The sequence below is a fragment of the Benincasa hispida genome, chromosome 6, assembly GCF_027475165.1.
Source record: "Benincasa hispida cultivar pf3 chromosome 6, pf3_genome.v1.1, whole genome shotgun sequence".
Lineage (NCBI taxonomy): Eukaryota > Viridiplantae > Streptophyta > Magnoliopsida > Cucurbitales > Cucurbitaceae > Benincasa > Benincasa hispida.
This window is the reverse complement of record NC_143483.1, coordinates 1,696,140-1,752,929: the sequence shown is the minus strand read 5'-3', so window position 1 is coordinate 1,752,929 and position 56,790 is coordinate 1,696,140. Positions and strand designations below refer to the sequence as shown.

General features: G+C 34.2%; 3 protein-coding genes and 1 pseudogene across 5 annotated transcripts; 1 reads left to right on the top strand and 3 right to left on the bottom strand.

The window, feature by feature from the left end:
• Positions 1–2,575: 2,575 nt before the first annotated feature.
• On the bottom strand, positions 2,576–3,398 carry LOC150035335 (uncharacterized; annotated as a pseudogene).
• Positions 3,399–30,474: 27,076 nt separating this feature from the next.
• Positions 30,475–45,176, top strand: LOC120079736 (ATP-dependent Clp protease). Of its 3 annotated transcripts, none has more exons than XM_039034087.2 (16): positions 30,523–31,484; positions 31,683–31,840; positions 32,216–32,277; positions 32,405–32,505; positions 32,621–32,700; positions 34,434–34,484; positions 35,223–35,297; positions 35,389–35,466; positions 41,141–41,197; positions 42,401–42,471; positions 42,566–42,665; positions 42,857–42,961; positions 43,501–43,563; positions 43,672–43,794; positions 43,889–44,047; positions 44,813–45,176. In XM_039034087.2, exons 1-16 carry the CDS (start codon positions 30,920–30,922, stop codon positions 44,867–44,869), a joined length of 1,905 nt encoding a protein of 634 aa, XP_038890015.1. In that variant the 5' UTR covers positions 30,523–30,919; the 3' UTR covers positions 44,870–45,176. The 3 variants fall into 3 exon arrangements, with proteins under 3 accessions (XP_038890013.1, XP_038890015.1, XP_038890014.1); XM_039034086.2 differs by having other exon boundaries at positions 30,560–31,484; positions 31,551–31,840; XM_039034085.2 differs by having other exon boundaries at positions 30,475–31,840.
• A 1,971-nt stretch (positions 45,177–47,147) lies between these two features.
• On the bottom strand, positions 47,148–50,544 carry LOC120079700 (RmlC-like cupins superfamily protein). The gene is made up of 2 exons (XM_039034016.2): positions 50,041–50,544; positions 47,148–47,628 (listed from the first exon to the last, which is right to left on the bottom strand). The coding sequence occupies exons 1-2, from the start codon at positions 50,250–50,252 to the stop codon at positions 47,424–47,426; spliced, it is 417 nt and encodes a 138-aa protein (XP_038889944.1). The 5' UTR covers positions 50,253–50,544; the 3' UTR covers positions 47,148–47,423.
• Positions 50,545–51,743: 1,199 nt separating this feature from the next.
• Positions 51,744–54,146, bottom strand: LHCB5 (light harvesting complex of photosystem II 5). Its single transcript, XM_039034015.2, has 6 exons — positions 53,872–54,146; positions 53,555–53,639; positions 53,402–53,452; positions 53,194–53,314; positions 52,402–52,536; positions 51,744–52,181 (listed from the first exon to the last, which is right to left on the bottom strand). Exons 1-6 carry the CDS (start codon positions 54,092–54,094, stop codon positions 51,921–51,923), a joined length of 876 nt encoding a protein of 291 aa, XP_038889943.1. The 5' UTR covers positions 54,095–54,146; the 3' UTR covers positions 51,744–51,920.
• Positions 54,147–56,790: the final 2,644 nt, after the last annotated feature.

Sequence of the window (56,790 nt, the reverse complement as noted above, 5' to 3'; positions counted from 1 at the left end):
AATGTCAAAAGTACAAAATTTAGTCCCTTAAACTTTTTCTCTATACAAAGTATAGAATTTTCCAACATATTTTTATAGAATAAAAACACAAAATCAAGTACATATGAAAGAAAGTAACATCAATTTCTAGTATTGTCACTGTGTTTTCTATCACTGATATTGATCTATCATTGACATTGATGTATCACTGACCATCCATTAAATAATACCAAGAGTTTAATTCATAGAACTTTAAATAGAAAGCAGAAAGGGACATAATTTGCACTGACTCAACTAACGATCCAACAATTTCCTATATTTATATGACAAAAAGAACTCCGTAGGAAGTTTTTATGAGTAATTTTAAGCAATTTCACTTTGATTTCTATTACAAATATTGGTCTGCTATTGACATTGATATATAACTTATGACCCATTACATAATTACAAGAGTTTGGTCCTTACAACTTTAAAATAGAAGCACAAATGGATATAATTTACACTGATTCAACTAATGATCTAACAATTTCCTATATTAATATGACAAAATGAACTACATATAAAGTCTATCATGGATCGTTTCTATCACCGATATGTTTCTATCACTGATACTACTAATGTATTCACGAAAACTAGGGTATCATATCCCACATCCCACAATATTAAAATACTGAAATATCCACAAAAACTAAGGTCTAATAGCCACAACATTAAACTAAGTCACAACTACATAATTACATCTGAGAGATTTTTAGGTCAAAATTAGGGTTAATGTCCTTGATTCTAGGAGAATTTCTTGTTTGTTTTGGAAAAGCTTTCTTTTGATCTTTTGCATTCTTTTGGTCCTCTGCATTCTTTTGGTCATTTGCATCCTTTTGTTCTCTTGCAATCTTCTCGTCATTTACATTCTCCAACATCTTCTTTGACGGTTTAGGTTGTCTTTTTTATCTAACATTTTCAGCATTCATCGTTGTATTTACCTTTTGTTGAATAACCTAAAATGTCAATACTTAATTATAATTTTATAAATATATATTGAGTCTAAAAATCATAAAACAATATAAAGAATGTGACAATTGTTAAACCTTCACTTTTTTTGCTTTGTCATGCACCATTTTTTTTACCTTTTTTCATGTCCATTGACTTCTTCCTCCTTGTCTTCAATCTTTTGTGAATATATTATATAAGTGTACTAATGCACAAATTTGTAGATGTCAAAATACTTTTTTTATGTTACTGTTGGACTCCAATAAAAAGATGACAACATTATATCCGTGATAGAAACCTATCACTGATAGATTTTAATGAGCAGCACATTTGAAGTCTATAAAAAAACAGAATAGTAATGACCTACTATTTAACTATATGAGTACCTTTTTTCCTTTAGCAATAGTGGTTTCTTCTATTTCATTCTCTTTCTCACGACTTTGTTCGTGCTTCTGTAGATATTAGTATATCGTTGGATTCCAGTAAACTATATGTACTTTATATAGTCTATCATTAGGAAAAAAAAAACAAAAAAGTAAAAGAACTAAAAGGGTTTAATAATTTTACCTCTTTCTCTTTGACATAAGTAGTTGTTTATACAACTACTTTATCATATTAGCATCAACATCAACATCAACATCTAGCATTTCTAGACTCACAGATGAAGGATGATTCTTGTCAAAACATTCTTGAGATTGTCTTTCACTTTGACATTTGTATGCGACCTTCTACTTTATAATTTCCATTAGAGAATGTAACAAAGTGAGAATATCCTTTTGTCCTTTTTAAGATCTTCAAAATCTTCTTTGTGTTGTCTTTTAAGACTTTCAATATTAAGAAGATATTCTTTCTCCGATCTTTTTATCTTTTTCTGCAACATTTTCTCCTTCCTCCAATCTTTTTTTCTCCATTTCCATATATTTTTTGAAGTATTTTGATGTCATTTCTTCTTTTAATGCAACAATAGGAACTAAATGGAGCTGAAAACATAATATTTAATTAGTATTGTATACAGAATACCTTCTTTCTATGAGATTTGAAAATACTCAAATAATCATAGTTAGGAGTTATCATTAACATAGTTTAATGAGATCATATCAGTGATATGGACTTATCACTGATAGATCAATATCACTGATATAGTCTATCTATATAGGGCTGTTTGGGGCATTGAAATAATATAGGATGTGGAGAGTTTTGATGTTTGGAGAGTTCTGATGTTTGAGGAGTTCTGATTGAGTATGAACGAGAGTATGATCGAGTATGTTCAAGCACTGAGATGATATACGATACATGGAAGGAAAATGATGGTGAGATACAAAACACGTTCCAAAAATGGGCCCATAAATAATTAAAATCAGTGAGATAGGATAATGGACCTCCAAACACTGAGATGATATAGGATGTGGGGATATACCATCTCATGTTGGGCCCCCAAACAACCCCTTTGTAATATTGGTCTATCATTGATAAACTATGTTGCTGATAGACTCATTCCCTACATTTATTTGTGTGTTTCAATAGATAAATACGTCTATCACTAATATTTGTTTATCACTGATAGACCAATATCATTGATAGACTTATATCACAATTACTAATGGAAAAATTAGAAACTTACATTTCGTTCGGATAAGATATTGTCATTAAGATCTTGCCAATCTGGTTGCTTTGTTGTTTCCCAATTCAAGATTATTCGGAAGCCATTTCCTACTCTTTTTGCGAACCCCTCATAAAGTTTAGGAATTATTTCATATGCCCAATAAGCTAAAACTACGGGGAAGCCTTGCAGATAGACAACTAGTTTTTCTTTGCCCTTAACAAATTTCTTAAAAAACTCGACAGTAAGACTATAAGATAGTCTTTCCTATGGATAATTCCTAAACTTATCCTCATCATTCAGCATCTTAACATGCTTCCAATCCACAAAATTATGACTTTTTTTGGAATCAACAAGTTTTCTAGTAAATAAAGATTGGCAAGTTTTGCTATTTTTCTTTCATCAGTGCAGTGACTAGAAAATAGTTAAATGTACTATTCACATTTTCCCTAGTGATGCTAGTATCATTTCTAAAAAATGCCTCTCTAATTTCTGAATCATTTTCTTTAGTTTCATCTAAAACATCTTCAACAGGGTATTCATCACAATTTAATCCAGTAATCAAACAAAAATCCCTCAACTCAAACTCTACAATGTTACCTTCAATGTTGAAAAGAAGAACATTGTTATTAGTAGAAACGCATTGTCTTCTAATCATATGTGGTAGAAGTTGTAAAGGTACTTTGGACATGTTTAAACCTAGAAGATGCCGAAATGGTCCTTCCTAAAATAAAGATAGACACGTAGAATCTAAACTCTTAATATGGTCTATCACTTTCATCTTGACATAAACTATGACTTTCAAAGTGGAATTCCAACTTTCTTTAGGATTTTTTTTTATTTAATTTTTTTGCCTATTTAAACAAAAAAAAACATATGTTATAAATATTCTAAAGAACAACTTAGAAATAGATATATAGTAAATAAATAGTTTATACCATCTCTTGTTTCATCTTTTTTTTTTTTTTTTTACTTAATGGTTCTTCAAGTTCTAAGGTTCTTTGTGTCCCTTTTTTGTTGTTCACTTTCCATAATTGTTTTTCAATTATCCATATGTTAGAATAGTAATAACCACTTCAATCCACAAACTATAAACTTCAAGTCTTTCAGTGTTAAACTTATCACTGATATGTTTCTATCACTAATAGACCTTAATCACCAACATATTTGAAATCTAAAAGCAGGCTAGCAATAGTCTATCAACTAAACAACAAATAAAAAAAATGAAACTATAATTTTTCTTCATTTTCATGGAAAATAAATATAACATGCTCCAAGTTTATCAGTGATAGCAACGTACCAATAGCAAACTCTAATCAACAACAAAATAATAATAATAATAATAACAAACATCAGTGAAATTGTACGTTTACTTACATTGCATGAATATACATTCAATGTCTATTATGTATATCGGTGATAGGACTTATCACTGATCAACTCAAATCAACAACACCAAAGAAAAAACAATAAACCAAGCATGTACATACTCATGAAAAACAAAAAACATGTTCAACGGTCTTCAAATTTATTGGTGACAAAAATCTATCACTGATAGACCCCAAACAAAAACACATTTGAAGTTTAAAGCACACAAACAATAATCAATAAACTAAAAAACAAAAAAGAAAAAAAAAAGTCATGCAACTAGATTTTTCTTGCTTTGGAATGTGATTCCGCAATCAATTTCAGTGAATAATCGTCGACGATGGTAGGGTTATTTTTCGATTTGCAGATTTTTAGGTTTTGAAGAAGATCATTGGGTTAGGGTTTTGAAGTAGATCGAACAAAAAAATAGTAAAGGAAGGAATCATGATCGTCAATCAAAGAGCTCTTGGAGGGATTCTAAGTGTCGTTCGTTTTGTATTGTCTGGAAGAAGATAGAAGAAGATGTTTTTAGGGCCGCCACGAAGATGAAGATGTTGTTTTTAGGGTTGCTACGAAGATGGGTCGTGGATGAGATCGTGGATAGGATGGGCTGGCAGGAAAGATATCTGGGTTGTGGGACTATTATATTCCCATGGCCTTTTTAGTCTTTTTGTATGGGTTGTACTCAAATTTGTCCATATTTGTAATTTGTTTTGGTTAATGCTATATTTACAATTAGTTTGGCCCAATAGTTTATGTTTATAAACGGCCCTAATATAAAGTATAATACATTGTTAATTATAAATATGATTTATAATTAATACTATGTATAAGAGAAATAAATATGTGATTAAGATTCAAATTAATATAATGTATGTTCATACATTATAGTTAACTATAAATATAATTTATAATTAATAAGAAAGTCAAATATTTGAATGAGATTTATATTAATATAATGTATATTGATACATTATAATATATAATTAATTAGAAGTATGATTTATAACTAATACTATATAATATATGAGAGCAACATATTTGAATAAGATTCAAATATTAATTATATGAATGTGATTCATATAAATATTATAGGTTAAAATTAATAAGAATGAGATTTATATTAAAACTGTAGGTTATGTAAGAGAATGTCATTTGAATATGATTCAAATGAAATTAAATATATAATATTTAATTATTAATTAATTAAGACTATTAATTTTAACTATATAAACTATATATATTAAATGGGATTTAGGGCTTTTTTCAAATATAATAAAAAAGCATAAAATATTTACATGAATAAAAAAATATGAACCCAACCCAAAACGAATTAAATAATATAATAAAATCAATTTAAATTGATGAAAAGCCCAACCCATCACGTGAAGAACCACTCCACCCGCGTGTTGCCCACTAGATAATCGCTCACCTCTTCAACAAATTAATTGTGCGTCACGGTAACATATAGAAAAAAATCGCCCTATACTTCTCTCTTTTAAACTTTAATTTTCAACTCTATTACTCTTCATCTTCTTCTTCACCAAAATCTCTATTCTCTTCTGTTGGAAACGACAGGACCCTCAGAACGACGAACAGTAAACCATCAGGGCACGCCAGTCAAGCAAAGGACAAAACCTGCAAAATAGAAACTCGTTATAGGCTGAGTCCTGGATCTCGCTCTCTTTAAGACGTTTCGCAGCCCTGCCCAAGTATGCAAGCAGGTCTGAAAAGTGCCACGTCATCCCCAGGATAAAACAACCAAATGAAACCTAATCAGAAATGCATAGTTACCGACCGGAACATACACCTTTTCGAAACTCACTGCTTGGAGCGTTGAGATGGAGGAGGAGAGGAAAAATGAAGTGGGAAATGAAGAAATGAATTATGTGCCCCGAACTGTTGAAGGCCTCACCTTTTATAGGCCTTCGGCGTCGAACTGTAGGGAGCAAAAAAGGCTCTAAGGCTCAGAATGTGTGTGGATGGGCGGACAAACGCAGACGGATTGGGCAGATGGACTGTTTCCTCCTTTTTTTGGTTAACAATAATAATAATAATAAAAGAAATAAAATAATATTTATATTAAATTAATCACCACACACACGCGTGCCTTGCCTCGCCCGACGAACGGACGGCGACGCATGTGTAGGACGTCCACCGAACCCGCATTGGTCTATCTTCTAACTCCCTTTAAAATATGGGTACCCCTTGGGACCCAAACCCAAAACATAAGGTTGGAGTATGTAAAAGAGACTTCTAGCACCAAATTTTCCAATGTGGAATTCTCCAACCAAAAAAGATGGTTCCGTCTAGTTTTGAAAGTTAAATTTTCACCCAACAATCCCCCTCTTGAAAATTTAAACAAAGGAAAAGAGAGGAAAGATTTTTATCGAGCAGTTTCAGTCTATATAACACTGTGCGTAAGCAAAGGTGTCTTACGACTTAAACCTTTACATAGTGTAGATGATTCAGAATATACTAGAGTAACCCGTGATTTTAAACTCTATCTCTAATAGCATCTCACACAGAGTGTTATTAGGGTGTAGTACGAAAGCCCGTGCTTTAAGGCCTAGTATATAAATCCCGATTTAGTGAATGCTCTAGAGAGTTTGCCTAAACACTCCATAGGAAGCAGCCCTCACTTCCACATTCACACAGGTGAGTCTATCAAAAGTACTCCTGTAGCTAGGTACCCCACTTGTCATCAAGTATAGATCTCATTAAGAACTGAGTTCAACCTTTCTTATGCTTCAGGATATCATGCTCAGACTTTAAGTCATGGGAATGGAACTCTGTGTTTGATTTAGCATGATTCAATATATATCACTCGTGATCAGTTATTACTCATTGAACCTGTTTCTTGGGATCTTCGATCTATAGGTTGGGATTTCCTCACTATGATTCATCTTTCGATAAGCATGAGTCCCATACTTTCTGAGGTTTTGAAAACATTTTCTCTGGCCGGTCCTTTCGTCAAAGGATCTACCAAATTTTCATCAGTCCGTATGTGATCCACTCTAACTGCACCAGTAGTGAGAAACTCTCTAATGGTACTGTGCTTATGATGTCTTTGACATCTCTTTTCATTGTAGTAACGGTTCTAAACTTTTGTGATTGCTGCAGTACTATCGCAATGGATCAACATGGTTGGTACCGACCTTTTCCGTAAGGGAATCTCTGATAGCAGACTTCTAAGCTAGCCTGCTTCTTTACTAGCTGTCGCTAATGCTATCATTTCTAACTCCATCGTAGATTGGGCTAAAATAGTCTGTTTCTTGGACTTCCAAGAGACAGCTCCACCATCTATATTAAAGCTATAGCCACTTGTAGCCTTTGAATCATCCGAAAGAGAGTTCCAATCAGCATCGTTGAACTTTTGATAATGTAATCCTAGGTTTTGGGTTTTCTTTAAGTATCTCATGACCCTTTCCATAGCATTCCAATGCTCTTTACTAGGTCTGCATGTAAACTTGCAAAGTAATCCTACAGCATAAGCTATGTCTGGCCTAGTGCAGTCGACAGCGTATCTAAGACTGCTTATGATGCTCGTATACTCAGATTGATTAACACTGTCCCCAGTGTTCTTGAACAACTTGACACTAGGGTCATAAGGAGTATAGGTTGGTTTACACTCAAAGTAATTATATTTCTTTAGAATATTTTCTATATAGTGAGATTGATCCAAAGAAATTCTCTTTTCAGACCTATTTACTTTTATGCCTAAGATTACACTAGCTTCTCCTAAGCCTTTCATTTCGAAGTTTGCACTCAATATTGATTTTACATAATTTATGACGTGCAAATTCGACCCAAAGATCAATTAATCATCTACATATAGACACAAGATAGTGCAGAGGTTATTATCAAACTTATAGTAGATGCATTTGTCACTTTCATTGACCTTGAAACCTTTAGATAGGATAAGGTTGTCAAATTTTTCATGCCATTGCTTAGGAGCTTATTTTAGTCCATAAAGAGATTTGTCTAATTTACACACCTTATTTTCTTAACCATGGACAACAAAACCCTCGGGTTGTTCCATATAAATCTCTTCTTCAAGTTCACCATTTAAGAAAGTGGTTTTTACATCCATCTGATGTACTACGAGTTATAAAGGGCAGCGAGAGAGAACATGACACAGATAGAGGTAATTCTAATGACAGGGGAGAAGGTGTCAAATAAGTTTACGCTTTCTATTTGTCTAAAGCCCTTTTCTACTAACCTGGCTTTAAATTTATCGACAATCCCATCAGGTCTAAGTTTCCTCCTCAAGATCCATTTGCACCCTATTGCCTTACATCCTGGGGGTAGATCTACTAGGTGTCAAGTTTTGTTTGACTCAAGTGAGTCCATCTCATCATTTATGGCTTCTTGCCATAGGTTGGCATCTACTGAGGACAGGGCAGTTCTCAGATCTTTAGGGTCTTCTTCTACATTGTAGGTCAGAAAGTCATTTCCGAAATCTTTGGCGGTTCTAGCTCTTTTGCTTCTTCTAGGTTATGGGTCAGTTTCCTCTCTAGGGTTAGGATTTCTAACTAAGGCTATACCACTTGATCCAGAGCCCCCATTATTCCTTGATTTAAAAACAAACCTATCTTCAAAGAAGTCGGCATCATTTGACTCAATGATCACTTGGTTCACTAAATCATAGAACCTATAGGCTTTGCTATTTAAGGCATAACCTAGAAAGACACACTCGTAAGCTCTACTGGCCAACTTTCTCCTTTTTGGGTCTGGAATCCATACAAAGGCTAGAAAACCCCAAGTTCTAAAGTAGGACAAGTTTGGTTTCTTATTCTTGAGAGTTTCATAAGGTAAAGTTTTATTTTTAGATTTTGGGATTCTATTTAGGACATAACATATGGTAAGGATGATTTCACCCTATCAATAAAACGCTGCTCTTGAACTAAGTAAAATAGCAACTACTAGCTCAGCTAAAGTTCTATTTTTCCTTTCGGCTTTTCCGTTAATTTCAGGAGAATAAGGTGCGGTCTTTTCGTGTATTATTCCATGTAAGTTGAAGAATTCATTAAAATTGTCCGAGTCGTACTCGGTTCCTCTATCACTACGAAGTCTTTTAACCTTTCTATGAAACTGGTTCTCTATTTCAGAAACAAAAAGTTTGAAGGCATCAAAAGCATCACTTTTTTTTTTCATCAAGTATACAAAAGTAAAATCAGAGCAGTCGTCAATAAAAGTAATGAAATATCTTTTACTGTTCCTAGTCAAGATGCCATCAAACTCACAAACATCAGAATGAATCAAATCTAGAGGCTCAGAATTCCTAAGTATAGATTTATGCGGAGTTTTAGTAATTTTAGACTGACTACTATACTTGTATTTATCAAAATCATTCATGGATAACTTAGGTATCATTTCTAGCATAATCATGTTACTAATTAAATTCTTATTCATATGACAGAGTCTAGCATGCCAAATATTTATATAAAACAACATATACACAGAAGATTTCATTTTATTAGAGACTAAATTTAATTTGAACATTCCCTCAGTTGCATACCCTTTCCCTACAAATACATTATTTTTGGTAAGGGTATATAGTTCTGCCCCTATAGTTTGAGTAAACCTAGCTTTATTGAGAAGATAGCTCGAAACCAAATTCTTTCTTATCTCTGGAGTGTGTAGAACGTCCTTCACATGAGGTTCTTCCCAGAGGTAAACTTCAGTTCTACCTCGTTGGTTCCAACAACTTTCGTGGAATGGTGATCTCCCAATAGAATATTCTTATCCTTAGTTTTAGTATAAGTTTTAAATAGACTAAGGTCGTGACAAACGTGGTGCAAAGCGCCAGTATCTATCCACCACCCTTCACAACCACCGATCACATTTACTTCTGTGATCATGGCGACTAACGGCTCTTCTGTCAAGTTTGCCTGACCAGCAGGACGACACGTATTCCTACAGTTCCTAGCCATATGCCCAAGTTTATTACAATTAAAGCAGAGGAACTGTACCGTTTCTCCTGAAGAGGGCTTCTGTTTTTTCTGTTGGTTCTAGTTGTTGGAGCCACGGTTCTGACCTTTCCTCTTTGTCCTCTTAGATTTTTTGTCAGGTTTCACTACGGCAGAGGCGAGTTTCCCAAGTACTGCGTTCATCTCCTCCCTCTGGTCTTGCTTTCAAGCTTCCTCCTCGATCCTTAGTCGGGTTATAAGACTCTCCAAAGAAAACTTCTTAGTTGTATGCCTTAAAGTGTTCTTAAAGTCCTTCCACAAAGGGGGCAGTTTATCAATAATAACAGCAACTTGAAATTGTTTGTTTTGAGGCATACCTTCAGTAATTATCTCGTGGGCTATCTTCTGGAGTTCATGGGATTGGGCCTCCATAGATTTGCCATCCGTCATCTGGAACTTGAGATAATGACTAACCGCATATTTCTTCGACCCAGCCTCCTTGGTGTCATACTTCTTTTACAGGGCATCCCAAACCTCCTTCGCTGTCTTCATTGTACTGTAGTAGTCATATAGATCATCAGTCAAACTATTTAAAATGAAATTCTTACATAGAAAGTCTTTCTCCTCCCAGACAGCAACTTCTTTTATCTGTTGTTTAGTTGGTTCATCTAAAAGAACGATCGGCTTAGCGCTGGTGCAAACTTTGGAAACTTTCTTGACGATGAAGAAGAACAACATCGTTTGCTTCCATCGCTTGAAGTTCGCTCCTTCGAACCGAAATGGATGGCTGAGGTCAGATATCATAACGTCATTGTTGCTACTGAGGGCCATTGATGATGTGGCACAACGTCTTGAAATTGTTGTAAATGGCAAGACCCTCAGAACGACGAACAGTAAACCATCAAGGCACGGTGGTCAAGTAAAGGGCAAACCTGTAAAACAGAAACTCGTTATAGGCTGAGTCGTGGAGCTCGCTCTCTTTAAGATGTTTCACGGCTCTGCCCAAGTGTGCAAGCAAGTCTGAAAAGTGCCACGTCATCCTCAAGATAAAACAGCCAAATGAAACTCGATCAGAAATGCACCGTTACCGACCGAAACATACACCCTTTCGAAACTCATTGCTCAGAACGCTGAGATGGAGGAGGAGAGGAAAAATGCAGTGGGAAATGAAGAAATGAATTTTGTGTCCCAAATTGCTGAAGGCCTCGCCTTTTATAGGCCTATCGGGCGGAGGGACTGTTTCCTCTTTTTTCGATTGAAAAAATAATAATAAAAGAAATAAAATAATATTTTTATTAAAATTAATCACCACACACGCCCGACCAGATGGACGGCAGCTCATGTGTGGGACGTCCACCGAACCCACATTAGTCTATCTCTTCACTCCCTAAAAACATGGGTATCCCTTAGGACTCAAACCTAAAACACAAGGTTGGAGTACATAAAGGAGACTTCCAACACCAGATTTTCCAATGTGGGATTCTCTAACCATAAAAGTTGGTTCCCTCTAGTTTTGAAAGTTAAATTTTCACCCAACATCTTCTTCTCCATTTTCATTCTTCTTCTTTCATTTTCTCCAATCTTTCTTCTTCTTCCATTTCTTTTGATCGAACGGACAACTGTGCACAACTTCCTCAGTTTTTTCTTTCTTGTTTCTTAGTTTGTGATAGACTTCTATCACTTCGTAGGTCCCATTCTATCACACAACTTTCTCGACCTTTCTTTTCTTGTTTCTTACTCTGAGATAGAGTTGTATCAGTTCAAAGATGTCAATTTATCATTGACTTCATCACTCACCAACATCTCTACAAGGTTACTGTAACTAAACCTTTTCCTTCTTTCTATCAAAACTCTCTGTAAGTTAATAGAAGTCTATCACACTCAATTAAATCATCTAAAAGTTATTTTTAAATTTTCTTTTCTTACTCATTCTTCGTTTCTTCCATTTTTATTGTCCTGTCTATCTCAATGATAGACCACTACCATTGTTTATCAATGATATACCGTGCTAGTATTCTATTACGCTCTATCATTAGATAGAACCAAATTTTTTGTTTTGTGTTTAGATTCAAAATCTTGCTCCTATATATACTTTTGTTGCTTTCAGATGAGTTTTCCATTTCGTTTAAAAATGTTACCCTACTTTGCCGATTCATAACTTTTGTTTAGTTGGAATATGGTACTTTATTAGCTAGATTCTGTCGTTATCTATTAGTGATAGAAAATGATGGAATTCTACCAGTGTTTATCACTGATAAACTGTGATAGACAACCATCACATTATTTATTAGTTATAGAAAATAAGAGAATTCAATCATTGTCTATCACCAATAAACAACTATCATTGACGTTTTCGATTTTGTTTATATCATGTTGATAGTTTTCTAGGACGCTAATACATGGTTGCCAAGGTAGAGAGTGATAGTTGATAGAGCTTTTTGTGTTTAGTTACATTATGTTACTCTATTAGAATCTATCATTAGAATATATTATTGTCTACCAGTGATAGAAAATGATATAATTCTATCACTTCCTATCGTGAGAGACAATGATATTATAGTATTCAGATGGAGTTTCTATCGTGATAGACAATGATAGTATAGTATATTATTAGGGATAAACAATGATAGTAGTCTATCACGATAGATAAGGATAGAATTCTATTTCTGTCTATCATTGATAGTATAATGTTATGTCATATTATCTTCTAACTTTAAAACATTTTCTTACTTGCAACAAGTTGAGGAAGTTGAGGAAGATGCTAATGAATAGAATCAAAGAAGACAAAAGAAAATAAAACAAATGAGTGGGAAGAAGGTAAATATCAAACTAAGATATTAATTCTTTTACATTCAACAAATTTTATATTATTAACATTCTTCCAATTTCATTTCAGGTTGTTCAACAAAAAGGAAAGGCTAAAAGGTTTAGACCGAAGGTAGTTGTTGATACCCATATTAAGGATGTAATGCCAAAGCGACAAAGCAAACCATCACAAAAAGCATTGGACAATAAAGTCGCACCAAAAAAGGACAACGAGAAGAAGAAAGTATCTCCAAAAAAGGCAACAATAGAGACATTGTTGATAGATAGTCGGTCAAGTTTTGATTTAAAGATTTCTCAACTTAAATCTCAATCTCAATCTGAATACTGACTTGACTATAGAATAATTTTTCTTTTGATTTAGGACTACTTGTGATATCACTAGTTGTAAATTGAATACAAAATGTTCGTTTTTTTAAACAATGACTATTGTAAATTTTTTTTTTTAAATTTTAGAAAAAATTCTTGAAAGTTATAAAATTGTTGGATCCTAAAGCATTTGATCTATCCGTTTGAATTTGAAGTGAATATGAATGAAAAAAAACATAGTGTCCTTGCTGATAGACACATATAGACTTTTATTAGTGTTTATCATATGTACAGTTTGCTCACTGATGGAGTTTTTTGGCACATGAGAATTTTTATGTTTATTGATAAATTTTTTTGGAGTTTTGTTCAATTTGTTAATCCATGATCATGTTCCTAGGTGTAGGTGCAATTGGAGTTTTTAGGTGATAGATTTAAAAGAAAAATTATATTAGTGATAGACACAGATAGAAGTCTATCACTATGGAGTTTTTAGGTTCAATTGGAGTTTTATCGATGGAGTTTTTTTGGCACATATGTAGTATAGGAACATGAAATCTATCAAGTCTGGGGTTTTTTGGCACAAGTGTAGAATTTTTGTATATGTTGTGATAGAATGTGATAGGCTTCTATCAGTTTCTCTCACACGTTTGTGTGACATACTAATAGAATTTTTTTATTTTTCTTCTTTTTTTGTTTTGCATATGTCGTGATAGACATTGGTAGACTTCTATTAGTGTCCATTAGTCATAGATAGAAGTTGTACATTTTTATTGGCGATCTCAGAGAAGAAAGCTCAAATTTCAGTAGAAGAAAAGGAGAAGGTTTGAATAGGCTCACATCTTAGCAATAACTTGAAGAAGAATGTTTTTGTTTATATAACACTGATAGACTTCTATCAGTATCTATCGTTGATAAACATAACTAGATTTCTATTACTGTCTATTACTGATAGACACAGATAGAATTCTATGAGCGTCTATCAGCGATAAACACAACTAGACTTTATATAAGTGTGAAAAATGATATCCATTTCTAAAATGGTGGTAAGGCCTAAAGCAATGCAGTGAGGAAAGTAAAGTTGTAGATTGTTGTTTGTGATAGAATGTGGCTACTTTAAGATGGAAGTGGGAGTTTGAAAGGTTGTTTGAAGGTTATTTGGTTAAATAAGTTGTGTGACTTGTTTTGTATATGACGTAATAGACATTGATAGACTTCTATTAGTGTCTATTAGTATGGACACATAAAATTTATTTCAAATAGTCTTTTAACTTTGTTGTTGATACAAAGTGGATAATATACTAGCATATAAGTGATGGATATATTCTATAGTTGTTGCTTAGGCAGCTCTCCCACCATCCCCATTCTTCTTGCATGCAAGTAGATCAACATAAACCAATGCTACAACTGATAAAGGTTTATCATTGTTGATCATGATAGACACTGATAAATGTCTATCGGTGTCTATCACTGATAGAATACTATCACTTTCAATTAGTGTTAGATATTGATAGACTTCTATCATTGCTATCACTGATAAATTATATTAATAATTCATAAGAATGTTTATGTTCATTGATGGAGTTTTATATAAATGTCTATCGCTAATAGTTACTTTGTTGTGCTTCAACTAGCTTAAATAAAAGATGAATATAAACAAAAATATTCAAGTATTTTATTGATTTAAAGATATCATTCCATTTGGTTACAACTCAAGAAGAGAATAAATAAAAAAATAACTTTGATAAACTCTAATATCAATCCATCAACAAATACAAGTTAAAAAAAAAGCAACAAACAAGACTACATCATTGATTAACTGGCGCAAGTTTGCAAGTCCGACAATTGTAACCTTTCCTATTACATCGACTACATTTTGATTAACTTTTAGATTCACCTATAGATAGGATCCTTTGTTTTTTGGTCTCCTAGCTTGACGTTTATGATAGGAGGTAATGTTTTAATCTGATCATCTACAACCCTCCAATCTAAATGAATTCCAACAGGTCGAACACAATCTTTATACTTTGATGACAATATTGCTGAATAATAATATACAAACACATAAGAATAAGTATCGACATTAAGCCTCCGAAGAACAGTAAGTTCATGATCATATGGAATGTCATCACAATCCTATACTCGACAACTACAAGATCCCGAGTCTAGTTTCACCGAGAACTGTTTATGACCATCCATTAATTTGTATTCAACATTGCTAACAAGATCAACCTAATGAATAAAAATGAAAAAAAATAATTATAATCAACTGCCAATAGATTCTATCATTGTCACTATCACTATCTATCGGTGATAGACAGTGATAAAACACTAAACCAACTGAATTTCTTCCAATACCAAACCAGTTAAACCATTGGAGTTTATCATATCACCCACAAAAAATCTACCAACCTTATAATAATTCTCATAACAATTGTAATGGTTCTACTGTACACCATAAAAAAACAACTACAGAAAGATTAACCATGATATCTAATTACTGCAAAAGGCAAAAAAGATTGTATAAGAAAACAATAGCGAAAATATCTATTACAAATAGACATTGATAGAAGTCTATCTCTGTCTATTAGTGATAGAATTCTATCTTTGTCTATCATTGATACACATAGATAAAGTTTTTATGAAGAAAATTGTAAACAAATTTAATCAATCAAAGAAGAAGAACAAACACAAACAAAACCAATACAAACAAATCTAAAACAAAAATATAAATTGATTAAAGGAAGAAGAACAAGTGCATTATACAAATACAAAAACAAATCAATACAAACAAAGTGATAGACAAAGATAGACATCTATCAGTGGTAGACATCAATAAAAGTCTTTCACTTTCTATCACAGCTTATCAACGATAGATAATGATAGAACACTATCATGGTTTATCTGATTTGAAATCCAATTAGCCATATTTCGATAGAGTTTAAGTCAAATCACTTGAATTTCAATGTCTATCAATTGAAACATCAACATTCTGATGTCTATCAGCTAAAAATTTGAGTTGTTGGATTCTATTAAAGAAGAAGAAGAAGAAGAAGAATATCAATTGAATAAGAAAAATAAGAAGACTGAAAACCAACAATGACTATAGAAGAATAATAAAAAGAAGGAAAAAAGATGTTTCATGTGCACAAATGATTAAACTTCAATCCATTGAAGAAGAAAAATTATAGTAGAAGAAGAAGCTAAGATTTTGAAAAACCTAGAAGAAGGTGAAGATGAAGACAAAAAATAAGAAGACAAAGAAGAAAAATAAGAAGAAGACAACGAAAGATGAAGACGAAGATAGAAGATGAAGAAGAATAGTGAAGATGAAGAAAACACACCTTTCAATCTCGGAATGAATAACAAAGATGAACAATGAAGAATGAAGAACAATCGATGAAGCACGAGATAGGTTGGAATTGTTGATCAATGAAGAACGATCGATGAAGCACGATATAGGTTGGAATTGCTGATCAATGAAGAACGCTAGAAGAAGAAAAACGATGAAAGTTGATGAAGAAGATGAAATCACCGATCAATACACACATGAAGTTCAAGTGTAAAAGGGGTAGGTTGGGGAATCTTCAAAATGGTGTAAATATTTTGTTATGTTTTTTTTTATTCATAACAATTTTCCTCTAATATATATTTATTAAATAAAACAAAAATAATAACTCAAAGGGAGTTATTATGCATTAAGGGGAGGGGAGTTATCCAGGACCATTGTCTCGTGGGATTCTCGAGGGATGTGTGTTCTGAAAAAGAAGCAACGTTTTTTTTTAATGAACAAAAACTATCTCTAAAAAAATCTCTACAATTCTCTTCCTCTTCCAAACCATAAACAGATCTCACAACCTATATTCATTGCCTAAGAATAGCAAAGAATTCCTTTTGGTGGTGTCCTTTGTTTATGATCTGTTCGGTTTATGGAAGATTTTGCAGCACGTTGTGTCACATCCCTCCTAGGCTAGCCTCTTAACCTGGCAAGAGATGTGAAGACAGCAGATGTTAACCTTCTTATGACATCCACTGGCCATCTAGTACTTGTAACCTATCTTCTCGTCTTTACGTAATCTGATAAACAAATACATATAATTATATATCCAGACAATCCAACATAGGTCTTAAAACAACATGATCTTTCAGATAATAGCTTGGCTAGGTGGTCATATGATAAACTTTAGATACCTATTTACAGACCAAACACATACTCAGCAAATTATATCATATTTACATACTTGAATCTATTCTCTCCCCAACTAATCGATAGGATATATTAACATGCAACATAAACAAATAGAATCAATAAGCACTCTAATTACATTTAGTTTGAGTTCTAAAAGCATGCTTTTGCAGAAAATCACAAGAGGGTTTCAAATTCAACATACCTTTGATGAATTCTCCTGATAATTTGTACAAATACAAGTTATTTATACTACCTTATCTAGATATTGCGGCCGAAAGAGAATAAATATGTACCAATTGTATGAAAATTAACTTCGAAATACAATAATTCTGAATTATTGCAATTACACCCACTAACACCATTGAGATGGAAGAAAAGGAGATTTCTACTCTGTTTTGTAGGAAACCAAGTCACCGCTTGTGATTAAGGCTCAAGACAAACTGACCAACGTATCTCTATCACATTACGCCCATCAATCAACAATGAAAAGACGATTAACGCAATGACGGCGCAATGCGACAATCGATCCAGAGCTGACTTTCAACCACATGCGACAATAAAAACAACACCGCATGCGAACACTCGATCGAAAGATGCAGCTGAGCAACGCAAAAGCGGAGGATTGTGACACGTATACAACTAACGCTTGTGCAAATTTGACGGTCTGATTGCATAACAGAAGGAATAATATCCCTCAATCTTCAGAATTTCCATAACAACCAGTGGAGACCACAAGGCCGAAGTAAAAAATCTTCACCTATAAATACCCCATAGAATTCACAGAAAAATATGCTACTTGATACGGGGCAAATTGATATTAGGTCATTGAGAAAAAGACTGAGCTGAGTGTTAAACTGAAGAAATTCGGGAAGAAGAAGAGACAAGGCCGAGAGGTGAGTCTCAGTGTTAATCTGCCAGATCCCCGCTGCGAAGCTCTACACTCAGATCCTTGCTACCGGTTAAGCAAGCCTGAGAGGGAAACTCATCCTTCCACGATCCATCCATTCTGGCAAGCAAATCTCAATCCAAACCGGTGCCGAGACGTTGGCACTTGTTTGTATCTGTTTCTATCTCTTTTCATCATTGTATTTCATCTTCTTTATCTCTTCATTCACACCATGTATCAGACGCTAAATAGATATATTAAATGTCTTGATCGTTTTCATCACCACTTCTCTGTCTATTTCCATTCCTCCGTTTATCATTTTCTTCATAAAGTGTTCTTAACCCCCTGGTATTTAATATTAATTAAACAAGTACTTAATCTATGTTAAAGAGATAATTGCGTTTAGCTAAGGCATGCTAGACGGCATCTTCACCTGTGAGAGCAGAAGTGAAGATTTCATTCTGATCTATCGAGAGAAGGTCAGAAGAATGCGTTAACTAGAGCGAGTAGTACTTCCAGAGATGGAAGCAACCTTGCATTCATTACGTTCATCTTTGTTTCACCACAGACATGTGGGAATGCGGCCGATCACTAAAAGGTGTACGCTAAAGGAAAAACGGAACCATGTTTATTATTTTAACGCAATTAAGGAATTTGCGATGTTTATATTAGTTATCTTTCTCTTTCTGCTTCGTACATAAGACCTGCCATCGCATCACATGATCTGTGTATAATCTTCACAGCCAGCCTTGACCTCAGTATCTTGTATCATGAAGCCTGTATCCTGTACCATCTTAGCTTAGGTTTACTGCACTTTATTTTATTATCGCATTTTACTGCTTTACTTTACTTTAACGCATATTTTAAATACTTGTACAAACCATACTTTTAAAAGATTGAAAAACCTAGTCGCATGTATCATAAACATTACGCAATAACCTCAAACAGTCCCTGTCTTCGACCTCAGATCATACTGAGAAACTTGCGGTGGAATTATACTTGGTTCCAACGCAAGGAAACTTATGACAATGCACAGCATACTACAAGAGCATTCAGTAATAATGCATATCTAGAAGTAGTATTGCATGAATTGAGTCAAGTCAAGTCATTATTGCATATCAATAGACTTGTATCTTGTGTGTGCATCACTGTATAGCTCAATTCTTTGTCCAACAAGTTTATGGCGCCGTTGTCGGGGAATTGGTTACGGGGACATGGGTTTGTATCCTTGCTTGACATTGTATAATTTATTGTCAACATCTTCTAATCAAAGTTGTTCTTCATGTGAATTCAGCTCCAAATTGCCAATGAAACACTAAGAGATCTTCTCTACTATTCTTAGCCTTGAATTTACGTGGTGAAACTCCAATTTGAGTGAATTTATGAAAGGAATTTCTGGGTTTTGGAGAGGAAGAAGAAGAATGCAGAAATTGATTTCTTTAGCAACCCATACCCTCATTCAGCAAATTGGAGAGCCTTTTTATTAAACCACAACATGCAAGCACTCTGATTAACAACAATGCTAGCAGCTACTTCAAATTTGAAGTGGAAAAAGGTGCGATAATGGAGGAGGAACACCTTCTCCTTTCATTTTGTGGGAAAAACCCACTTTGATATTAATTTTCCAATTAATTCCAAATTAATTAAAATAATTTTGATTAATTCACAATTTCTCAAATTGAATTGAAATTGGAAATTAATTTGATTTTTAATTAATTAAACATATTTAATTAATTAATTAATTTAATATCAAATATTAAATTAATCACACACCTAATTTTAAACATGAATCTCAGTCATGTAATTAATATTTAAATCAATATTTAAATATTATAAACTCTCCAATTTTGTTTAATTTAATCAAATTAAACGTTAATTATATCGAATATAATTGTACAAACCTTAATTCGAATTTGAACTTATTCAAATTCAAACCCTAATTTCAATTTGAACATTTTCAAATTGAAATTCAATTTGAACAATTCAAATTGATACCAGATTCACTCAATTTATTAATTCAAGGTGTTCATATTTTACACTAATTAAGATTAATTGACTAACACTCTTTAGACCAAATTAATCAATATTCGTTAACTATCAAGTCACACCACTATAGCTCAATAGTTGCACTCTCCTCTATAGATATATTTGTGTCCACATGATTTAACCATAACCAGTAAGTCGACCATTCACAAGTTTTTCATAATAACGGCTGGGTCAAGATGCTATTTTACCCCCAATATTATATCTTGCTCCTTAAGTTCCATTGATCCTCTAATGAACAATTGGTTTGTGATCCAATCACTAAACTGGATCCCTCTCGGGCCATTGAGAGAGTGGGACCCTATGTTCAAAACCTGGATTCAGTACTTAATAGAACAACCTTTCTTTTATTCCTAAATCGGGTAGGCGTGAACTCTTTATTGCACCCTATGTCTCCAGCTATCTACTAGATCTTATCCCTAAAATGGGAAGCTTATTGAGCCGCTGTTGAGCCAACCCTTACCTATGCAAATTTAAGAATAATCCCGAATAAACAGAAGTTCATAGTTAGCTCAAGATTAAGATCGAGTTACCTAGGTAATCTAAGAGAAATAGACAATCTTAAACAGTAAACAGTGTTATAAAGTAAAAGTGACTTATTTCTTGGTCTAATCTTATGCAAACTCATTGCATAGGACGCTCCCACTCCTCATGTCAATATATGAATGAATCAGGATCACTTCATTTGTAGCACCTTTACAACAACTTGTAACCACTATAGAGTAGGTCACATCCAATAGTGTTATCAAAATAAGGCATCCAACCTTATTCGTATACTATAGACCATTTTGGATATTTACTCGAACTTGATCCATCTTTATGTCTCTACATAAATTCAATTATTCATGTAATAGTCATGGATCTTAGTTTATTAGATTTAGACTATATGAATGCAATTTAAAGATTCAATAACAACTTTATTGAAGAAATGTTGAATAACATCTTTATTGATAATAGAAAATGTTTAACTTTACAAACTGCGAGTTTTAGGACATACAACCCAACACTAATATGTACATTTTTATAGGACAACTTAAACTTATTAAAGACCCAAACTGACCCAAACTGCTTGATCTATCTGGAATTTTCTAACTGTGATATGGCAGACTGGCAGTTGTAGCTAGGTACCGAGAACTCGATCACTACCCGAGGAGGAAAATATTTTGAAAAAGTGAGCTGGGATGCCCACCAAGTGACTATTTAAAGCATAACATAACATAATGTAAACTAATTATATGTAAAGAGAATTATGGTAAGATCATCAACATTTTTATTGCCTCAGGGATTTAAGCATGCTTTGAAAAACTAAGTGCTTGGTAAAATACAAAAATAACATGGTACTTAAGAAAACCTTGAAATCATAGCTTGATTTATGTAAATCTCATAAAAAAACTTTAGTATAGCATTGTACCCTTTTCATCTTAGTTGAGGTAAAGCAAGCTCAATATACTCAAGGTCGATAACATTAGCTAATGTAGAGTGATCTCAATACAATCAATATCGCTAACTCTTATACGTGTATGCATAAATGCTCCTAAAAGGCTAAGCACCCTAGCACACAGCCTAAAGCCTACATGTGTGCTAAAGTGAGTCCCCAAAACCTTCGTATACATATAGATAATGCATTTCCTAGATACCTTCATCCCTTCAGTATCGGGGTCCCAGATACTTGCATCTTCTTCAGTATCGGGAATCAAGGTACTTAAAATCTTTCTTTATAAAACATACTTTGAACATAAAATCATTGGGGATTCCATCCATAACTTAACATTTGAAATAGGAAGACACAAACACAGTGCTTTAGATAACACCTTAGGAATGCCTATTAAATCATGCTTTGAAGCATCTCATAGAAATGCTAGTACATTGAGCTTTACTAAGGAAAATTAATACTTAAACATAACTTGAAAATATTTTGGGCATATAGCTCATATATGTGAGCAATCCACGTTCAAACATACTTTAAAAATATTGGAACAAATAACTTGTAAGAGAAAACTTGTGCTTGTATCATACATGTAAACATGAATCATATGGCTTATAAATCACCTTTGTAAAAGGAGTTAACTAATTTCAATTCACAATCATTCAATGAAATCATTTAAGTAAAACAAATTTAATCATTTGTCACTCATTGTTACTGATTGGTTCCTAAAGAGTTATAAGTTGTTTCAACCTCTGTTTGACTTGCCAATATATTAATAACTCTTGGTTAATTAACTAGTTTCCATTGAATAACTTTAATCTAACTTAGCCCTTTTTTGGCCCCCTTGATCCTTGACGTAAGTAAATTCCACATTTATTTTGAGTCCACATTTTGAGTATTTTTATAGTCTAAGTTCCACATTACTTAAGAGACTTAACAATGTCTTATCAACTCCAAATTCCTAACGTCAGACCAATGTCAAGCCCTTAACAACTAGGCAAACAACTTAGGTTTGGTGGTGTTGGGCACGTGCACAGGCCCCATAGACGCACACAAGATAGTCAGGTGGCCCCTCATGGGCAGAAATCATGCGTACAGGTACCCTGGTGATTGGCGTGAGCAGCAACAATGCATGTGTACTAGGCATTAGAGGCGTGCACGGACTAAGCGATGAGCGAATGTCTTAACTTAGCGATAAGCTTGGATGGCTGACTAGGCGATAGGTTATCCTTGTCACTTGGTTGAGCATGGTTGCTCGCATAGTGGGTGTGTAACTGTGATGGGCGTGTGCATGAGGTACCTCATCGACCACCCTAATCAATCGCCTGCCTTCTTCAACCTTGGACAGTTGCTTGCTTCTTCAACACCTATTTTTAAGATTTAATTTTCAATACTCAAAACTCTAATTTTTATCATTCAAACTCGAATTTTTTTCTAGCAACCTTTTTCATAACCTTTTAACTTACTTACCTTAAAATTAAAGCTTCTAATTCCTCCTTCTTTGCTCAAATTCCACTAATCTTCAAGGGTTTCTCGGTTAAGCTCAAATCTCAGACCAACCTATGGATTTCATCAAATTTCACCATCAAATCAGTTGCATTTCATCAAGGCAACCCCGGTTCATCTTGTACACTGATCAAGCTTTTAAATGGCTAAGAAATCTCTCCTTTGGCACAAGTAATTAGTCCAAACCGATATCTTCTTTTCAGCCCCTGTTTATACTAACTTTTGCATGGCTTCTTTGCTTATTAGGGTGACACCTCATGCCACTATCTTAGGTTTTAGACCTAATATTTCGCCATTTAGCCCATTAATTATGCCAGATAGCCCACTAATTACCCTTAAGAGAAAATTTCCCCAACACCTCAAGCATAGTGGAAATAATCCTCACCTACAACTTTCATAAGCCATAGGCTCACCTCACTGCCCATGCTACTTCCCTTCTTATTGCCTCAAGCTTCTATTCTTCATCGGCGCATACTCTTCTTCTCTTCATCGTCTAGGCCCTTCTTGCATGCGGCATTACCTCATAACAAACCTCCCATGTCTTGCCCGCCAAGGCCAAGGCATACTCTAAGCCACCGACCTCCATGCTAAGCCTCCCTTCTTCCAACAAACCCTTATAAAATTTACTAAGTGTTCAAAAAACTTGTCTACCCGAGAGTTTCACTTTATGACATTACTTAGTTTTTCATAAGCTTAACACTTAGAAAATCTCTATTCTTGTTTCTTTCTTCTTTTAAGCTTCACATGTCACACCCCCTCCCAGATTACCCACCTAATCTAGAAAGAGGTGTGAAGATGCTAAACAACACCCCCGATAACATTTAGCATCTTACTAACCAACTTAACATGTGCTTAAATCTGAACAGTTACACAATAATCCTTTAGTACATTTAATTTCCATTCAGCATATTTCATATTACGATATCCACGAACAAGTTTCATAAACTTTCTATCTCCTGTTATATACAAACCATGAACAAAGTTTAGACACAACAGAAACACTTTCAGACATTACATAACAAAACAACTCCTCTTGTCCCGTACTCCCAAAACCATGACACGTAAGGTTCGTGATATACAATCTATTTACATCAGTGCAAGGCCTACAATGTAGCAGGAGACTCTTGTCGTGTGGCAGTAAATAGCTCAGCGTGTTTCTGGAACTTTAACGCTACCTCGGGGGGAAAACATAAAACATCAAAAGCATGAGCTAATGCCCAGTGAGTGGTAATTAAATATAAACATAAGTTATCGCTTTCTAAATCACCAATAAAAGTAATTAAATCATTCAATAAAACATTGGCCAAGTATAAAAGATTCAATAGCATCTCAAACACGTGCTAGTAAAATAGTGGCATGATCAACTCTCATAAGCATATTTTAAAGCATTCAATCGTTATCAGAAAACCACACCAACTATGCCAACAACTTCCAAAGGCGAGGGTTCAAGCGGTGTTAAGCAGAAGGCATCAGTAGGTTGCTCCCGTGCTCAAGGGAAAATTTTTGCAATGACCCAACAGAAAGCTGATGAAACACCAGATGTCGTGACTGGTACGTTAATTGTTTTTAGTAAACCTGCTCATGTATTGATTGACCTTGGTGCTATGCATTCTTTTGTGTCATGTGTGTTTGTTGTGGGTGTTAATAAAAAGTTAGAATGTTTGCCAGAAGAGTTATTAATTAGTACGCCATTAGGTGAAACATTTGTGGCTAAAGATGTAAGAGGATTATCAATATAATTTTAGGATAAACGGGAGATGGAGAAACCGAAATTATGAAGAGAAGCTGATTAACTGTGAATGGTTTACTTTCGAATGTTTTGATATAGAAACTAATTATATATTATAGTATGTTATGATTTATGAAATGTGATGGCATGATTTGTTTTACTTGATTGATATTTCAAAAATGTTTAAATCGTGATTTCTAAACTCCCGATGGTTTTATACGATCTTGATTTATCAAAATGTAGTTTGGAACCAGAGTTCACACAATTGTGACTTGTATTGTTTTATATGAAAACCTCTTGATGTTGAATTTAAAAATGCTGAATGTTTGTGAAAGTGGTTTCAAACTACTAATTCTTGTACCCGAGAGAAGGTTATTTTCCCGTGCTACTTGAATGTGTTTCAGTAGCATTGCTCAGGCGATCAGGGGGCTACCAGGGTCAGATGTGGCCAAAGTATATCAGGAAGTCCAGAGGAACCTGCACCTGTAGCGCCACCCAGACTATCAGGGGGCTACCACCGGGGTCAGATGTGGCCAAAGTATACCGGGGAGTCCAGAGTAACCTGGGCCTGTGGTGTGTATTTATGCTTAGCCTTGAGGTAGCTCTATGTGCACGTATGACCTTGTGATTTGGTTTACACTGCGGGGGGCATTCTTTGTCCAAAGTAACCCGCGGTTGTAAACGAGTATTTGGATATAAAGTTGGTATGGTTTTCTAATAACGACTGAATGCTTTATAATGTGCTTATGAGAGTTGATCATGCCACTTTTTTTTACCAACACGTGTTTGAGATGCTGTTGAATCTTTTATACTTTGTTCAATGGTTTACTAAATGATTTGATAAACTTTATTAAAGATTTAGAAAGTGATAGCTTATGTTTATATTAAACTACCACTCACTGGGCTTTAGCTCATGCTTTCCATGTTTAATGTTTTTCCCCACCCTCAGGTAGCGACAAGTTCCTGGTGCTTGCTGAGCCATCAAACGCCACTAGTGTTGTTAAACATCTGTTATATTGTTTGTGCATGTATTTGAGAGTATTCCAGAACAGTTAGAACTTGTGAGTTACATGTCATGGGAGGTTTTGTTCAAAATAATCCTTATTGTTGGTCTGTAAATCTATTTAAACAGTATTGTGATTTAAACTGAGTCAAATTCCTAAACTCTCTCAACGAACATAGATTATTTTTGTAAATGGGTTTTGGAAGTTTGGGTTTGATCTTGAGTACATGATATGTTAAGAGTTGGGACGTTAGATGTCATAGATTATTGTATAGGATATTTGTGGGTGGGGTTCTAGTGTATTGTGTTGTTTCTTCACTATGTGGGTTTGTTAGCATTAACGACATAGAGGTGTGGTTTAATATCTTGAGGTATCTAGGAATTTGATATAATTCTAGGGATGAATTTCTTGTCAAAATATCATGCCTCTTTAGATTTCCATCGAAAGGAGGTAGTGTTTAAACAACTAGGAAAAGTCGAAGTGAATTTTAAAGGTGATAGACGAATCCTACCTGCATGTGTGATTTCTATACTAAAGGCAGGTAAGATGTTAAGAAAGGGTTGTGTTGCTTATTTGGCTCATGTGATAGATAAAACAAATTGATAAGAAGTTGAAATTAGAAGATATACCAGTGGTGCAAGAATTCCAAGATGTTTTTCCAGATGATATGTCAGGATTACCATCTGATAGAGAGATAGAGTTTGCTATTGATTTAGTGCCTGAAACAGCTCCGATCTCCCAAGCACCGTATAGAATGGCACCGACAGAACTGAAACAGTTGAAAACTCAGCTGCAGGAACTGGTGGATAAAGGTTACATTAGACCTAGTGTTTCTCCATGGGGTGCTCCAGTATTGTTTGTAAAGAAGAAGGATGGTACACTAAGATTATGTATTGATTACCGACAGTTAAATAAGGTAACAATACGTAATAAGTATCCTTTGCCACAGATTGATGATTTATTTGATCAGCTAAAGGATGTCTCGGTATTCTCCAAGATTGACTTACGGTCGGGGTACCATCAGTTGAAAATTAAGGAATCAGATATTCCAAAGACAGCGTTCAGGACAAGGTATGGGCATTATGAGTTTTTAGTAATGCCATTTTTTTTACCAACACGTGTTTGAGATGTTGTTGAATCTTTTATACTTTGTTCAATGGTTTACTGAATGATTTGATAAACTTTACTGGTGATTTAGAAAGTGATAGCTTATGTTTATATTAAACTACCACTCACTGGGCTTTAGCTCATGCTTTCCATGTTTTATGTTTTTCCCCACCCCAGGTAGCGACAAGTTCCTGGTGCTTGCTGAGCTGTCAAATGGCACTAGTGTTGTTAAACATCTGTTGTATTGTTTGTGCATGTATTTGAGAGTATTCCAGAATAGCTAGAACTTGTGAGTTACATGTCATGGGAGGTTTTGTTCAAAATAATCCTTACTGTTGGTATGTAAATCTATTTAAACAATATTGTGATTTAAACTGAATCAAATTCCTAAACTCTGTCAACGAACATAGATTATTTTTGGAAATGGGTTTTGGAAGTTTGGGTTTGATCTTGAGTACAGGATATGTTAAGAGTTGGGACATTAGATGTCATAGAGAGAAGTGATGTTTAACGTCTTCACGCTTCGTTCTAGGTTAGAAGGGAAATCTGGAACGGGGTGTGACATCACACCTATACAACAAGGATTAAAGTTTACTGAGTATCTTATAGCAGACAGCATCAAAGGTTAACTTTAAAGCATAACTATTTAGGAACTTAAGTTCTAGGGTTTACATGTGGAGTTTGAAGGTGATCCAATTTGTACTATTCTGTTTTGTGGAGAGGAGTTGCAAGAAAAAAATTTTCAAGGGTAAGTTTCTCCTTATCCCTTCTCATCTCCTAGTAGTATGCTTTATCTTAAATGTTTATCCTGTTTTCGTCTCTGTATTTCTCTAAATTTTGTGTTTTTTGAAATTGTTTAACATTGACACTGCATTCACATGCTTCCGCTTGGAATTCAATTCCTTCAGAAGCATCCTAATATGTCCACAAAAGTGATAGTGCAGATGCAACTGTGATCTTGTTCGGCTCATTTTCACGCTCGTTATTATTACCCTCCAGTGCCAGTGAACCATTCTTTTGAACAACCAAACTGCTTCACAAAAGAAACTATTAGACAACAATAAATAAATCTTGCTCATCTTTTATTAACCACAAAATGCCAATTACATAACTGAAAGCAAGATACAACAATAATAACCCTTTAACAATATTTATAACAAAACTCTAACTAATCCTTATGTCTAATAGAAACCATTTTGAGCACAAACCAACAATAAAAGCATTCCAAGCAGGGACATCCATGTCTGACATACTTTCAAACAACCCTATTGCACTATGAACGTCCCCAAGCCTCGGTTACCCCGAAATCATCGCCGTCCAAGACACTACACTTCTCATAAGCATTTCGTCGAACATCTATCTTGCATTCCCAATATTTGAACAAAACCTCGAATAGGAATCAACAATGGCCGTTTGGACAACTGGGTATCGACCAAATTTAGATTTCAGGACCTGGGTTTTCGTGCCATTGGACTCCAAAACCTCAGGCCATGATTTAAGGACATGGGGGTAGATAAAATGGCTAGGTTGAGGAGCTCTATGACGGACCATGTTATGGTACAAAAGAGTGGCTTTAGGATCGGGTTGTAAGCCATAAGCTATGATAATTGCAGTATAGAGATAAACATTTAAGGAAGTTAGATAATAAAATACGAAGCGAGCGTTATATAGACAAACATTTAAGGAAGTTAGATAATAAAATACGAAGCGAGCGTTACATAAGTCGGTAAGAGTAAGGTTACAGAAGCGTAGAAGCTTTAAAGTTGAAGAGCTGTGTTTGTGAATGACCAAGAATGATAAGAAAAGAGTTGCTTAACTACATTTTTCAAGCGCTGCTAGAACCAATTAGTTCAAATGGGGTTGTATTGGAATTGACGTCATGTTTCTTGCTTGAGTTAACAAACTAGTTTTGAAATAATTCTAAGTAATTGATTTCAAATCATTTCTGACCTTTGGAATGAATAAAAGAACATGGAATTTTAAAATCAAAACGAAAACAATCCTCCTCTCATTCTCCAAAGGTTTATTGTATATTTAAAAATAAATATAAAACAATTCTCACCATTGTTCTCCATGTATTTAAACATAATTAAAAAAAAAAAAAAAAAACTCGTTATTATAAAGGAATGGTTAGAAATAACACGGTTAAGTTTTCACTTTAAAAAACGAGCATCCTTTTTGAAAACTCGTAAAAATAATTTTTCTCGGTCTATCTCAGGCGAGATTGACTTTCGAGATTTAGTTAAAAAAAAAATCAAAATTTTCTAACTTATCCATTATTTTGGGCTGTACCTCTCCCTTGATTACACATCAAGATTTGCTATTTTTTTTTATATAATCTTCCCAAATCTTATATATTTTCAAATTAGATAGTCCAAATTGATTCAACATTTTTAAAAAGCTCAAATATATGAATTTCGGTATTAATTATGCCTAAGATTTCATCAAGAAAGTTCAAGTATGTAGAATTTCAATATTATTTTGTTGGGATTAACCTCGAGATCCATATAATCTTTTCAAATTATATGCAATCTATCCAAATCTTATACCAACTCTTACCTCTTCTCGAATTTTCTCTTGCAATATATCCCAAATCTTATATAAAATTTTGCAAATCTTACCTCCAATTTATATTTACACAAATTTCTAAATTAATATATTGATAATTCACCAATTATCTTTTTAAATTTTTTTTAAATTATGTAATATTTGGTAATGTGACTTTTTTAGTTTTAGAAAGATTAGAGAAGATTACGTAACCTTTGGATTTTTTGCATTTCTTACTCAAATCTCGAGACGAGATGTATCGAGAAGCCCTAAACAATCGATAAGTTGGAATATTCTAATTATTTAATTAAAATTTAATTAAATATCTTATAATTATTAAGGGAAATTTTGCAAAATTATAAGTACAAAAATAAAAAAGTATGAAATTTTATTTTAACCAAAACAAATCAGCTAAAAATATTTACACAGCAAAATATCATCATCTGTGATAGACCACGATAGACAACAATAAACTACTATATGTATCTATCAATAGACACAGATAATAATCTATTGTTGTCTATCACATATAGACGGTCTATTATTTGTAGACATTTTGGTTAATTTTTCTTATATTTGAAAACAACTCAAAAACTAAAATATCATATTTTTTCTTTCATTTTTAGTAGATGGTCAAGTAATAAAATTTAATTTTAATAATTTCAAATCAATTTGTTTTAAACACAAATATTAATGAGTCAATTGCAACTTTAAAAAAAAATAAAAAAATTAGGCGCGTATGCTTAGGTTTTGCTTTTTTTGCAAATAGGTAAAAAACTTCTGTTTGAAAATTTGAATTTTTATGTGATTATTATGTGATTCCACACCTATAATTACAGAAAAGTTGAAGTTAAGATTTTGCTTTCTTAAAATGTATTTAGTATGCAATGTAATTTCACAATATTAATTCCTAAAATCATGTTGGAGTGTCACTGTGCAAAAAAAATGGGGTCAAATCACAAAACAGAGAAAACATGCTTTAAAAAGTTCTTTCCTATTTTTTTTTCCTCTCTTCTTGAACATGATATAATATGTTGCATGTTTCTCAATATTTAAAACAGTGGGGTTTATTTGATTAAGAGTTGAAATAAATTCAGACATAAATTAGGAAAAATCCACAATCTCATCCATTTAAGAACTGAAATTTGTGCGTGGATGAGCAGTTGAATACGATGAGAGTTCGTCCTTGAAACTCTCCCAATTTCATCTTCCTCTGTTCGCTCCTCTCCCTGTTTTCTTTCCCAAATCCCACATTCCTTCTCATCCTCTCAATCATAAAATATTCCACACCTCTCTCTATCTCTCTCTCTCTCAATAAATTAACAATCTCATAGCGAAATTTGTACTCTTTCTTCATTTTAGTGCACTTTTTACCACTTTTTGTCCATCTATATATCTCTCTCTCTCTTTTCTCGAGATTTAGAGCTTGTACTGAATTGGATTTCATCTGGGTTCTTGAAGAACTGTCTTAATTCTTTAGCTTTTTGAGTTATATACAAATTTACCCATGTCTGGCAGTGGTGGAAGTGCGATCTTCAAATGGAAGAAGTTGAAGGCAATAAGGAGGCTGCTCTGTTTCTCAAATCACCATTACCGTTTGACCCAGATTTGCCCCATTTCGACCCATCTCAATTATCTTCATGTTTCGAGTCATCGCCGGCGGGAGTCGTTTATCGGCGTTCAGGAACGGTATAAATGGGACAACGGCGGGTCCGGTTCTGATGATTTCCATTCACAGACCAACAATACAGGTACTCCAATCCGTAAGATTCGGGCCGAAGCCAATTGCCCACGTTGTTCTAAGCATATGGATATCCTCTTCTCTAACCGCCATTTCCCAACCCTCAATCCTCCTTCTTCCTCTCTTTCCTTTTCTGGCGATGCTCCTCCCAAGACTGGTGGAGGAAGAGAAGCTTACGAGGCCGTTAATTTGTGCCCCAATTGCAAAACCGCTTACTACTTCCGTCCGTACAAGATCGCTCCTCTACAGGGCAGCTTCATCGAGATCGGCAATCTGAATTCCAAACCAAAGAATTCATCAGAAAGAAGGATCACTACCAAAGATGGTAAAGGTAATGCCATCGCTGGTTTTTCAGATGAAAATTATGTGAATAGTAGGCTGAGAGTCTCGTTTTTAGAAACTGCGAGATCGTATGGTGGAGAACCGCCTGAGAATTGGCCTCCTGGACCGCCTCCCGTTAATGGGTTGGCGGTGCATTCTCCTCCAGGTCCGCCATTTGCGCCTGGTGTGAACTTCGTTCGTGCTACAGGTCCTAATGGAAGCACCTCGGGTTCTGGTGGGAATGGCACTGGTGATGGGAAGAAGAGTGAGTGGGGAGGATCGAATTTGGGGAAGGATCTACCCACTCCAAAAGAGATTTGCAAGGGCTTGGATAAATTTGTTATTGGCCAAGAAAAAGCCAAGAAGGTCTGCATACCCTTTTTCAGTGATCTGATGGAATTATTATTAGTATGCATTTCATTCAGTTTAGAGGTTCTTTAGTGATATTACTCAAGTAAATCAGCTATCATGAAGTTAATTGTGCCTAGCTCGTCATATTTTAGTTTCTTTCTAAATTTCTCCAGTAACCTGGTCTTTGAAGTTTGACTACTATCTAGCACGATGATAACTAGGAGTGAATGAGTGTAAGCTATGATGTCCAGTGCTGAAGAATATATTTTTGCAAAATTTAGGTGATTGTTATGGCAAGAAGAAATTATATCATCATGCGCTGATTAATTGCAATATTATTTTGTGAACTATTGTAAAATTTCAAAGTCCGCTTTCTCTTATCTTTATCAGGTACTTTCTGTGGCTGTACATAACCATTACAAACGAATATATCATGCTTCCTTGCAAAAAGGGTTAGTTTTTCTTATAACGTTTGCATTTAAGATGCAACAAATGCATCAAAATTGTTATGTGGTAAATATGTTTTCCTTCAGTCCATGTCTATGAGTTAGCTGTTATTGTTGCTTTGGATTTGTGTAGCCGGTCAGGATCTGAATCAGGTCCCCAAGATATGATAGACGATGATGATAACGTGGAGTTGGAAAAGAGCAATGTTCTCTTGATGGGCCCAACAGGCTCTGGTATGACCTTTTACACTTATCAAGTTCCAATATATTGACACTGATTGTCATTGGCATAATACTATGCATCCTCAATGTATTGAAGATCTGTTCTACTTTGCAAATTGTAATATAGGTAAGACACTCCTTGCAAAGACTTTGGCTCGATTTGTGAATGTGCCATTTGTCATTGCTGATGCTACAACTTTAACACAGGTTAATTTCTTTCTTTCTTTCATTCCCTCTTAGTGATTTGTAGGAAACCATAACATATGATGTTCATATGTTTACTATGAATTTCTGGCACATTCTAGTCATCTTATTGTGCCCTTTTTTCTTTGTGGATAATTCCATGGTCATCTATATATGACTTCCTAAACTTGGTAATTTCTTAATGAAGTCATGAACTTGAGCCTCGCCACATCGATAAAAATTCTTAGCTTCTTGGGACTGGGAAAGTCTGCAGCATTTTAGAGTTTTGCTGATACAAAATTTATTTCTCGTTCTTTCATTTTTTTTCCTTTTTTGAAACAAGGGGTAGCTAGTAGGCAGTAGCTCAATTGCAGCAGAATTCTTGAAATAGTTGGGTATGTCTTAGATTGAAAGTCAACAAGATAAGAGAATAGCAACTGAAGGGTAAAGAATGGGAGAGTGTTTCTATGTCAGATGGAGATGCCCTAACTTTATGGATATTAGTTCTTTCTTGTATTCCTACTTCATTTTTTAGCTGATTTAAGCAATGTTTGAAGGTGGAAGATGTGATTTAAAAATGTTAAGAAACTTGTTTTTTCTATCTCAAAACTCTGGCCAATGTAGCTTTTCTTGTTCCAGAGTATGAAGTTTTGCTTGCCCAGAGAGGTCCTTGAGAGCCTGGGTTGAAATGTTCTCCAATGTTTCTTTTATGAAAAGATAAAATACTGCTTTGAACCCAAAGAAGAACTAAATTAGTAACTAATGTGTGAAAGATAGAAGGAAAGTTGTAGACAATGGATGTAGACCACTCATAAATATATGTATTTTCTTTTGTAATCCCCACTGGGATCGGGTGGAAGATTATAATTATTTATGGATTTAGGTGGCTGTAACCCACAAATTGGAAGTTGACTGTGCAGAAATTTAATGAGAGATCAAAGAGAACTGTACGGTTAAGTGTTGGGTACTGTGGCTCCAATGGCATCATTAAACTTTTCAGTATTAATCCACTTCTCTTCACAATTTCTGGGCTTCTAATTCCATTAGATGTGTGCTGGTCTTTTCGTGAAGGGATATGGCTTGATTATTGCATGAGGTGCCTAAAACATGAAGATTGTCGTGGAATTGCATGGTTTGCTCGGAGGAAGAGAAGATACGGATATCAATTCCATTATATTTGACTGTTCACCTATAAAAGTAGCTCAATATATGCACTCATTGATAGAAAACAATGGAGACCTACGATCCTTTTTCCCCCTTACACCTTGCTTGGAGGTTATGGGAACGCTTTTGAGTTTAGTTGGGTTTCCTTCCTTCCATTGCTAGAAGTCTCCTATTTGTCCAAAATTTTCTACCCTACATAGTCCATCGTTTCTATGATAAAGCTTTTCAGTTTTCATTAAAGGGTGCCTTATCCTTTTGTTTGTCTCTTCTCAAAAGGGAGGCGGGACAATAATTGTAGAAACAATCCTTTAATTTGATAGTAGAGAACCCACACATTGCACTAATTTTCTTCATTTTTCCATGTTCTCTGATCCTCCAACGCTGGTTTGAAAAATTAATTTTTGTTTCAACAATACAATATTAGCTTCTTCTCAAAATAATAAAGGTTTGTTTAGTGGGGTTTTGTGAATTTGGTTTTTTGTATGGCCTTGTATTCTTTTCATTTTCTCAATGGAAGGAGTTATTTCAATAAAAAAATAATAATAATAAGGATCTGTTATTGAATTAAGAGAGGATGCTTTTACTTTTTGCAGGCTGGTTATGTTGGAGAAGACGTTGAATCAATTTTGTACAAGCTACTTGCTGTAAGCTTGATGTTTAATTTCCTTGACTAAATGTTTAGCAATTTCCCTCATAGTTTGCTGACTTTATCAAATTGTGGTCGGATTTTTATGTCATTTATCTCTGCATTGTATAGTAGTTTTATTTATTTCATATTTCTGCTACAATGGTCTGTTTTCCTCTTTTTTATTTTTTTTTTATTGAATTAAGAGTGCTAGTATTAATGCTCAGATAAACTTTGAGCTCAAGAAATTTCTCTACTCCTATGAAGATGAAAATTTTGAAAAATTGGCCAAACCCTCATTTCTTCTTCTCATTCTACTAGGAGAGAGCTGATGTGGTGTATTAATGCCCGATAATTTAGCTCAACAAACTGAGAAAATGTTACTGTACAGAAAAGTTCATAACCAAGTTTCATCTCTATTTCCGGTTATTGCATTGTATTCTTTATCAATCTTACTTTATGATTGCTGAAGTGTTTCTATGCTCTTGAATTAATGCTGGTTGAAACTGTCACCATATTTCTTTTTTCTTTTGCAAGATTATATGCCTTTCCTCTTAGAGAGAAATAGGTCTATGTCGTTTCCTCATCATTTTGTTAAACTGATTGGATGATTGATGACAATTTCAGTGCAAGACATCTGGTTTTTACCTAAATATTCTCTCTCCCCGTTGAACTGTCCTTGTACTTTATAATTATCCAGATCTGGCCTCCTAATCTAAGAGCAGCTAATATTGATGCACATTTTATATTGATTTAGGCAGCAGAATTCAATGTACAAGCAGCTCAACAAGGGATGATTTACATTGATGAAGTAGACAAAATAACAAAGAAGGTTTTCATGTTTCTTCAATTAATCAATATCTTTTCTTTATCGAGATCCACTATATCAACATAAACGTTGTAATTGGTATCCTTCTTCTCAGGCTGAGAGTCTAAATATTAGCAGAGATGTTTCTGGTGAGGGTGTTCAACAGGCATTATTGAAGATGCTAGAAGGAACCGTGAGTTGATTGAACTTTATCACTTGCAGTGCACTACTTTTCCCAATTTAACGTGTTCAAGGAAAAATAGTTATGCCATCTCAGATTGTGATCTTTTTTGGTTCTTTATCTTTTTTGTGTGCAGCTTTTACTATTAGCGTCAGTTAGCTAATTTACTTTGTAACTGGAGATGCTTATCGTAATATGTCCATAAACATGCAATTTCTTGTTTTAGTGGGTTGGTTTATATTTAATGGTTTACATATAGTGTACCATATCATTTCTCATATCTGCCTGCTTTTGGTGGTTTAAGAACGAGGAAGGCTGAGATTGTGGAACGAGTTAGAAGCATGGATTGGTTGGAGGAGGATAGGATTCCTCCTAGGGAGTTGAGAGAGGAGAGAGTTTACTTTAAAAGCGAGTTTGTCAGCCTTATTGGGGAGGGAGAACATAAGCTCGAGACCAGACAAAGCCCGATTGGATGGAGTTGAAAATTCCTCCTTTCATAATGTGGTGACAGGTAGGAGGTATAATCTTAAGAAGTTCGGATATGGACGCGACACGATACAAACACGACACGTCATTTTATTTTTTTGAATTTAGGACACGTTTATTAAATGTACATTTTTTATCTCTAGACCGTTGTAGAATGTTTAGACCAGATCCTCATCTAGGAAAAGAGAACGAGGGTTTGGAGGCCCTTTTTACTCTAGCTGAAATTCACAAAGTGTTATTTGCTATGACAATAATAAATCCATTGGGATAGATGGCTTCACAATGGCATTTTTACAAGATAATTGGGAGTGTATTAAAGAGGACTTCTGGAAGGTTTTCACTAAATTTCATGAGGGGCTATTATTGGTTCTGGAATGAGTGAGTCATAGGTGTGCCTTATCCCTGAGAAAGATAAAGCTTATAGACCGATTAGCCTGTATGAGTTTATGTAAGATGAAGTTGAAAACTTTGGCTGATAATTGAGGACGGCCCTCCTTAGTACTGTTTCTACTTCTCAAGGTGCTTTTATAGTAACAGGAAAATCTTAGACCAATTGTTAATAGCTTACAAAGTCATTAAAGAATGAAGACTATAGGCAGTGAAAAGAAGAAGGGGTTATCTTCCAAGTCGATTTTCAGGACGCCTGACCATGTGGATTGGAACTTCTTAGATAGTGTTGGAGGAGTTTGAGTTCAAGTGGAGATCCTGGATATTTAATTGTGTAAGGTCTACAAACTTCTCGATCTTTGTCATGGGAGACCTATTGGAAAGATTTTTGCTTCCAGGGGTCTCAGACAAGAGGGTCGCCTTTACTGTTTATTTTTATTGTAGATATAATGAGTTGAGTAGAATTGTGTCAGTTGGAATGAATAAATGGGGTGTTGGAGGGTTTTAAGGTGGGAAAGTAGTCAATTCATTTGACACATCTTCAGTTTGCCAATGACACTCTTTTCATTTGTTCAGGCCATGAGAGTTGTTTCGTTGACCATAATGGATAATTGTCGTTCTTCGAAGCTATTTTTGGCCTTAAGATTAATAGGAGTAAAAGTTCTATAATTGGTCTCAATTGTTGCTCTACCATATTAAGTTATTGGGCCTCTTTGGCTAGATGTGAGGTGAACCCATTTCCGTTCTCTTTTCTTGGGCTTCCTTTAGGAGATAATTTGCAGAGTCAGGTTTTCTAGAATCCTAGTCTCATACAAGATTCAAAAAAGGCTGTCTAATTGGAAACATACAAGACTCATTTTTATCCAGTCTGTGTTGAGTGGAATCCCCAGTTACCAGTTATTCCTACTCCTCACTAGGTTACCTCATCTTCTGCTGCAATCTGGAAGTGAAATCCTGAAGAAGGACAAATTTTGTTTGGCAAGTTTTTCACGATCAGGTTAACTCTATGGATCTGGTCTAACTCTGCTCTTGCTTTGTATTGCAATTACAATTGCAATGGTGCATTCTCTATAGGTGGCTATCGGAGGACCTTCACCATCTTCTACGTGATTGTCATTTTCTGTAGTCAATCTGCAGCAGATGATATAAAGCTTTTGGTTTACATTTTGCTTGGAGGAGAGATTGGTTTTCTATGATTTAGGAGGTCCGCTTGTGTTTGCCTTTTTTATGAGAAAGGTAATAGGTTGTAGCAAATTGGTTCTCTTATTTATTTATTATAATCAGTATTATTATTATTAGGTGTTTGGGGGTATCTGGCTTAAGAGGAATAATAAGGTTTTTAAAGAGGTGAAGAGGTTATTGGTTTAAACCTCTCTTATTGGTTTAAACTTGTTTCTTTTGAGATTGGGCCTGTTCCTTAATGTCTCTAAAACCTCTCTTATCCGTTTAAACCTTGACAATGAGGAAGTGGATCGCTATGCTGCGAAGTTTGGGTGCAAGGTGGAAACTTTCCTGTTCACGTATTTGGGTTCCCTATTGGTGGGAAACACAACGCGCTAAGGTAGCTTGGAATTCTCTTGAGGAGAGGTTTAAAATCAGGGTAGACAAATGGAGAGGGATCTCCCCCTCAAAGGGTGGTAGACTAACACTCGCTCAATTGGTTCTTGACTCTCTCCCTTGTTACTTTTTCTCTCTTATGCAAGCCTCGACTTGTGCTATTAATTGTTTGGAAAAGATCATTAGAGACTTCATTTGGACCGGGGGCCCTGTAATCCTACTTCCCACCTTGTCAACTGGAGTGTGGCATCTTCCTCCACTTTGGTGGTCTTGAATTGGTTTCCTTCGTCAGAAGAACACCGCGCTTCTTATGAAATGGTTGTGGAAGTTTTGTCATGAAGAAAACACTCTTTGGAGACGTGTTATTGGGGCCACATGTGGGGTTGATGTTCTCGGCTAGTCTTCTAATAAGCCTTAGAAGGGAAGGGAATCTAGACTCTGGCCAACACTTTAAAGCTTAAAGAGCACTTTAATTTCATTGAGTTTACCGTGGGAGATGGGAGATTGGTCAGCTTTTGGAAAGACAAGTGGTGTGACTCTCAACCCCTTATGCTGAAAATCCCTGATATTTATACTTTATCTCTAAAAAAGAATGTTGTGATTGCGGATTGTTGGTGTGCTTCTAGTCATTCCTGGAACTTGGGTCTCAGAAGACGAGTTTTTGATAGAGAGTTGGGTGATTTGGTGGCAATTTTGGAAACCTTAAACTCTTGGATACCTCGGGATACTCATGATCGCCTCAAATGGAAGCTAGATGCCTCAGGGAAGTTTAGTACTAGAACTACTTTTTTGAACCTCACTAAGAGAACCCTGCCCTTTCTTTAGTATCTCTTGTGTGGAGGCTCAAAATTCCCAAAAACGTTAAATTCTTCTTGGGGTCCCTCGCTCATAGAAGCTTAAACACTCACGAGAAACTTCAAAGGAAGCTTAAAAACTCTTCCCTTCGCCCTTCCATTTGCTCTCTGCTTGAAGTCTGAGGAGTCCTTGGACCATTTGTTCCTTCACTGCGACTTTGCCACAAAGGTTGGGCTCTTCTGTTCAGAACTTTTGGGCTGGAGTGCTGCCTACCTAACAGGGTTGATGACTGGATGGCTGAGGGGCTGGATTGCTTTGCTTTCGGTGGCAAAGGTAAAATCATTTGGAGATGTGCTACTCGATCTCTCCTATGGTGCATTTGGAAGGAAAGAAATAACAGAATTTTTGAAGATAATTATGCTTTTGATTCTTTTTGGACAGTTATTCAACACTCAGCATCTTGGTTGTGTACTAATTACACCAAATTCTTTTGTAACTATAGCATCTTCTTGATTTTTAACCATTGGAAGGCTCTTTAGGGAGGGTTCTTCTCAACCTCTTGCCCTTAGGTTGTTACCTTTTGATCCTAAGAGGTGAAGAGGTGAAGCGATTGAGGGAGGAAGTCCATGGGGACTTGATTTAATGCCTGGCTGCTTGTGGGCGTTAGTTTTATAGTGTTTCCTTTTTTTTCTTTTTTTTTTTTTTTAGTAATTATGATCTTCGTCTGATTTTGTTGGATTATACCTCTTTTTATTTAGTTTTGGGCTTCAGACCTTCCTTTTCTCCTTCCTAGATGGTTGTCGTAGTCTACCTATCATTGGTCTCAATTGTAACAATTAAGTTATTAAGGATTTAGTCCCTGAACTTCGATAAATATCAATTTCGTCTTTTTACTTTACAATTTGTAACATATTAGTACCTATCATGAAAAATATTATTAAGTTTTAATGAAATTTCTTACCGTAGGTTGATAAACTGATAAAGGTTCAAGTTTGTATGTAAATTATAAAGACTAAATCTTTACATAATCGAAATTGAAAATTAAGATTGATTAGATTTTTCACGATAGGGACGAAAATGTTACGAATTGAAAGTATAAGGACTAAATTGTTACAAATTTGAAAGTAGAGCGGATAAGTTGTTACATGATAAAACTCAAAAGACTTAAAGTTATTATAAATTTGAAAGTACAAGGATTTAATCTTTACAAATCAAAGTGTAGGGACCAAAGATGATTTTTTATTCTTTATTTTCCATAGCTTGTTGCCTTGAGTTCCCCAAAGTCCTGAATAAAAGAAAATAACAGTTTCTTGTAATGAAAAGGTTAGTTATGATCAAAATATTTGGAGCAAATGGTATTATCTCTTTTTAAGGATGTTGTGATGTGGAAAAAACTTGGAAGGCCTAGAAAACAACTCGAGTGCAGATACTTCTTTTGCAAAACTTTGGAGTCTCAGTCTAGAGCTATAAAATATGGTTACTATTACTAATACTCAATAATTGGTCATAGACTTCGTGATAGGAGAAAATTATTGAATAAAACTGCCACAATGCCTTTTAGTAACTGTTGGATAGTGATTAAAATTCTACATATCCCATCAATTCAAAATACTTTCGCACTTCTCTCTTGTACATCTTACGGTTTAAAACTATGTGGCTCCTCCATAGAAGGTAGTGCAGAGCAGGAGGGATTCCTTCTTACGTGGGTCCTTGAGGATTCAATCTCTAAGCCGTGTCCTTAGTTCAACCCTAAACACTATAGGAACTAAGAAACATATTGTATGATTTGTTCTCTCTCTCTCTCCCTTCAACGTACATACAGTAGTATGATAGCTTCACATCTGCTGACAGTTATATTTATTTTTTCCAACATTCTTTTTCATGAAAGTTTTCAACTAATTAATTTAGCTTCTTGCTTAGTGGTACGTTGTAGGATTATGGAATATTGGAATTTGTTTATGTTGCCATTTGAAGATTTAAATCGTCGAACAAGAAAATCATATTGATGGATCTCTATTAGAATTGTAAAGCCCTTTTAAGCTTTCTATTCTCAAGATATTTGTTTCTCAACTGGAAATTGGAATGCATTCATTTTTCGATTTAATCTTTATATTATGTCTTGTTTTTTGAGTTGTTTTATTTTCACTCCCTTGTGGAGTTTATATCTTTTGAACATTAGTCTCAAAAGTCCATTTCTAGTTTTAAAAAAAGTAAAAAAAATATTGGAGTAACCAGTCTATCTGTAGGTTCATTAACATTTTAGATCTAGATGGTTGTCCTTTCTACCTTGTTATTCTTCTTAATTCTGACCTTCCCACTCTGTTATCTCACGGACAAATTGTAATTTAATTTCCACAAAATGGAAAAAAGAATATGGATCTTTTTATACTATTTTTAGCCGTATATTTTCCCCATCCTAAATTCATAATATACTAAATTCTGGGTATGACTTGTTGTCTAGATAGTAAACGTTCCTGAGAAGGGGGCAAGAAAACATCCTCGCTGTGATAACATTCAGGTAAATATACAAAAGTTCTCTCTCAAATTTCTTTTGTTCACCTATATGCAAGTGTTTCAGTGTCTTGCAACATTTCTTCATGATAATCCTTTTAGAAGCTAAAGTTTAGTATGGTAATGATTACATGAATCTGTGTAATCTATTAGAACCTTTGTTTTTCTTCAACAGATATTTCTGAAGAAATTTGTTTGTCTTTGCTTAGGTAGAGCTTTACTTGTATTACATGTATACATATACACACATAAAGGTGGTGTAAACAGGGAAGAAGAGACCTGAAGAAGCAAAATTCCACTACGTAGGAGCATAGGGTTGGGGTCATTCATGGCTTCATGTGTCTGCATGTTGTGGGCATACGTTCAACTCTTGAGTAAACGATGGGTAAAGAGAGAGTTACTGTGTATGGTAGTCTGGGTGAATGTTTAAGTCAATCATTAAATCTGAGTGGGTATGCCATCAAAAAGGCAAAACCTTAACTTAAGTTTATCAGATCCAAAATCCCCTAGAAAAGAGTATTGGGAAGAGATGCCTTCTGGTCGGCCATCGTTAAAGTGTTGGGACCATGATACCAAGCTAGAAAAGAGTGTAAAATTAGTATAGAAACTTTGAAAGATTGCTCTTGTAATTATTAGAATCGAAGAGAATTTTGTGTGATTGTACAAATTCTTTGTACAAGGGATTTCTTTCTTATGCTTACCTCGTGGACTATAATGTACCTTTTGTGCTGTTAAAGTACATAAACAAGTCTTCAAGTACATAAACAAGTCTTCAATCTATCACTTATTTGACATTTGAATTTATTGCTCTTTATTGTAATTGAGACGAGCTCAGATAACTGTAGGAAGTCCCTATCATAATTAGAAAAAATCTGGTTGGAAATATTCATTAAAGAGATTCAGAGTTGAATTCTAGTTTCTTTGTTTGGGGGTTTTCCTTTCCTCCCACCCCACCCCCCTCCCCCCTCCTCAAAATATTATTTTATATATAGGATAGAAGACATTTCTTTGATTGCTAGAGGTTTTTGGTTTAGGTTGGACAGCTAGGCCCATTCAATTTCTGCTGTATTTATTTTCTTGTGGATGGGGATTACTTTTTTCCAGATATAGTTTCATAAGCGTCTTCGCCACCTTTTAATGTTTAAACTTGTGGCTTTTCCTCTGGAGATATTATCTCTTTAGTTTTAACCGAGTTGAAAAAAATCTGCAGATAGATACAAAAGATATTTTGTTTATATGTGGTGGAGCATTCGTAGATCTAGAAAAGACAATCTCTGATAGGTAGGTTATTCAATATTTTTTGCCATGAATTCTCATCCCTTTTCGGTGTTAAAGATGCTTTCTCAATACTAAAATGGTTTGTTTTACTGATCAGACGGCAAGATTCTTCTATTGGTTTTGGAGCACCTGTTCGTGCTAACATGAGAATGGGCGGGGTGACAAATGCTGCAGTTACATCGTCATTACTGGAATCAGTGAGAATGAAAGCCCTTTGGATTTGTTGGCATTTGGCATTAAAACTCTGCATTCATTTATTCATTTCACGTTTTAGATTTATAATCAATGCATATTACTTTATTTTTGGCACGACATCTCATTTCCCCTTTAACGAAATGGTCAGAATTCCTTTAAAGATCATCTAAATGTTCTATTTGATGTCTTCCAGGTTGAGAGTTCTGATCTTGTAGCATATGGTCTCATACCAGAGTTTATAGGGCGTTTTCCAATTCTTGTGAGTTTATTAGCCTTAACTGAGGATCAGCTTGTCCAGGTATTATTAATTCTTCCTTCCTTTCTTTTTATTTTTGTTGTTAATCTAGACACTACATTTGAAAGAAATTTTTTAATAGAGATTCCAACTACTCTATATCACAAAAGTTTAATATTTAGGCATGTATGATAATTACTTGTTTTTGGTTTTTAGTTTTTGAAAATTAAACCTATAAATACTTCTTCCACCTCTAAATTTCTTGTTTTGTTATCTACTTTTTATCAATATTTTTATAAACCAATCCGAATTTTGAAAACTAAAAAAGTAGTTCTGTTTTTTGGATTTTGGAGGAGTACTTAAAGAAAGATGCAAGTTATTGAAAGGAAATACACTTAATTTTAAAAAATAAAATACGAAATGGTTACCTAATAGGCCTTGACAATTTCATTTATTCAAAATATTGTTTGAATTGTCCTTGTCGCACATGTATCAATATAAGATATTCCTAAAGCTCCATTGCTTTTCAAATACGCAATACGTATGCATGTTATGCATTCAGTTGATTCTCTTTGGCATTTTCGACCTGGTGTTGTTAACAGGTCCTCACTGAACCGAAAAACGCTCTTGGTAAGCAATACAAGAAGTTGTTTGGCATGAATAAAGTGAGTTTCTACTTTCTCATGCAACCAATTTCCACGTTTTCCCTTTCCATCTCCACTATCATTATGGCGAACAGACCCGCTTAGTCGAACCACCATTTCAATTTCCAGGTGAAGCTACATTACACAGAAAAAGCATTGAGAATGATTGCCCAGAAAGCAATGGCCAAGAATACCGGTGCCAGAGGCCTAAGAGCCATACTGGAAAGCATTCTTACAGAAGCCATGTATGAGGTATTGAGGCTAAAAGTATCCATCTCAATATGGCAATGAGGTCCTTGAATGTTCATTAATGACATAAGCTCATTTGTTTTCCTCAAATGTGTAGATTCCAGATGTTAAGACTGGAAACGAAAGAGTAGATGCCGTTGTCGTTGATGAAGAGTCTGTTGGCTCGCTAAACTCGAGAGGATGTGGAGGCAAAATTCTTCGTGGGGATGGAGCGTTGGAACGCTATCTAGCTGAGACCAAGTTGAAAGAATCACAGGTACCAGTTTTTTTTCATATATGGCTTTCATTCTGGGAGGGAAAATGATTTGCTATAAACTGAAGTCAAATAGTCTTTTGGGCTTTAGGGTACGTTTGGGGTTGCTGTTGGAAAGGATAAAAACGATTAAAAGTAAATCTTAACTGTTTTTTTTTTTTGTTTGGTAAAACAGATTGGGATTAAATCTCTTAACATCACTTTTAAGAATACATTCATTTCATGCCTATTTTGAAATCAGTTTCCTACCCTCTTTTTGGATTCTCCTAAAATCAGATGCGGTTGTAAATTCATTTTTATTTTTATTTTTATTTTTTTAAATAAGATTTATTTCATATGTTTATTTCTTTCTCACCTAATCAAATCTATATCTTCTATTTTTAAAACAATTACATCATATTGATTTTTTTTTAAAATAAACTATCTCCCTTAGTATTTAAGAAATAATTTAGAGTAAACAAAATATATTATTCTAAACCATTATTTGAATTATATATTACAAAAGTAATCAAAGTTTTAGTAATAGGTCTATTTTAGCTATTATAACTAGAACAAGATAATTTAGTATTTATTTATCAAACTTTAATACCTTCTTTTTTAGGTTTCAAGCTTTACTTCACTAATTTACTTAATTTCACACATGATTTTTCTAAAAACATAGTTGCTTAAAAGCTACAACAATCATAAAGAAAGGTTTAGAATAGTTGGAATTTTGTTCTTTGTAGCATCTTATGGAACTTACTTGAGATACAAACAATTTGTTTGTAGGAAAATATGGAGGTGGTTGAGTTGCAGGAACTGTCATCAAGAGCCGCGAGTATATAGAAACCGTCAAGATAACCACGACAGTTCTGATGAAATACATTTTCCCTTTTTGGTTTATGTTTTTTTTTTTTTGGTTGGGGAAAAAAATACATTCATAATATATGGTGTAATTATGCCCATTGTAACACCACATAGATCAGGTTATTAAGGTCATTGCATTAGGAAAGATGAAAGAAAAATGCATTCATAATTTAGGCTAACACACCATCAATGTCTAAATAATCTGTAAAATGAAAAAGAAATAGCTGCCAATCAAGATGTCTTTCCATTTATTTTTTAATAAATTATAAATTTAGTCATTGAAGTATTTGCTTTGAACTTTTGATACTATTTACCGAAATAGAAAAAAAAATTAATAGACATCGATAGACTTCTATCGTATCAATCTTTATCAATAATAGATTGTATAAGTTTCTATCACTAATACCAATTATCGACCTCTATCAGTTTCTATCACTGATAGACAATGAAAGATTTTTATCCGCCTCTATCAATGATAGATTTTTATTGATGATAGACTTCTATTGACGTATATCAATAATAGACTTGTATTAGATTTTATTAATGATAAACGTTGACATTTTAGATATTAATAACAATGTCTATCACAACTATCTAAAAGCAACAAAATTTTCAATAACAATGTCTAGTTTATGTATCATAATAGACTATCTAAAAGAAAAAGAATTATCAACAACTAGCAACAATAAAATGATTATCTATTAATAGATAATAGTAGTCTATGATTATCTATCATTTAGTCTATCACTTGGCTATCCATTGTTTATAATTATCATTTTAATTACTATTTTGGAACTAGCAAAAAATTACTCTCACTTGGTCTATAATTTGATATTCCATTATCTATCACGGTCATTATGATTAACAATTTTGCACTAGCAATCAAACTATAATCCTCCATTTTTCCAAAGTTGTTTAGTTTGTGAAAGTCTCAAGTATTCCCATGATTCTCTCTATTGCTATTATAGTCTTCATAAATAGCCCTCCATTCAAGTGGACTTGTATTGGCCTGGCATTGATGTATTTATATCCTTTCTTTTATCCCTTTGTCACTTATGCCTAGTGATACGAGTGAAGCGACTTAATCATGTGTTCAAGTTTATAGCAAAATGGATTAGCATTAAATGCACTCGAACGCTATTTATGACAAATCAAAGTTTAACTCAAGTTATATTTAAATGAAGTCATTTTGGATTGAAGGCACTCAAGTTGTATTCAATGACCTCAAATGCATCTCAAATTTCATTCATGCAAGTCAAACATCAATTCATGAAGTTGAGCTTCATTTATTCGTGGAAAGTTACCATCATTACTAGGCTAACCAAGCCATTAAATTTTGAATATATGGGGTCAATTAGCTTTTTAGCTTTTGAGTTATGTTTTAGGTTACCTTTTGTTGGTGGTTCTTTATGACATTTTTTTTTAGAGCTTTATGACATTTAGGTTATATTATGAAAGCTATATAAAGTCATCTTGGTTGTAAGACAAATCTGAAGATAATTTATACACAAATCCTAAAAAATGGGTTGAAATGAGAGATGACCCACTTTCTGGAACTAATTTTATGACCTTTAGAGTGAAATTATCTTCTTTTTTTTTCTTTTTTCTTTTTTTTTTGAACAAGAGATAGAAGTTATTGTGTTGTCCTTCATACAAAAATAATAAAAAAGTTTGTTTCATGTTTCCTCTCTTTCGTCTTCATCTCCAACCTTCATGAACATGATCATTTGAGCTCCTTGAGTTTTGAAATCACTATTCCATCTTAAACTAACATCAAACATTAGTATTATGTTTTCATATGTTTTCTTTTTATAAATTTTTTTGGTTGAGAGGAAAAACAGACAAAAGGAAAATAAAAAAAGAACAAAAATGAAGAAGAAACGAGAGCAAGAAGAGCAAAAGTTCAAAATGACAAGTCAATAGAGTAATTTCTTTATTCGCAATGATGAGACCAACAAAAAGTTATATAACATTAGTTTTTAGAAAGCGAGTCAAATTTCCTTTGCATCCTAAAACAGTCAAATTTCCTTTGCATCCATGTTTTAGGCCATCCGTACAAAAGGCACACATTGTTTATTGCAATTCTACGTAGTTTTAACTTCCATGCTTGACTTAATCAATCTTGCTCGTGGGATGATTCATATCTCAAAAACAAAGACCAATGGTCTTCCATGCCTCAAAGATATTTGATCATCAAGGTAATTCAATTTTTACTTTCCCTGGATTGATTTCAAACTGGCATTGAAATTTCTAAGATTGAGTTCTTTGAATCTTCTTGTTTATTGGCAAGAATTTTTCATCCAATCATTTGGAGTTTCATAACATACAAGAAAAACTTAGATTCTAATTAGGAGCATGACAATCACAAGTTCACAACAACCTGCAATCTCAGATGTGATCTTGATATCAAACTCAGTTTGTTCCGGAAGCAATTCAATAATAGAACCTACAAATCTGGTTCAACAAGAAAAGCAGTCATGGAGTTCATCAACATTTAAAGGCTTGAGATAATACACCAAGTTCTATTGTACAACTAACCAAAGTTATAGTGCTTATCCACAGCAACTGAGACATCCCAAGTGCAGCTCATTCCCTTTGGGAACACAACCAAATCTCCAGCGCCAATCTCAACAGATTCCTCTGATCCAGCAGGAGTAACCTTTACCTTTCCTTCAAGCAGATAGCAAGTCTCTTTGTCCGAATATGTCCATGGGAATTTGCTCGGCCCGCACCCCCACCTATCGAATTTACAGTTTAACATCCAGTTTTCAGTCTTAACTTCACAATGAAACCAACCAAATATTCAACATATATGCTTCTATGAGAAACCTAAGTATCTCTCCAGCTCAGGTTTTTCAACCTTCTTTTAGACAATTTAAAATTCTATTGATATATTTTAATTGGTTTGTAATATACAAACAAAAGACACAGGTCTAAAAGGTATCACTTATAAGGTCAGACAGATTGAAATCAATCCATTTTCTAATAATATACCTTTTGACCCATACTTCCTTTCTAAGGCCACGAGTATATAATCTTATGGAAATTTTAGTTGAATTGAAAATTTTAAAAACAGTGACTTTTAGACAAACCACTCAAGATATTACCATGATTGTATTATTTTTCTTCAAGCTTTTTGTCAGCAATAGTTTTATTAGAGCCAGGATCACTAGCTTCAGAATTCTCCTTTTTCACGGCATAAAAACCTACAAGGATTGAAATCAATCCATTTTGAAAATCAACATGATTACTTTTTGTGGGGTTTGAACACAAGACTTCCTGGACCACATACTTTGATACTATGTTAAATCACTAATTGACCTATCAGCTTAAATTGGTGAGTGAACGTAAATTTAATATCATATCATCTAATAGATAGATATGTCTAATTTTAATGTGCTTACTTTTCCCATTATATATTTTACTATTAGTCTTAACTATGTAGCTTGACTATCATAAAATATAGGCACATCTTCACTATCAATTAAACTTCTAACTGCTTTCATGTTTCAAAAAAAAAAAAAAAATCTTGACCATTCTTCCTCTTTACTAGTTGAGTCTGAAACTTAAACTTCTTAACGGTTTTTATGTTTTTTTTCTAAAAAAAAAACTTCAACCATTTTTCCTCCTTACTAGTTGAGTCTGAAATCAATATAGCTTCAATAGGCATAGAAATTAATGTCTTTTCAGTAGAAGTCTATGATTTTGCACCACCACACAAAGTATGTAACCACGAGTTGCTTTAGTTTCAGAGATTGTTTCCACACGAAGTTGTTAGTTATCAATCAAAGTCTCCTGACTCTATTCGATAAGAAGTGATTCTTTTTCTCCCTTTCACTAAGCATAAATGGGAAACAAGCTTTGTTAGACAACTTAGTTGCATACAAGATCACTTCAAAGGTGTTGAATCTTGGGAGTGGCGAGCTGAATAACTCAATGCTAGTTAGGACACATCTTCCCTAAGGACAAAACTCAGAAACAGGCGCCAACCCAAAACAGGCTTTCTAAACCCTTGTTTTTACTTATTAATATTTTGTGTGTCAATTTGCCGTTATATTTATGTTTAGAGTACTCCTTCTCCCATTGTATTTTGGAAATTGTTCCAACACTCTTGGAATTGGAACCTTATTCTAAAGCCAGTGATTCTTACGCTAGTAAAACTATAAATGATAGAAGATTTTGAAGAAAAATATATGGTTTAAGTACGACTTTAGTTAATTTTAGTCCTGCATTTTTAAAATGTTTATTTTGGTCCCTATACTTTCAGCTTTAGTTCATTTTGATCTTTGTACTTCTAACTTCTGTTCACTTTGGTTTTTGAACATTCAAAAGTGACCATGTTGATCCCCTAAAAATAAAGTAAAACTGAAAATGAAGGGACCAATATAGTTACTTTTTAAAAGTACAAGGACCAAAATGAACATTTTGAAAATACATAGACTAAAATGAACTAAAGCTGAAAGTATAGGGACCAAAATGAACCTTTTAAAAGTATATAGACTAAAATGAACCAAAGCTGAAATTATAGAACCAAAGCTAAAATTATAGGGACCAAAATGAACCATTTGAAAATATGAAAACCAAAATGAACCAAAACTAAAAGTAGGATCAAAGTAGTATTTAAACTAAAATATATTATACACTATGGTTTGATATTTGTGAGTGTCCATGCTAGTTTGTGCAACCCTACTGCATTTGGTTGTCAAGAAAATTCGTGAGATATTAAATCCTACCTAGGTGGCTACCATGATCCATTATCTCCATATTTTTCATTATTTACATTGGCTCTTCTTGACCACTAAACCAACCCACAGTGATTCTTAGTTCTTAGCTACCCAGCTAAGAGCCAAGCGAGAAATGACAATATGCACAACTTACAACCCAGAAGCTGGAAGTGGTCAAAGATCAAAATAAGAACTCCTCAAACACGCCATTATCCATCTGTTTATCAACATTCATCAACTCTTCAGACAGATTGAAACCCATTTCCAAAATTGCTAACATCGTTTATATCAAGGCTCGATGATTAACAGAACAACAACATGGGTCATTAACATCAACAATTAACAACAATTTGGGGGAAGAAACAATGACATTGCAACGACTAAATGGAGAAAAAAAGCAAGAAACAAGATAGAGAAATAAAATACTTGGGCCATTTACGAACGCCGAGTTCGGTAAGCTTGGATTCAGGTGGATTCTTCTCAACTTTGATCCCCAGCGTCTCAGTAGCCATGGAATCTGCTCGAATTTGAAGAGACGGTGCCCTTTTCCCAAAGTACAAAGAAACGTTTGTAGGTTTACTGAGAAGAGGGTGTGGCTTTAAATTTAGTAATGAGAAGCCGCTCACAGCGGAAGCCATCCCAATTCCCAAAATCCGCACTATTTGATTTCCCTTATTTTTTGGGTTTCTTCTAGAGGAAAAGCAACGGCCATATCAATTATCAACCTCATGTTCATAACTCTCTTGGAATGCCACTTGGAATTGGTTCATCTACTCGTACCTTATCTGGTACGTATGGATTTTTTAAAATAATTTTGTTATTGGTGCAAAAGTGAATACTTATTTAGATAGAGTCGATCATAAAATCATAAATAGAGAGAATCGTTCATAAAATCATAATGTTTAGGTATAGAGATCGACCCATAAGGTTGGCCATCAAACCATAAGTTCATTTGGATAAGTATGGAGACCCTATAAGGTTCGCCGTAAAGTCATAATGCCTAAGTATAAAAGACGGCCTATAGAGACAATTATAGAGCTTGAGAAGGCTGATTTATGAAAGTAAAGATTATGTCCAAGTATTGTAATTTTGCACATTTTTGGGTCATTAGTGAAATAAATCCAACCATTTACGAGGATTAATAACGACTTGACTAATGACATGAGAAATTAATTAGTAAATATGATCCTACAGAACTTTAATCAATTACAAATTTAATACGTTTTCACAGTTAAAAAAAAAGGTTAAAAAGTGCCCTTACTTTTGGTATATAGAAGAAAATCATTTATCTACACTTCATTGCATCCCTTTTCTATTTCCTCCATTTTCTTTGTTTCAACCTGTGATCTAACATTTCCATATTTTACCTTTATTTTTCTCTCTTTTTCAATACTCTCCTATTCCCCTTCTTTTATTTCTCAATCTCTAAAACTATCCATTCAATCAAAGCATATATAGACTATAATGAGAAGAAAGGATAATAATAATGAAACTAAATCAAGGAACCTTAGGATTTAAGCGTTTTAACTAGTTTGTGCATTAGTAATTGAGTGGGAGTTAAAATGTTTAAGGTTTTAATACACCAAAAAAAAGAGATGCATTGAAAACTTGGATCATAATATTGAGAACAACCAATAGGGGTGAAAGAAGAAAACATGTACTGATTACTAATGATCGAATTAGTCTATTTTCTGGTTGTGGTTAGTTTAGAAGGAGCTCCAAAATTGAAGATGTTATTAATTTCATTTTAAATCCTTTTTGTTTTTGTAGATTCATCAGTTTGTTAAGTTTTGAAGGAAGATTAGATTCCGCAACTTTCATGTTGGATTACAAGGAACTCCTTATTAATTAATATTTTGATCAATTTTCAAGTTACATGCTTTTGAGTTTGATTGATCTAAAATTCTCTCATTTGTGATTGTCATTAGAAATATGTTTAAACAAGATCAATTCAACTTAATCAAAAGTTATGGATTAAGTAGGATGTGAATGAAAACTTGAGTTATATTAGACAAATCATTCCTATCAACTCGAAGGCTCGGGTAAGATTACTCAACAACCCAACCTACTTCAACCCATGAACATGAACTTCATACTAGTTAGTGTAGTTAGATACCATTCTCAGTCACATTTGATAGAAAAATTTGATCTTAACTCCTTTTTCATATCTCTTTCAAATGCAAGAGTGAGTAGTCAGGGGCTACAAATAGTCTCAATACCAATTTACAAAAGCATTCAAGATTTTCATTCTTCAATACACAAACTTGGGATTGGCTTGTGGCTTTAAAATGAATCCACTCATTGATTTAAAGAGTTGGAACTCTTTCAGCATTCCCTGAAATGACTGTGAGCAAGTTGTTTCCAAAAGGATCACTCAAATGCTTTGCCAAATTCTCCACTGGCCCTTCTCCTGTCACATATGCTTGGAAGTAAAACCCTAGCATTGCAAACATTGCCAATCTCCCATTCTTGATCTCCTTCACCTTCAAGATCGCTGCCTGGTCCGGGTCGTCCGCTAGCCCCAACGGGTCGAACGGCCCTCCCGGGTGAAGCTTGTCCTCAAAGTTCTACAAAACGGTAATATTTGTTATCTTTATATTGAACTCAAAAGCTTATACCAGTTTAATATATTTTCGATACATCTTTCTTTTTGTTTCCAAAATAAATAAGAGTAATTAACTTAGTGATTTTTATCAATATTAATGTATGAGAAAATATCATCACAAGAGTTTGAACATAAGATCTCTTATTGTGTTATCATGTAAAGATATTATAGAATTTACGTACCAAGCCGTTGATGATTCTGTAATATTCAGCACCACCAACAAGAACAACCTCAGCAATGACGGCGACAATGAGGTTGATGGGAATGTTGTTTCCAAAGTAATTCAATGTGTTTCCATCAAGAAGCAGAGCTCCAGTCTGCATAGCCCCATAATTTATTCATATACAAATTAGTTCACATTTCTTTCCAAGTTCAATCATACGCTATGTCTAATAACTTTTGAGGTCTTGTTTGGTAAAAATTTATGTCAATTTTCTTCTCTCCAACTTACTTACCATCATTTTCATCTTCAAAGGTAAACCTTTGAATTTTTAATCCAAATTCTAAAAACAAAAACAAGTTTTTAAAAACATCTTTCTTTATTGTTCAAAATACTGATTAGATTTTGAAAACACATTTCAAAAGTAGTTATAAGCTTAATTTTGAAAAATAAAAATCTAAATGGTTATCAAATGTAGTATTAGGTTTTCGTTTCTAGTTTTTGAAAATTAAGCTTATGAATACTATCTCACTTTTTAAGTTTCTTTGTTTCGCTATTCATTTTCTACTAATGTTATTGGCACAAAGCTAAGTTTCGAAACTAAAATAAGTAGTTTTTAGAACTTGTTTTTATGTTTGGAATCTAACTAAGAATTAAAATGTTTCTTTAAGAAAGTTGGAAAGCATAATAAGAAAAATGAGAGAAAAAGAAACAAGCATGAATTTCAAAAACAGACAATCAAAAAGGAAATTATTCTCTCAACCACAACTCAATATTGTTATCAAACGGATCTTAAATAGAGATGAAAATCGACCTTGAACCAGACAGCCTCGGGGCCGCAGTTAGCGCCGAATTTGTTGAAGGCCTCAGGGATGATGAAACCAGCAGCTCCAAGCATGGCCCATCTTGCATGAATCAATTCAAATGCTTGGTATCTGCCAAAAACACCACTCTTTCACTAAGCCTTCATATAATTATTGAACAAATTACTCTTTGTTTTGTAGATTAATAAATTTAATTACTTGCTGAAGTCTTCTGGTTTCTTGCTGAGTCCAAAGGGGTCATAACCGTAGCTGTAATTAACCAGACAAAACAATGTGTTTTAGTTCACTTTTCATTGGAGTCTAAACTGAGAACTATAAAGGTGAGGAGGACAAAAAAAAATTGAACCATACTCGCCGGGGACTTCTCCGTTCAAGTACTCGGGGATCTCCGATCGGTCCAACAACCCATCGGGCAAGAAAATCCTTCTGTCCGGACCTAATTAATGTTGAAAAAACACAATCAAGATACCTGTTGTAAAGTAATCATCACATTCCTTACTTTAACAAATTTGGTATAGAATTTTACAAAATAGTATTCTTGAAAATTTGATATCATATCTTAATACACAAGATATTAACTTAAAACTTACTAACAACCGTGAGAACGTGACATATATTTGTATTGATATTTATGTGTATAAAACTTTATTGAGAGGAACTGGACTTACCATACCACTTGGCGAGCTCGTCATTGACTGGAGAGACAGCGGAGGGCTTCGGCTTGGATGGTGCAGCGGGCTTCTTCCCGAAAAGCGCGACGGTTTTGAAGGTGGCCGGGCTAGAAGCAGAGGGAGCCGATCTAGCGGAGGCACCGGAGAAGCTAAGAGGATTTCTCAGCATTTCGGAGACCCCGAGGGAGGCGGCGGCGGTGGAGGCTGCCAAAGAAGCCATGGCCAGAGAGAATGAAGAGATTGAAGGAAAGAAAGGAAATTGTGTAAATGGTGAAGATTAGATGTGGAGAATGTAGAAGCTATATGGTTGGTTCTGGTGGATGTGGACATGCCACGTAGGATTCAGGTTTGTGATTGCTCATAAGCTGAGAAATCCAATGCAGTGTTTTGATTGGTGGAGTATGGTGACGTGGCAGATGTGGCCTTTAAGTTGGTCTCTCCGATTGAGTGATTTGGATAACGTGAGCTATCCTAACAATAAAACTACCACTTGGCACGTCAAGATTTTTTTTATTGGGTGGTTTGGTCTTATAATTCAAATGTAAATTTTACTATTTCAAAATGTCTATTTTAAGAGTAACTATTTCGTTTTTAATTTTTTATTTTCAAAAATTAAGTTTATTTCCTCTTCATTTATTTTTATGATTGTCATCACAATGGTTGAATTTTCAACCAAATTAAAAAAAAAAAAAAACTAGTTTTTAAAAACAATTTTTATTTAGTTTTCAAAATTTGACATAGAAAAAGAATAGATAACAAAAGAAAAAATTTCTAGACTTAATTTTCAAAAATAAAAAAAAAAACTAAAAATCAAATGGTTACTAAAGGAGACCTTAATCTTCGATTTTTTTAAAAAAAAAAAATTAGGGGTTAAATGAAATTTAATCCTATTGATATTTACTATACCTAAATATTTTTAACTTATTGCAAAGTATGTTTCTAAATATTTAAACATATCAAGAAAAAAATGTAACCAAATTATTTCATTAATCAATTTTTAAACCTAACAAGACAAGCTAGATGTTTGTATAGAAATTAGTTGTTAATTAATCGTGCCTTTTGATTATTTTTATTGATGTCTTATAGTTCAAATATCTAATTGAAGACTCTTTGGTAATTATTTAGCCTATGTGTTTATGACACGTTGCTAAGTTGTATTTGTTGTAATTATGTATAAAATAGGGGTGTTCAAAAAACCCGATGACCCGAAAAAACCGATCAACCCAACCTAACCTGTGCGGTTTGGGTTGTGTTGGGTTCAGATAAATGAAAATTTTATGGGTTTGATTGGTTCATAGATTCACCTAATATAACTCAAACCAACCCAAATTTATTATTAATTTTATAATATATTTTTTATTACTTATAACACAATTATTTATACATATATTGATTTTAATTTTATTTAATTTTAATATTTTTTAATAATTTATTCTTCAACAACTTTTAAAAATAGTTTTTTACACTTTAGAATGAGAATTTTTACTATATAAGTTGAAATTGAGTGGTTAATCTTAATTCAATATATAAAAATAATTAAAATTAGATTTTTACATATTTATGTTTTGCTTCTTTTTAGAACAAAATTTTAAATAAATGACCCGATTAACCCGAACCAACCCCATCCAAATATTTCATGGTTTGGTTGGATTGGGTTCATTTTTTAATAAGGATTATTTGGGTTGAAGAAATTAACAATCCGAACAATTGGGTTAGATCTAAAAAATCTTTCAACCTAACCCAGCCCAACCCATGAACACCTCTAATATATATCAGATCATTTTCCAAGCACATTTCTTCTCGTTTAAAAAGTAATATGTTTGTTGGCACAGGAAACTCGCAGATGGGACTTGAGTGGTTCTCTGGTCCACTCATTTAGGTTGGACGCGTCGCTAAAGCTGACATGCATGCTCGCACTAGTGTAGTGCCAAGTCAAACACACTTTGATACCTAAGTTAGTAAAAGGAGTATTTAGTTCAATCAAACACAAAAAGAGTCAGAGTTTCTCAATTGGAGTTACTTTCCCGGAGGCTATCAAAACGGGGCTATTTACAAGGCTCTTCCTTTGGTGCCTGGTCCTGAAGATTCCATGTTTGAAAAAAAAAAAAAAAACTTGAGGACGTATCACTCAAATCATTGGTCTGGTACTAGATATAGCTTTTTCCTCGAGCAAAATACCTTATATTTACAACGCTTTGATAGTTAAAGGTCAAAATACTGGTGGTCAAGAAATTAATGTGACTTGTGAAGTACAACAATTACTAGGAAATAATCAAGTTAGAGCTGTAGCTATGAATGCTACAGATGGTCTAATGAGAGGAATGAAAGTGATTGACACGAGAGCTCCTCTAAGTGTTCCACTCGATGGAACGACTCTTGGTCGAATTTTCAACGTGCTTAGAGAGCCTATTGATAATTTGGGTCTACTCGCACAACATCTCCTATTCATAGATCCACCCCTGTTTTTATACAGTTAGATACAAAATTATCTATTTTTGAAACAACAATTAAAGTAGTGGATCTTTTAGCCCCTTATCGACGTGGAGGAAAAATAGGACTATTCGGAGGGGCTGGAGTGGGTAAAATAGTACTCATTATAGAATTGATCAACAACATCTCCAGAGCTCATGGAGGTGTATCCGTATTTGGAGTAGGTGAACGTACTCGTGAAGGAAATGATCTTTACATGGAAATGAAAGAATCTGGAGTAATTAATGAAGAAAATATTGCATAATCTAAAGTGACTCTAGTCCACGGTCAGATGAATGAATTGTCAAGAAAACTCCACGAGCTTGGCTAGCGACTCGAAATCCAGAAACCTAACATTTTCTAAGATACATAATTTTCTATAGAACCCTTATTTCCCTTGGACTTGGACCCACCCGCAGACTTTAGACCTTTCGCATAACAAGTCCA

Bases quoted from the DNA above. Each gene is read 5' to 3' on its own strand.
- LOC120079700 (XM_039034016.2), bottom strand. From the start codon at position 50,252: ATGGCTTCCGCTGTGAGCGGCTTCTCATTACTAAATTTAAAGCCACAC. The intron at 47,629-50,040 runs GTATTTTATTTC...TAAATTCGATAG, and splicing joins GGCGTTCGTAAATGGCCCAA to GTGGGGGTGCGGGCCGAGCA.
- LOC120079736 (XM_039034085.2), top strand. From the start codon at position 30,920: ATGTCTGGCAGTGGTGGAAGTGCGATCTTCAAATGGAAGAAGTTGAAG. The intron at 32,701-34,433 runs GTTAATTTCTTT...TACTTTTTGCAG, and splicing joins ATGCTACAACTTTAACACAG to GCTGGTTATGTTGGAGAAGA. The intron at 35,467-41,140 runs GTGAGTTGATTG...CTTGTTGTCTAG, and splicing joins TGAAGATGCTAGAAGGAACC to ATAGTAAACGTTCCTGAGAA.
- LHCB5 (XM_039034015.2), bottom strand. From the start codon at position 54,094: ATGGCTTCTTTGGCAGCCTCCACCGCCGCCGCCTCCCTCGGGGTCTCC. The intron at 53,640-53,871 runs GTAAGTCCAGTT...AACATTAATTAG, and splicing joins CGAGCTCGCCAAGTGGTATG to GTCCGGACAGAAGGATTTTC. The intron at 52,182-52,401 runs GTACGTAAATTC...ACCGTTTTGTAG, and splicing joins ACAGAATCATCAACGGCTTG to AACTTTGAGGACAAGCTTCA.